This window comes from Ipomoea nil, unplaced genomic scaffold, assembly GCF_001879475.1.
Source record: "Ipomoea nil cultivar Tokyo-kokei standard unplaced genomic scaffold, Asagao_1.1 scaffold0114, whole genome shotgun sequence".
NCBI classification, from domain to species: Eukaryota; Viridiplantae; Streptophyta; class Magnoliopsida; order Solanales; family Convolvulaceae; genus Ipomoea; species Ipomoea nil.
In genome coordinates, this window is record NW_017616542.1 from 879786 (window position 1) to 951874 (window position 72089).

A 72089-nucleotide genomic window follows, 5' to 3' on the forward strand; every position below is an offset into this window, starting at 1 on the left:
TCTTAGCTTCTACTTGTGATTCTTAAGTTGAAATGTGAGATTTGATGCATTGTCGTGTGGTAATGCATGTTTAGAGCTTGTTCTTAGGGTTCTTGTATGCCATTGCTTGGCTATTTCTTGGGTTCAAGTCATATTGTTGTAATGTGTGAGATTTTGGGTGTTTTGGACTTGAATTTGGACTTGTTGTTGAAAATCTCCGAAGGGATTATTTTGGGTTCAGGAGTGTACCCGTGGGCGGAACGGCGGGCAGAGCTCCACCCGCCGCCCCACCCGGGGGGTACGTATGTTGTGGGTCTTGGTACCCGTGGGCGGAACCACGGGTGGTTGTCCACCCGTAGCCCCACCCGCGGGGAACGTTGTGAGATGTTGGCGGGGATTTGTTCCCCGTGATTCTTTTGACTCGGTATTGATGTTTTGACCTCCCGATGTTGTTTTATTGGGCGATTTTAGTGTCTTCTTGATGTTTTGTATGTTTAGAACGGTATGTTAGGAATCCATGTAGGATTTGGTGTCTTGAATCGTGCTTGTGGTCCAACTTTGTGATTCGTTGGATTGATGTGAGTCTTGAATGTTCTAAGGAACTACTTTTGGTTTACCCGTTTGATAAGCATTCTAGTTTGATGTTGAAATGCTAGTGTGTACGGTTTGTTCTTTCCTATTGAGATTGGCAACTAGTGTTGACCATCGTTTGGTGTTAGATTGTGATCCTTTGTTGTTGAGTATGGTTTAATATCTTTGTTGTGATCCACTGATTGATTCCTATGATGTGAACGTATGTAATTGTTGTACCTTGATGCATGATTAAGGTTATGGGGCCTTAATCTTCAAGGTATTGATGCGGTCCTCGTGTGGCCATGATTGAGATTGGTGGTTTGTTATTTGAGTTTTGCTCATGAGATTGGTGGTTTTGTGATATGATATTGAATGGTACCCTCGTGTACTGAGAGATCGGTGGAAATGTTGGCGGTGTCGGCGGGGAAGCGGCGGCCCTCGGATGCAAAAGGTTGGACTCAGAAGTACAAGGGTTACTCGGAGGTAATGGTTGGAACTGTAATAAGGCCGGAGGTAGCCATAAGGTTGGAACATGGCATAAGGTTGAAACTATGATATTTGTGACATGTAGTTGTCACTATGGCATGTAGTTGCCAATGTGTGAATGTGTCTCTTTGCTATTGAGCATGTCTTGATGTATTCCACTTTGTGATCAGTAGAATACATCTCGAGTTGTATTGCTTACAGTTGGTATTCCTATCTTGTTGTTGTCGTAGGGATGTTGATTTCCCTTTTTCTTTTGAGAGTGTGAATTAGTCTTTGAAGTTGACTTCTCTCTATGGCTTTTGAAATGATATATACTGTATTCCGTTTCGAAAATGGTTTTGACTTATACTATTTATATATGCTATTGAACGCGTATTGATGGGTTACCAGCAATGTTCGCTGACCGGGTGTCATCCCCTATCTTTATGTTGCTTTACAGGTTTTGAGTAGCACGTTGGAGAGCGCGCTAGCAGTTCGTTGGTTAGTGTAGCTCCCTATGACTGTTTTGTTAGAATTTTGGCCTGTGAGCCACGGATTTTGTACGAGTATGACTTATGCGTTTGTTTAGATTTAGCCTGTGTACCTATAGATGTATAGCTGTGGCATAACATCTCCCGTACTTGTCTTTTAGCTTCTGCTTTCCTTTAATCTTGATGAGTAGACTTTATATCTTTATTAAGCTTTAATTGGTTTTTAAAAGTTGTGAAAATCGGGGGTGTTACAGTTGGTATCAGAGCCTAGGTTTGAGCCTAGGATGTTAGAGTCTGGACTTTTAAGAAGTTAAGTATGGTTTGAGACCATAAGTGGACCTTTAAGTATCTACGAGTTTAAGACTTAAGACTTCTAGGATGCGTGGTGAGCTGTGTGTTGTTTACCGTTTGTTCTGTTTGCCTTGTTGTTTCTGCTTAGCTTAGCGTTCTTTTAGTTAGCGCCAGGTAAGGGTGCATTGTTTGTTGTGCCTACCGTAACCCTGTTATTTCTGTTGAAGCTTCGTCATGGCTCCGCCTTGTCAACGCGCTTACACGCCCGAGACACCAACCAACGAGCAGCTGGCTCAGAACTTGCAACATCTCACGCAGACCATGCAGACCTTGAGTGAAGCCCTTCTGCACAACAACCATCATGCTCCGCCGCCGCAGCCTGCCGGACATCGGGATGTTGGACGTCTAGTCTCGGGACATAGGCCACCGGTGTTCGCCGGTGAGGAGGATCCAGTGATACGCGAGGAGTGGATCCGAACCCTCGACAAGATCTTCTCCGTTATAGGGTGCCCTGAGGAGCGTAGAGTGGAGTTGGCCTCTTTCTACTTCAGTCACGAGGCTGATCTCTGATGGGTACATGAGGGCCCCGCATGTCAAGAAGATCCCGACTTCGACTGGACAGCCTTGAAGGACCAGATGAGAGAGCGGTTTTATCCATCGCATGTCCGAGGAGTTTCTATATCTCCAGCAGGGCTCATCTTCTATGGTGGAGTACCACAAGCGCTTCTTGGAGCTTGCCCGCTTCGCAAGGATGCTAGTCCCCACCGAGCTCGCGAAGGTTGAGAAGTTTGTGGCCGGGCTTAACTATGAGGCACGGAAGGCGTTGACCGTGAGCAAGCCGAGGACCTTGAAGGAGGCTTATCTGAGCGCTGCCGATCTTTACCGGGTACAACAGTTGCAGCGCGGGTCGTTTGAGCTCGCTAAGAAGAGGAATGAAGGCGGTGGATCCCACAGTTTCAAGAAACCGAGACAAGACTTCCGAGCCAGGAACGCACCTTCCCCACCTCAAGGATCAACCCGAGTAGAGTCTGGAGATCAAGCTAAGACCTTTGCATGCAGGAAATGTGGAAAGGAGCATGTGGGAAAGGATTGCCAGGGGAATGCTTTGTGGTGTTACAAGTGTGGGGAAAGAGGACACAAAGCCTTCGAGTGTCGGCCCCAATCTAATCAGAGAGCTTTGCCACCTAGCTCGGGATCCGGTGGAACTTCGGGAGGGAGTTCGAGTCGAGGAGCTGTTGGAGCGAGGACTTCGTGTCGAGTGTTTGTGATGGGCCGGTCCCAAGCTGAGTCGGAGGGTTTGGTCGAAGAAGAAACGGCAGGTACCCTTTCCTTAAGCCTATCTTTACCTTGAGAGTGTGCCTTTCCTTTGTTGCCTTATTTCTTTGCTATGTGATCCTCTTATACCTTTCAAGTGAGTTACCTTTGTGATTTGATTGTTAACTCTGAGCGGTTTATGCTAGTTTTAATTTCGAAGCCTTACAAGCATATTTTGATCCAAACCCTTTTCCTTTGGGTCACCCAAACCTCATTTGTTACCCATAAATTTAGAATAATCAATTTTAGCATATTCCTTGCAAGTGAAGTCCAAAAAAGACCAAGAAGGATTTAATTCATAGCCACCTAGTTTCAAACCTGGGTGTATAAGTTACACAACCCAACCTTTGAACCACTTGAACCAATTACATTTCTTAAAATTTACCACATTTAAATTCCATTTAATCCATAATTTTCATTTTTTTTCCCAAAATCCCCAAATTAAAACCTTCTTTCTCCCAATTTTTTCCAAAATTTCCCCAAACCCTTCACCCCTTTTTCCTTCCACCCGTAAACACCTGAAGCCCCAACCCTTGCCCGTCGTCTCCTTTCCCCGTCGCAGCTGGAACCCCGTCGACGACCCACCCTCCTGCCGTCGCCGTCCAGCCACCATGCGAAGCCCTCGTCGCCGCTGCCGTGAAGCCGCGAGAGACAGAGAAAGAGTGAGAGAGAGGAAGGAAGGAAGAAAGGAGTTTGGGTCTACTTTGAGTCTTTGGGTCATCTCAGAATCATGCCCAGGAGGTCTAATTTGATGAGGAGAGTGGAATGGGTGGATGCCCAATGGCTAGTGTTGGAAGGTAAAGCCTTTGATCCTGATTCTTTTTCAAGTTCTTTGTTGGAGATGTCGAATTATTAAGGACTGTTGGATGGGTTTCTCGCCATCAGGGCCGGGACTTACCCAAGTTTGGTGAAAGAGTTCTACCGTCAAATGACTGTGACTAAGGATAGTGGGAAGTTGTAGGTTACCTCTAAAGTGAGAGGTGTGAAGGTTGTGTTGATTGAGAAAAGGTTGGCTCAGCTTTTGAGTCTGACCACTACGGGAGTCTCGCAGTATAGTGGTGACTCTTGGATTGGGACACACAACATGGGTTATCGAGACTACTTGAGTTATCTTTTGGGACGGGCTAGTGGTTTTACCCAGGTCACAAGGCCAGAGAGAAAATTGTTGTCTGCTGAACAGAGGATCCTAGTTATGCTTGTTTCTGACTGTTTACTGCCCAACAACAACAAGAGCCGTCTGTTGGGAAAGTTGGAGTGCACGTTTGCTTTTTGCTTGAAGAATTTGGTGAAGTTCAACTTGCCGGCATTAATGTTGTAACACATGGTCTTTTGCCGAGATCACAACCGTTGAGCTGGATCTTCGCCAAGAAAGGAGTAAGTGTTAACGGATGCGTGCCCAAGCCAGTGGGTAAGATGGTGTTAGATGCCACAAACCTCCGAAGTTGCAACCTGTTTCAGCTTGATGATGGGGAGTACATCACTCTTGAAGAGGTCGCCAGAAAAGCCCCCGCCGAGAGGAGTGTGTTAGTTGCAGAGCTAGAGATCCCTGTTAGGAAGCTGAACCTCGCAGTCCAGAGCTTGGGAGGGGATGCCGGGAATTATGGTGATGAGGACCAAGAAGAGGAAGAAGGTGGAGAATAAGCCGAAGAAGTCGAAGAGAGCAACTCTGAGAGTGAAGAAAACCTAAGGAGGAAGGAGGCTAGAACCAAGAGGGAGCACGACGCCATGACACACGAGGAGCGTGTGGTCACCCTCCTCCGTTAGCAGAATCGGATGTTAGAGGAAGGCTTTGCTTTCATGAAGACGCAGTTTGTCGCTGTCAACCAGAGGTTGGATCAGTTAGAGGCCGGTTCTAGCCGAGGTAGGGCCGAGGAAGACTCAGACGAAGAGGCCGAGGAGTCTGAAAGTGAGTCCTTTTAGGTTGGAGTTGGGGTAAGCTCATTACCTTTTTCCTCGTTTGTTGTTGTCGCTTGTTGGTTGTCTTTTGTTGTTTAATTTGTTCTTGTTTCTTTGCTTGTTAGTTGTTGTTGAGGTAGTCGGGTTGCTTTGCTAGAATTTAGATGTTTTGAACTTAAGTATAATCTAGGAAGTTTTTAGCTGTTGTGTTTTGACCTTAGCGTTGTGTTGCTCAAGGAATTTCTCTTGTGATCTTTTAAAATCTTGCAATGTCTTAACTTCTTGACAATTTTACACCTTTTGAACTCTTGAAGTTTTGGTCAAAAGATGTTCTTGCTTTCCTTTGTCACATTGTTGATTCGTGTTGCCGATTTGTTTGAACTCGTCGTACCCAAGCTTCGGGGACGAAGCTTGGTGTTAGGGGGAGAGGATGTGACACCCCGTAAATCCAAACTCTAGTTAAGGATTAATTAGAGAATTAATCCTAGTCTTATTGTTCATTTATTCCTAAAATCCTGAAAATTCAATAGTCGGAGGACTAGAATTTGACTAGTCAACCAAGGTCAAAGGGTTGTACCTTATGCTTGTTGGGTTGTTCCCTTGTCTCCTTATTCTTCCAACTTTAGTAAGGGCAAAGGTATCTTTCTACCTAAAGTTTGTGCTCCAAGCTAATCTAGCATCATTTCTTCATTCCATCCACCAACACTCTAAACACAAAACCTCTACCTTCTCTATAAGAAATTGATAGCTTCTTCTCCAAGCCAAAATTTGGGCATCCTAAATCCTTCAAGTTGTCTTCCAAGATTCATACTTTCCTAACCTTGAGCATAGGGGAGGGTAAGATCCTTGAGCTCTTGGTGTTTTTAGCATCCTTTTAGTTGTCTTTTTCTAAAAATAGAATCTTTGTTGTCTTTTGGGATGTTTGTGAAGTTGGTGTTGAAGAAGAGCTTTAGGAGAAACTTTCTAAGGTTGGAAAACGGGAATTTCTAGGATACAAAGGTAACCCATGCTTTACAAAACCTATTTTCTTACTTATATGATGATTTCTTAGCTTCTACTTGTGATTCTTGTGTTGAAATGTGAGATTTGATGCATTGTCTTGTGGTAATGCATGTTTAGAGCTTGTTCTTAGGGTTCTTGTATGCCATTGCTTGGCTATTTCTTGGGTTCAAGTCATATTGTTGTATTGTGTGAGATTTTGGGTGTTTTGGACTTGAATTTGGACTTGCTGTTGAAAATCCCGAAGGGATTATTTTGGGTTCAGGAGTGTACCCGCGGGCAGAGCTCCACCCGCAGGGTACGTATGTTGTGGGCCTTGGTACCCACGGGCGGAACCACGGGTGGTTGTCCACCCGTGGCCCCACCCGCGGGGAACGTTATGAGATATTGGCGGGGATTTGTTCCCCGTGATTCTTTTGACTCGGTATTGATGTTTTGACCTCCCGATGTTGTTTTATTTGGCGATTTGAGTGTCTTCTTGATGTTTTGTATGTCTAGAACGGTATGTTAGGAATCCATGTAGGATTTGGTGTCTTGAATCGTGCTTGTGGTCCAACTTTGTGATTTGTTGGATTGATGTGAGTCTTGAATGTTCTAAGGAACTACTATTGGTTTACCCATTTGATAAACATACTAGTTTGATGTTGAAATGCTAGTGTGTGCGGTTTGTTCTTTCCTATTGAGATTGGCAACTTGTGTTGACCATCGTTTGGTGTCGGATTGTGATCCTTTGTTGTTGAGTATGGTTTCATATCTTTGTTGTGATCCATTGATTGATTCCTATGATGTGAACGTATGTAATTGTTGTACCTTGATGCATGATTAAGGTTATGGGGCCATAATCTTCAAGGTACTGATGCGGTCCTCGTGTGGCCATGATTGAGATTGGTGGTTTGTTATTTGAGCTTTGCTCATGAGATTGGCAGTTTTGTGATATGATATTGAATGGTACCCTCGTGTACTGAGAGATCGGTGGAAATGTTGGCGGTGTCGGCGGGGAAGCGACGGCCCTCGGATGCAAAAGGTTGGACTCAGAAGTACAAGGGTTACTCGGAGGTAATGGTTGGAACTGTAATAAGGCCGGAGGTAGCCATAAGGTTGGAACATGGCATAAGGTTGAAACTATGATATTTGTGACATGTAGTTGTCACTATGGCATGTAGTTGCCAATGTGTGAATGTGTTTCTTTGCTATTGAGCATGTCTTGATGTATTCCACTTTGTGATCAGTAGAATACATCTCGAGTTGTATTGCTTACAGTTGGTATTCCTATCTTGTTGTTGTCGTAGGGATGTTGATTTCCCTTTTTCTTTTGAGAGTGTGAATGAGTCTTTGAAGTTGACTTCTCTCTATGGCTTTTGAAATGATATATACTGTATTCCGTTTCGAAAATGGTTTTGACTTATACTATTTATATATGCTATTTAACGCGTATTGATGGGTTACCAACAATGTTCGCTGACCGGGTGTCATCCCCTATCTTTATGTTGCTTTACAGGTTTTGAGTAGCACGTTGGAGAGCGCGCTAGCAGTTCGTTAGTTAGTGTAGCTCCCTATGACTGTTTTGTTAGACTTTTGGCCTGTGAGCCACGGATTTTGTACGAGTATGACTTCTGCGTTTGTTTAGATTTAGCCTGTGCACCTATAGATGTATATGTGTGGCATAACATCTCCCGTACTTGTCTTTTAGCTTTCGCTTTCCTTTAATCTTGATGAGTAGACTTTATCTCTTTATTCAGATTTAATTGGTTTTTAAAAGTTGTGAAAATCGGGGGTGTTACAACTCAACCAGAGGATATAGCTAGTGTAACACCCCACTTTTCTTAACCTAAAACCTAATTACTTAACTTAACAAGATAAGCAAGAAATTTAAAAGTTAGATTAATAACTTAAACCAACGAAAACCAATAACGGGTGTTACCGCCACAGTCACCACTCACGGTAACTGCACAGGCTAAAAAGGGAGAATACTAAATCAAGATAAACTTTAATAAAATGACCTTAAATCTTGGAGAACAACCCCGATGTCCAGCACCAAAAAAGATCAATCTAAGTCATAATCCAATAAACAACAGCAATTGTATCTAAAAATCAAGTTTAAGATAGAAACTAAACTAGAAACTAATCTAGAATCTACCATAACACATCTGCGCACTACAACTAAACACGTGCGCTCTCAGTTACTAGGCCTACCTGAAAGGGGCAATAAAAACAGTAGAAAATAAACCCGTTAGCACGAATGCTAAGTATAAAACCACTCAACCCTGTAAAGTACTATAGATATGAATTTTGAAAATCATTTAGCAAGTACACATAATCTCAACACTCTCAACACTTAAACAACAAACTCAATATAGTCATAATTAATTCTAAATGCTTGCAACCTATACATCAAATAATCAATACATAGTCATGATTTCTCAAGTACTCAACTTAACACAACTCACATGTTTCAACAATTACAACTAAACATAGCTCAATATACAATCTCATGGTATCACGCCAAACAATAAGCAATCTCAAAGCTATCATCTCAAGATACTCTAAATGCAACATATGCAATTCAAGTGAAAGGAAAAGCCATGATGCTATAAGTATAAATATATACTCTCACTCTAAAAAATGTATACTTTTTCTTTGGAGGTTTCTGTTGTGTTATAATGACTCGCTTTTCTCTTCTTTCTCTTTGAGTCACACAGACTCACTTTCTCTTCTTTTTCTTTGAGTCACACATACTCACTTTCTCTTCTTTAACTCGCGGGCGAGATAGGAACTTCACCACGTGTGAACGGACCTGTCCGGGCTCGGCATCTAGCCGACCTAACCTCAATCTCGCCCACAGAACCACTCTTTGGGTTCTTTACTCAATCTATGTGGAATCATGTATCGTACTTGTTAGTGTTCACACCCCTTAACCAGGATTCCAAGCCCGGCGGGTAGTATCCAACCTAGTAACCCAGGAATATCGACCAAGTTACTTCATTTCGGTTCACAATGTTCGATTCTTTCTCAAACTTTCTTTCTTTCTCTTTTCTTCCGAAAGGACATAGTTCTAACGAGCCTCCAAAAATCCTATTTCCTCACAATAAATAGTATATAGATATGTCTCATGCAAATTCTTTCTCATGCCTCAAACTCTTCTTATGCAAGCTCATGCACAAATATTCTCAATCAACTTCTCTTTCTCCCAACTTTGGAAATCAAATATCATGCAACTTCTCAATGCAAATAGATAATGATTTTTCAAAATAGATATAGGTTTTTGAAATAGATCTTAGGCTTACTTAGAGCCAAATGATGCACTTTAAACAATGAAAACTACTATCATGCTCATTACTGGAAAATTATGCTCAAAATCTCATTCTCTGAAAACCATGCAAATATGCACTGCTCAAGTCAAAATTTCTCTAAAACTTATCAAAACTTCTCATTAAATATAACAAGTATTTAGGCATGCTTCTCAATAATTTCTAACAAGTATGGATCATGCTTCTCAACTCAAAAACATACTCAGATGCTTTATTTACACTCACTGGAATGGTCCACAGGCAACAACATCATTAACAGAGAACTCAATTCTCACATTTTCAACTATAAATCATGCTTTCTAACTCCAAATTCACCGAAACAAACTTCTACTAGTGCGTTGTAATGAGCCCACGAGTCCCGATCCGAAAAACGCGTAGTTGAGTCACAAAGGGCCTGTCCAGAAAGGTCTGTTGGCCTAGCGGAGCTTGGTGGCGGGGCTTCATTGGGCTCCGCCAAACCACAGATCATGGCAACGGTTTTTGCCTAGAACCGTGGCCATGGTCCGCCCCTCAACGGAGCTTGCCAACAGACCATGCCAAGGTCTGTTGGTTGGCTCCGTTGGGTGATCTGGTGCACCATCTGTGTGCACCAGACACCTCCTTCAACACCTGAAACACAAAACCAGTGCAATACAACACTTCTAAATCACAATAAATCAATTATAGATCATCATCAACACACAAATAGCTCAACCACAATATTTATCTAGCATTTTTACACATCTAACCACATTTCTAACAGTTAACAAAGATCAAAAAATAGTTTGGGAGTCCATGGTTTATACCTTAGCTTGCTCTTCCTCTTTGTGTGGATCTCTTCCTCCTCTATACTCAAACACTACCTCCTTCACCACCTAAGCACCCCAAACAAACAATACAACAAAGCTTAAGGGAGATTATCAGAGATTTGAAAGCAATGATGAAACCAGAAGGAAGAAAAATGGAATGAGTGGATGAAAATGAGCTTGGAAACTTACTGTTATTTGCTTCTTCTTCTAGCAAAGACTCAAGGGAGGAGAGGCAAGGAAAGAGATCAAGAAACAACAAATGAATAGTGTTGAATTTATAGGGTGCAAAACCCTAGGTAAGAAGGCAATGATTGGTGGAGGTTAAAAGGGTAAATTGGCTTGATTTCTAAAATATCAGAAAAGGTGTAGAATGCTCATGGTCCACCTTGCATCATGGACCATAGTCTAAAAAGATGATTTTTAAATATCTTGGGGTCAAAATAGATTTTCTAAAAATGGTTTCTAGTTAAAACACTTGATTCAGGTTTCACAGGTTCCTTTCTGGTTTCACTCAGATTGACTTTTTGGGTCAAAACTTGGTACATAAATATATCCAAAACTTAGGAATTTCGAAATAGAATATTCTCGGTGTTGAATTTATTTAAAACTCAATTTAAAAATATTTAATTCAAACACCATTTTCGAAATAAAATTTTTGAAAGAGTGAAAATTGGTATTTTGGAATTTTTATAAAATAGAATTTAGAAAAAATATTTTTGGGTTGTCACAGCAAGAGATAGAAGTAACCTGACAGTTGTGGGTTTGACTACTGGGCTGAATGTGTCAAAAAAATCTCGTCGAGGTACTTGATTAAATCCTTTGGCTAATAACCTTGCTTTGTATCGTTCAATTGATCCATTTTCCTTTTGGTGCGAAAAACCAATTTGCATCCAATAACATTCATATCTGACTATGATGGAACTTTTGAAGAACTGCATTAAACTCTTTATCCATTGCGTTGCGCCACTCACCATGTTTTACTGCCTGTGTATAACAAGTAGGTTCAGTATGGCAAACCTGAGCAGAGAGAGCCAAAAGGGGAGCCTCAGAACGACTTCGAGTAGCCATGGTGTGCGTCTGGACCGTTGGTCGTGTACCCCTAGGCCGACCTCGAGGTCGGGTGGCAGCCACTGTTTCAGCGGGTTTAGTGTGCTCGGCCTGGGCTGGTTCCAGCTGGTTAGCATGAGCCGGGGCCGATTTGGGCAGTGCATGCTGAACCGTAGCAGCGGCGGGACCGGAACAAACACAGATTCTGCCCATGGTTGATTTGTTTGAACCAAAGGTGCCTGCAAAACACTTTTAGCACTGAAAGGAAAAAGTCCATCAAACCGAACATGTCTGCCTACATATATCTTGTTAGTCTGTAAGTCCATGCACCTATACCCCCTAAATGACTCCGGATAGCTAAGAAAGACACAAGGAGAAGATCTGTAAGATATTTTGTGACATTTATAGGGACGTAGGTAAGGATAACATAGACAGCCAAAGACACAAAGAAAAGAGTATGACGAAGGGGATTTATGCAACATGAGATGATGACTTGATTTATTTAACATAGTAGATAACATCCTATTAATTAAATAAACCTTAGTCTCAAATGCATAATCCCAAAACTTAGAGGGAAGAGAAGCACGACTCAAGAGAGCTAAACCTGTTTCAACAATGTGTCAATGTTTTCTTTTAACACGACCGTTTTGTTCATGAGTGTATGCACAAGATTGTCTATGAATAATACCTAGTTGAGCGAAGGTGGAATATAACTTTTTTATATTTAGCTCCTAGATCAGACTGTATGGATTTAATCTTACGATTGAATGATCGCTCAACCATAGCACGAAACTTATCAAATATGACATAAATATCAGATTTCTGCTTCACAGGAAAATACCAGGTGTAACGAGAATAATCATCAACAAAGATGACAAAATAACGATAACCATTGGAGGATAACAAAGGAGCTGGCCCCCAAATATTAGTGTATATCAAATCAAGAACATCGAAACTATTAGATTCAACACGTGCTAAAGGGAAACATGCAGATTCTCCCAATTGACACGCTGAACATAAACTAGAATTACAACGAATAGTACGACTAGAGCCACTAACCAGACAAGACTGAAGAATTTGACTAAGGACATGGTGATGAGGATGATCCAAACCATCATGCCAAACCGAAGCGGAAGCATGAGCGAAGAGAAACGCGGAAGGAGACGAACTTGGAACAGGCAAAGTGTATAGGCCATCCGAACTACTGCCCCGTAGGAGGATTTCCTTGGTGTTGATATCTTTCACAAGAAAAAAAGAAGGATGAAACTCAAAGAAAACATTGTTATTTGTAGCAAAACGTTGAACATATAATAAACAGGTAGACAGACCAAGAACATGCAATATATCAAACATCGTAAAAGACCTAGAAGGGGTATCAAAAGTAGCATGACCAACATGACTAATAGAAAGACCCATGCCATCACCGACACGTAAAGTGTCTTTACCAGTGTACTTCTCCGAGGTAAAAAGGGCAGCTATGTCTAGAGTTGCATGATTTGTGGCTCAGTGTCCAGAACCAAAGTATGAGAATTTGACGAGGTTTTAGTTCCCAAACCATCCTGAAACACCAAATTAGCCTGAGAACCCGGAGCCCTGAATAACGCTGAAAACAATTGACTCCCATGTGACTGAAACCTTTATAAATGTGACACGGATCATCATAGCGCCAAAAACAATTGGCTCCCGTGTGACCAAAACCATTACAAATTTGACACGGATCATCATAGCGCCAAAAACAATTAGCTCCCGTGTGACCAAAACCATTACAAATTTGACATTGAACATTAATGTTACGTCCGCCACACTGCGGCATTTTGCTTGATCGAGTCAGAATCAACACTGCTGAAAAAATTTGTGGCCCTTGATTTCCGTATCCGCGACGGGTGCTGCGTGTACGAAGAGGAAGTCAGCGGCGGATCTCCTCATCAGTAGCAGTGGCCCTTTTGCTTTGGACTACACAGTAGCATTAAAACAATAAAATATATTCACTAATTGAAATTTCCAAACTGAGCTTTGCTTTGGATTGAAATTGTGACGGAGAATTTGAAGGCTTGACCATCCATATCATAGCGAAAAACGAGGCATGGAAGCAGTGGTGGATTGACCGTGGGGATTAGCAAATTTAAGATAGAAACCATAGCTAACTGATACCAGATGAGAACTGAATGAATTGTATTACGTAATATCATTACAAATATATACAGATTACAGGTATATATAAAGAGAGAGACTCAGGTAGATTGGATAAGAAATCATAATCTAACTCAAATTCATAGAGTCCTAATACAAACAATAGTAAAGATAAATTGGAAAAGGAAATTAATATTATTAATTAACTGAAAATATAAAAGGATCATAATTGTGATAACCAGGGAAATTATCCTTTAAACGGAATTAATTATCCAAATAATTCTAAATTTCCTTACAATTCCTTTCCAATTTCCTTGCTAAAAATAGTTGAAGGACCTAAAATTGACTAAGTCCCTTAGTCAATTGAATTAGTCAATGAAAAAGACATTATGCTTTATGCTTTGTACCTAGCCTTTGATGTCTTCCTAACCATTTTGTAAACAAGGAGGCCATTTTAGTCTTTTCCCAACTTTTACTTGACATCCAAGATATTTCCCTAGCACCACTACTCTTGTATTTCCCACATTAAGCAAGAAATTCATTTTTCTCTATCTTCCCTCTAAACCTTAGCTTCTTCCCCAAGCTAGACTAAAATCCACCCACAATCTTGCAAGGGATCCACCAAGATTCAAACTTTCTTTCTCTACCACATTAGGAAGGGTAAGTCCTAAGCTTTGCTAGTGTTATTACTTAGTTTTTCCTTATCATTATCTAAGTTTTGTTGTATTGTTTGAGTTTTTGGTTGTGTTTGGGAAGATCTTGAAGAAGAAGACCTCTAAGAGGAAGAATAGGAGTTGGAAAGAGTGTTCTTAGGCTTAAGAGGTAACCCATGTCCTACAAAACCTTTTTTATACTTGCTATTGATGATTTCTTGATGTTCTTGAATGAAATTGTGCATAATTTTGTGTTTATGCATGTTAGAGCTTGTGATTAGGGTTCATAAATGCTATTCTTTGAGTTATTTTTGTTGTTCAAGTTCCTTTGTTGATTGATGTGAGATTTTGGGTGTTTTGGACTTGAACTTTGACATTATTGCAATTTTCCCCGAAGGGAAAAATCTCCTTTGCTCAGGTGTACCAGTGGGTACATGGGCGGGTGTGCCACCCGCTGGTACCGGGTTGTGCACGACGGGGAGGACCACGGGTGGTTGGCCACCCGTTGTTCCACCTGCTGGTATTGGTCGGGAGCGTGGCGGGTGGTTGACCCTCCATCGTTCTGCCCACTGGTACGTGATGCTTTGGCCTCCGTTTTGTTGAACCCTTTTGCAATTGTGTGTCTCTTTTTATGTTTCGTACGTCTAGAACGATGTCCTAAGTAACCATGATAGGATTTATGAGTCTTGAATCATGTTTAAGGTCCAACTTTGTGATTCGCTGGATTAATGTGAAGTCTTTGATGTTCGTTTGAACCGTTATGTTTATCCTATTGATTTGCATGCTAGTTACGATGTTGTTGGTACTAGTACGTGCTTGTTCATTCGTTCTCAATGAAGATTGGTAACTTTTATTCACTAATCATTGTAATCTTCGGATTGAAGTCTATCGTTATTGTGTCATTGTATTGAATGTTCCTTTCATGTCTCTCCTTGAAAAGTCTTTCGATTGGATATCTTGTTGAAGCTTGTACAAATGTTGTACTCTTGTGATTGTTCTTGATTGGGCTATTGTTGAGCTTCAATTATCTGTGTCGATGACTATGTGATTGTTATGAGATTGGTGGTAATGAGCTTTGCTCAATTGATTGGTGATATACTATCGCGTGATATGTATTATATTAAAACAAATCTATATAAGTATTCAGTTATTGTTTTCAAAAAAAAAAAAAAAAAGTATTCAGTAATAACTTATAATTGTATATTGTAAAATGAGAACTGAAGGAGAATTATTTGTAAATAATATAGAGTTACTATTTCATCCAAATCCTACAGTTGTATACAAATGAGAACAGTGTGAGAGATAGGTCGGGAGAAAGAAAGACAAATACATTTGACAATCAGCATATAGAAATCACCAATAACATAAACAAACAGAGACGCATGAACCTTCAATGTCTGATCATGTGATATGCTCCGAAGAAACTTTTTATCATAAGAGAAAGCTGCAATATTGAATAACAGAAGTTAAAAATACTAATTTGGCGTTTCCACAACAATAAATATAAATAAATAAATAAATAAATAAATAAATATATATATATATATATATATATATATATATATATATATATATATATATATATATTTATATATATATATATATATAGAAGAGCGCTCATATGCGGCGGGGTCTTACCGTGCGGCGGTGCGGTCAAATTTCATAATACACCAACAGTGTTAACAATATGCACCAACAGTGTAATAAAAACACACCACAATGAAATGCAATAAAACATCACAAAATACACAACAGACTCAAAAAAATACACCATATAACTCACAACCTCCAATGGTGCATTTCCGAACAGTGTATGGTGTTTGTACTCACACCTAATGGTGTGTGTTTGGTGATGCAGGGTTCTGTTTACTCTGTTTGTGTGGTGTATTTTCCTAACATTGATGGTGCATATTTGTTGAACTATTGGTGTTGTCGCACCATAAGAAATAACCGCACCGTAAGACACTGCCGTACCTAAACCCGCCTATATATATATATATATATATATATATATATATATATATATATATATATATATATATATATATACACGTACTATTTTGGCTCAAGTCCAAGTTATCAGAAAAATATTTGACCCAGGAGTACAATAACAGAATTTCACCCTGAGTCCCATATATAACTTTTCTACCATTCTGATGAGAAAGAGAGTTGTATTATTAAATATAGGCAATTATTTAAACAGTGTGCTGCTCTGAGATGATTGGAATGCTAAAGCAAAAAACAAAACATGAAATAATATAATTAGCAAAGAGATATCTACCTTCATAATCACAACAGGAAGCAACTCATCTTCAGAAAACTCTGACTGAGTTTGAACTTAAGAGGTAAGATAAAAATAAATAAATAAATAAATAAATAATAATAATAATAATAATAATAATAATAATAATAATAATAATACAATTCTCATGCAAATTCAGAACTAAAACTCCATGTACAAACTTTTTAAAGTCAGCAAAGCTAAGGATACATCATTATTCATCTTGTACACATCTTTAAATCTTCCGAAATGGATCATTACATATTTTACACATGATACTAGGTATTGTAACTGGAGGTATTGATTAAATGCATCTTCACCCAACCAAATAAAAGCATGGTTGTTTTATTTATTTATTTTTTTTAAATGCATGTGTTTGGTAAAATAAAGTTTAAGAAATAACCTAGTTAGAAATTAAGTAAGACAGCTTAAGTGGTCTAATTAGGTAAACGACTTCTGTCTTTTTTAGCTTCTCATCCACCTTTTTAGGTTCAGAAATTAACAAAAGTTGTTCTTGTAAATTTGGGTGATATATGAAAGATTTTGGGACACAAATATTGAACCAAACTAGGTTACAATGGAATCATGCTCAAGAGCATTCAGATAACAATGTTAGAAAAATTATACAATCATATAATTGTAATAATCTAACCTCATAGCGGAAGCGATAGGATCAAGCAAAACTCCAGCCATAGTTGATACTTTGTTGCATTGCATTGTTGCTTCAAGAACTCCAATGGATTAAAGTTTTGTTGTCTACCATTAATCTTCTGTATGAACTAGATGGTGTAGTTGTAAGGCTGCAATAGGAGCAATGGGAGGACCATGCTTAAATAGCCTACATGCCATCATTATAGGTTAAGTAACGGAAACCGTTACTTCCGTTTCAAACCACAACATAATGGCCATAAATGGTCTATTAAACTTGCACCACTTAATAGTGTCATTATAATGAAAATGTTACATTCTTCCACTTGTGCAAGTATTAACTCAAAGAAACAAAAAAACATGAACCATAGAGATAGTTCTTCTTAATCAAAGTAGTATCTACTTATGATTACAATGTAACTTCTTCTCTAATTACCTTATGTGGTATAAAACTTAATGAATAAACCTTATGTGCATTCTTGATTATAATTAGTTATCAAAAACTAATTATTGCGGCAATGGCTAAATTTGGCCTAATAAACTTACATCACTTGATTTGTACAACATTAATGGAAAATGTTACAATTTTTCATTTGGTGCAAGTATTGGCACAACCTTCATTGAAGATCAAAAGCATGAATCATAGTGGTATGTCCTCTAAATTAAAGTGTGAGTAATACCATCTATGCGTCACATATGCATTTTGATTTCCAACTTAGGTCCTTTATGAATAAACCCTATGTTTATTCGTGGTCCATCCTTAAGGATGTTTCTCAAATAAATATGCGCATAACCATAGGAAAAACCATCCAAATTACATAGAAGTAACAACATAAATGTATGTACAATATAGTCACATAATAAGTTCCATGTACCCCATATGATCCCAAAACTTTTTATAAGCATGCATTAAGTAGGGATCCACAACTATTAGCATAATGCTAATATATTGCATGACTAACTCATTATCTTTAATACTATCACTGAGAGCTAAGTTTTCAGAGTCGACACGTCTGTCACTCCTACTCTCATTAATCTTAGCAAACGACAGTAATTGAGTAGTCTATATTCCAACGACTTAGATAACAAATTCTTGAGTCTAAGCCCACAAACGGAACTTTAAACATACACCTTATAAATCATCTCCAAAACAAAAAGGAAGCCCAACTTTCATGCCAGAGAGCAATAACGAGGACTTATTAATGTAACTTTATGAAACAACAAAATATTGTATCAACATAATCAAAAGTCATCTAGATTCATCTATATGAACCAACATCATGAGTCTTCGCATGCTTTATGTCTCTCAACATTGAATCTTGAACCTTTTAAATCTTAATGGCCCAGGATCAATTTGATGAGACGAAAGACTCCAATAAATGCTAAAGAATCTAACTCGTGATAGTTCACCATAAACTTAATGCCATTGTTATAATAAAAACTATTAATATTGTTACAACATTTCAGAAATATGTTGCACAACTTGTAGTAGTTCAACAAATTGAACTATTGATTTTATAATAACAAGGCAATGTGTCTTATCCTTGAAGTGGGACATCTTTAATGATCTTTCCAAATGATCACTCCCACTGATCAAATGGGGCATCGTATTGATCTTTTAAATGATCACTCCCACTGATCAAACCATTACTCCCACTAATAAAGTTATTCTTGAGCATAAATGATATACACACTAATGATCCTCAAGTCCAACTAATTTTAACAAGGATTATAATTCCCCACCATAGTTGGACATGTTAAATATGTACATGTAACAGACACACTTTCCAACTACTTAAACAAATTAAATTGCTTTATTTGAAATTTGGCTAGATATGTACAATTCCAATATAAGGATCCAAAAGTATATCATGTCCAAATTCAAAGGCTCTATTGTGGTTGGGCTGAAAAACCAAGTAAGCCACATACAGTAACAATTTCAAGTTACTGAAGTTTTGGAGGTTAATAATATATATGGGTTGCCAATGCAACCCATGTGACATAGAATTACAACTGGCCTTAAAGTTATAAAATCTAAAATTGGTATGATAAAATTTTATCTTGATCATCAATTTAAACAGAAGAATTCAGTGACATAAAACTTGCATGTAGGCTAAAGATTTATTCAGTTAGACTCAACTGAGACTTTATGATAATCAAATAGAAGAATCTAGTGACACAAAACTTGCCTGTGGGCTAAAGTTTTGTTCAATTAGACTCAACTAAAACTTTACGATAAAATTATTATCAAAGTGATAGAAGAATCTAATGACATAACACTTGCATGTGGGCCTAAAGTTTTATTCAATTAGATCTATCTACAACTTTATGATAAAACTATCAAACCATGTTCCTTTTCTTAATCCCTGTGGGTAAATTAAGAAATATGATTTGATATTTTATCTTGACTATTTACATTAATATAATAAAATTCATGTGGGTAGATTTTATTATACTTTATGTAATTACTCACAAAGTGATCAAAATAACTTAATAATTTCAGTTATGAAATTGTATTGATCACTTGATATTTGTACAGAAAAGAATATTAATGTACCAAGCTATTAATCCAAAATTTTTTTCATGCATAATAAATATACATAAAAGAAATTAGACTAATACCACAAAATGTACACATAAAAATACTCTTTGAATATGTACATATATCATAACTTTATGATAGAAGACGTCAATTTATTTATATTATAACCATATGTTAAATAAATTGATTTTCCTATCTGTAATGATAAAACTCACCAAAACTATATTCCGATACATAATTGCTTGTGGGCTAAATTACGATCATAGTTTGGTGTTTTTACTCTAATTAATTATATAAACATAACAAAATTGCCTGTGGGCTAAATTTTATTATATCATATAATTAATCACAATCAATACGTCTATGACTGTATGTGATCTCACAAAATTTCAATTAATCAAAGATACCGTGGCTACTACTTAATTAATCAAAATTATAAGATCACTAGACGATTTTCTTAATATCTTAGGCATCAACTTTAAAGCCTAAAAACAATTATGCCGCAATATGATAAACAATTCCAAGTATACTCCCAGGAAAGTTGGTTGGGACAGAGTCTCATTAAAAATAACCAACTCCTTAGACAGAGTAATGTTTCAAGGAACTAGTAGCACATTGGCCCCTTCCCGAGAAACTTTTCACCGGTTCATGTTTTCCCACACTAAAAGCATAATTGACAGACAATCTTTCCAAATCTTTAATAGTTCACATATGGAAAGACTTTTAATCTCAAGTGAACATTCTAAACGGTCTAAAGGTGCTTAAACATAATGCACTACCGTTTATTATTCTACACACAAAGTTCACCTTAACAAGAAATTATTATAATTCCTATCTTATGCAATTTCAAATGCATAATTAAATTCACATAACTAAAAAATATAATGTTATGCTAGTGAACAGTTATGTATGAAATTCAATTAATAAGCTCATATCCAAATAAATCTTAACTATAATAAAACTATATGGTTTGGGAAGTAATTAATGTTACAATTAATGCCACAACATCTTTTATTATTAAAAAAAAAAACACAACATTTGAAAAATAAAATAGCTATATATTATACAATCATATAAAAAATGTACTTTTGAAAAATAAAATAGCTATATATTATATAATCATATAAAAAATGTGTTCAATTAAAGTTTAAATTTACTCATACAAAATTTGAAATTTGCTTTCCAAATGTAATTATCTTAGTTATTATTCGTATTGTGAAAATTATAATATAGATGGAATACAATTAAGAATAAATCAATGTAATTATGTAAATTCTCTCTATAAGTTTATTTGAATATGCACATAATTAGAGATTATATTAACCATACAAAATTTTAATTTTAATTTTAATTTTAATTTTGTATTCTATAAAAATAATAAATACTTGATCAATGGAAGCTCAAAAATATTATTATATTAAACAATTTAAAATATTTTAATTTTTCTATTTTTTATTTATATTTATAATAACATAATTTTTTCCCGTGCATCGCGCGGGTGAATTACTAGTTGTACATTATAATGATAATTTAAAATGAGCTATAAAATTATTATTCAAAAAACAACTTAAATCCAAAACTTAAATGATTATAAAATTTGAATAATAATTTAAAATAACTATATACTTTTCAATTATTGAAAAGTTTTAACTTGTAGGCCCAATACTAAATGATCCAATGCATATAGTAAACTTTATGAGAAGTAGCTTAAAATTGTAAATTCTAACCATATCAAAATCATATGATATGTTGACATTTACAAATTAAATTCTCACAAAACTAAATTGCACAATTTAAACCATAATATTATGCATTTAATTTAATTATATGCATAAAACAAACTCAAAAATATGAATATAAAATAAAATATTCATACTCAATCAAAGTGGGCATCACAATCCAAAATCAATAATGATAACAATGTTACGACATATTGATTCTTCAGTTCAAAACCGATAATCATTATTACTGTAATAATAATTACATGAGAGTAATAACAGAACAATCAATTTCCTCAATTGTAACCCCTGACATTTAATAGCAATAACTATAAAATGTTACAAAATATTATCACTATTAACATATATGGTTTGGATCAAGAATGAAACGGTTTGAAAATTGTTATTTCAAATCATACTATCAAAATCCAAAACAAACGATGATAGTAACGGCACAAAACACTGATCCATCAGTTCAAAAATCAATAATCGTTATTACTATAATAATTCTAATAATTATTACATAACAGTAATAACGGGATAATCAATTTTCTTAATTGTAACCGAACAACATTTAATTATAATAATGATAATCATCATTATTATTAAATGTTACATGATATCATCATTATTACCATTAAAGTTTTGGACAAGCAAATTCAAATGAATTTCAAAATATTATTCTTAACATCATAATCTAAATTATTATGGCAAGACTGGAATGGAAAATAATATCCAAATACCATAAACATATGCATTGTCCAAAATTGTGATTCAAAATCACACTCCATAATTAAGAATATTATCAAACTATATATGGCAAAATTACAAAATTCTAAAATTACAATGAATAGCCATAATAATCACCAAATGGAAAAGCAATGACCAAAAATAAGCCAATATAAATGCATAATTTACAAGTGATTTAGAAGGGAACTTCATTACCGTTATTATCAAAATTAATCAATAAAACAATGGCAATCACTTAGAAATAGCAACAATCAGTCATTATTACCATTATTACAAATAATTAAAGGGTAATCCTAAGAGTACTGTTTATCAATCATATATTGATATACTTAGATTGCCAAAATTACCAAAGCAATAATAATTACTTGCCTTAAAATAATATGAAGTTACCTATTCAAATTGAAAGACTGTCTGCTTCATCTTCTCAAAGTAACGCATCCTATTCAAATTGAAAGATTGTCTGCTTCAAATCCTTCAATGTTTCATCTTCCCAAAGTAACGCATCCTTCATTGCCACCGGTAGAACAATGTGGAGATGGCAGCATCAAGGGAAAAAAATACAACGACCACCGACATAACACAAAATGTAGCCAACAATCGGAGCCATCCATCCAGCCGTCCGTCTTCTGCCAACGTCGCCGGAAAACCAGTGCCACTGCTGACGGAGAAGCAGGCAGCCGTCGTCTTCATCGCATGAGAAGCAACAGCAGGCCACCACCGTCGTCTTCATCGTGGCGCCACCACCGCCGATAGCCAGTTCTGCCTGAATGAGGAGAGCGAGAAATCGCCTTTCACCAGAAATCCGTACCCACCTTCGCCATCTCGCCTCACTGCATCGCTGGTTCACCGATGCCGCTCACTGCCCCGGACTCTGTAAACGCGAAAAACTTGAATTGTATATATTCAAAATTCAAAGTATCGGTTACAAGTAGTATGTATCAATCAAGAAGGGGTACAATCTCTGTATATGAGAAGTCCTCTGATTCTCTACTAGAAGTATGCCTGTTAGAAGTGTGCCGAATTCGGAATATGCCGAATTGGAAGTGTGCCGAGTTCAGAGTATGCTGAACTTGAAGTAGTTCCTTGTTGGAAGTGTGCCGAGTCCAGAGTATGCTGAACTGGAAGTATGCCAGGTTCGGGAGTGTGCCGAACTGGAAGTAAGCCAAGTCCAAAGTATGTTGAACTGGAAGTATGCCGAGTTCGGAAGTATGCCGAGTTCGGGAGTATGCTGAACTAGGAGTATGCCGAGTTCGGGAGTATGCCGAGCTGGGAGTATGCCGAGTTCGGGAGTATGCCGAACTGGGAGTAGTTCCTTGCTGAAGGGCCTCCGGAGTTATGTAGCTTGTTCTTCGATGAAGGGCTAATATGCAGCTTGATCTTCAAAGAAGGGTTTCCGGTGTTCAAATGGCGTATTCCTCAGCGCAATATACTCAGTATATATAACTGCGGGCGTGTTCCAGACGATATCCTGGCGAGATTTCGGCAGAGCTTCGGTATGCAGATTTCAAGAGCCCCTTCTTTGAAAATGAAACCACTATTTATAGTGGTGAGAGTGAGGGAAAATCTCCAACCAACTCTTAATTCCTTATTTAATTTAATTATTTTAATTAAATTAAGGAATGTATCGGGACACCATTGCGTCCAGGTTCATGATTTCATTAAATTTCCAAATAATATCAAATATTCAAATTTCCCAAAATTATATAATCCACATATAATTTTAGTGGGCCAAGACCAAGTCAGGCCCGCTAATTAGGCAACCCAATTCATCCAAGCAACCTGGTCCAATTCGATTAAATATTCCATCATCTCGGGCCGAACAATCCAACATCTAATTACATTTAATTAAGTAATTAAACTAATTAATTATTCAATGGGCCATTTAATTAACCCAATTAAATAAATATTAGTCCAATTAGCCTAATTAAAGTAATTAATTTAACAATCAATTATTCACCACGGTCCAACAATATTATTTAAATTTTTCAATGCTTACAAATTGCCCCTTCGAGACTTGCTTGACGTGCCTTATATGCAACGGAAAGGTAGTCTCGAAATTAACCGTAGTAGTCCAAGAGTCCATATTTGCAAATACCCAATAAATTATATCTTGATTGTAGAATACCCAGTTTGATAATGACCCAACATGAACCGTATCCAATATGCCAATGGCGCCCACAATCAACGGCCCATTTCATTTCGACTGAAAGGACTTATAATTTAGCAACGGCCCAATGTCCAAAGTCCATAACACTCCATTATAGTATTTTATATTATACTTTTTTTATACCCCAAATAAGTTGATTAATCCAAAGACAATTGAATTCTAAGCCACGCCCAGAATTTCTAGAAATGGAGTATTCATAATTGCGTAAACTTTTTATCTCATCTTTTTCCTTTATAAATTATAATTTTGGCCAAATCCCAATTTTATTTATACTATATCCAGTACTCCAGTAGGACTTCTTTGACGGACGTACGTGGACCTCGAGTATAGTTCCACCATACAATCAGCCCTTATCTGCATTCACAATTCTATCAACGTAAGGTTCCAGCCACATAATTAACCACAAACCAGCACTTGATATGGACTAAATAACAAAATTGGAGTTAGATGCATTCAAATTCCTCATTTTGCAGCTATAAATAATAGCTCATATTCACTGCTTTGCATCCCCAACCATTCGAGAACAGACCAACTTCCTTCAGGTAATTCTCAACTTTAATTTCTGCCCCATATGTATGTGTGTGTTTTTAACTTTTGCAGCTTTCATCTACAATGGGAATTGGAGAAACCAAGCAAAGAGAATTGATAGCATTGGATGGGACTCCCTGGGAATCGATTTCCTTTCCGGCTTTCACGCCACTGCTTGGACGTACCTCTTGCCGTTTTCACGAACACTGGATCAGAAACTACTTGGAATTTTGCTATTTTCATGAACACTGGACTAGGAACTGCTTGGACTCGCCGCCACCCACTTTGATTGGGGAAGAACAAGAAGAGACACGTGAGAGACATTGGACAGGAAACACTTTGAGGATTAATTTTCTCGGCCTGTTTTTCACCATTGTCAAATTCTCACTATCGGCCACTGCTAGGATGTCGCCTCAAGACGTTGCTCCGGCACGCCTTTTTCGTTGTCACAAGGTTAAATGTCACCAAGCGCGTGCTCCGGCACGTTGCTGTCATCGACGGGGATGCTAATGGCTATCGACAATGACGCCATTTGGAGGCATGGTTGTCGACAATGACACCATTTGGAGACATGGCTGTCGACAATGACACCATTTGGAGACATGGCTATCGATAATGACACCATTTGGAGGCATGGCTTTCGACAATGACACCATTTGGAGGCATGGCTGTCGACAATGGCACCATTGGAGGCATGGCTGTCGACAATGACACCATTTGGAGAGGAAAGCTATTGGATAGTTTTCGTGCTCCGGCGAGTTGCCGTCGGTTCATCGACGGAGAAGAATTGTTCATTGAAGCTTCGCTGCGCGACCGCTATAGAGGTAGGAGCTTTCCTTTTGCTTTAATTTGTTTTCTGCTGCTTCGAATTTTTTTTTTTTTTGATGCACGAATGTTGGAGTTTTTTACTTAATATGCTGTTTCTTTTCCTTGCGTGTGTATAGTATATACACGTGACTACCACAGCTTCATCCATTATCCTTTGTTTTTCCTTCACTGTTGTATCACATATGGGTGTATTAATGTGTATATACGTATATAATACTACGTAATATATACGTACTGCACTAATTTGCTTTGTTTGTGCAAATTACATATGTGTATACATATAATATATAAACACGGCCCACTATGCATAATCCACATGTTTAACTTATATTATATATAATATACACATGCATACTTTGTGCATAATATATATAATACATGCGTGGTCCAGATGGATATATATTTGGTGCTTTTATTTTGCACCACCATTTGCATACAATGCGTAGGTATATATATAACACATAATTCATGTGATTGATTTGGTGTGTATATATATACGTATATAATATATATAATATATACACATGCACAATTGATGTTTGCTTGTGTATACATATATATAATATGCATTAAAGGAGTCTTGAAAGATATGAGGCAGTTTCGACTCGTGCCAGGGAGTATCTTGAAAAGGTATGAGGCAGTTCCGACTCGTGCCAGGGAGTATTCGGTAGCTTCTTCCCTTTAAAATTTCATGAAGGGTTTGCCCCTATGGCTGTGATTATGACACTTCTATCGCTTCTGAGGCTACTGAAAATTCAGTCTCAAATGCCAAGGTAGAAGTCTCTCCCATTCAAGGGGTTGACTCTGTTGACTCCAGAAGATGAGGAGAGCTTGAATGAGGCCAAGAGAAGCTTGGGGGCATGTAAAGATGACATGCTTAACTTTAGGTCTTTTGTGGAGTGATGCTCTTTTTCCTAAGTTTTTGTTTTTGGTATCAAGACTTTTTGTGATGATTGATGTTTTTCATTTGCGTGCTCGTCTTTTAGCAATAGCTTGTACATCCTTGCCTTGACACATTGAACGACTGTCTTGATAAACCAATTTTGCAACCTGAATTTGGATTTGTTTTGTTATGACTGAACTTAGATAATTTGATTCTAAGCTGCCTACGTACTCATATCAAGGAGATCAAGTCAAACGTAGTTCAAATGATTGTTTTTTTTTTTTTTGGTAAAGTAGAGCCATTCACAGTTTAGACTCATGCGGGCCAGGAGCGTCCATGATTTGGGCCCACCCATAGGCAAAGCGAGATGCATTAGCAGTTTAACCACGTGCTGCATTTTTGGTGGATGAGTCATTCATCAGATCTTCATGACTTGTGTTGGCACCCCAAGTTTAAGGGTGGTAAAGCTTTAGGAACCTTCCATTAATTGGACCGATCTTCAAACCATCTTCACTAATCAGCTTGTAAGCTCCACCAGTGTAAACTTCTAAAATCACATATGGACCATCCCACCTTGAAGTGAACTTGTGGCCAGTTTTTCTCGTGACAATGATGGGCCTGCGAACAGCTAGGACTTTGTCCCCAATTTGAAAGGAACGGGTCCTTACCCTTTTGTTAAAAGCTCTAGACATACGAGCTTGATAGCACTCCAAGCTTTGTTGCGCTTGCAGACGTTTTTCATCCAAGGCTTCTAACTCAGCCAAGCGTAGTTTAGTATTTTCTTCATCGGTAAGACCCTCCTGTATGGCCAACCTTAAGGAAGGTATTTGGCGCTCTAGAGGCAAGACCGCTTCTACACCATACACCAAAGAGTATGGAGTGCTTTGAGTAGGTGTGCGGTATGTGGTTTTATACGCCCACAAAGCTTCTTCCATTCTGTCATGCCAGTCTCTTTTTTATTTTGAGACCACTTTCTTCAACAAATTGCATAGGGTCTTATTAAATGCTTCGGCAAGCCCATTTGCAGCTGCATAGTAAGCTGATGAGTTTCGCTGCTTAAAGTCAAAAAGCTTGCAGATCTTGTCCATCAACTTGTTGTCAAAGGGCTTCCCGTTATCTGTTAAGATATATCGCGGGATAGCAAATCGATAGACGATGTGGACACGGAGAAAGTGTGCAACATTTTCTTTCTTCACCTCCTTCAATGCCACAGCTTCCGCCCACTTTGAAAAGTAGTCGGTGGCAGCTAGTATGTATGCGTGCCCTGCAGATGACTTAGGCGTAATTGGGCCAACCACATCAAGTCCCCAAGCATCGAATGGCCAAGATGCAACTGTTGGGTGTAGAGGTTCTGGTGGTTGATGGATAAAGTTTGCATGATATTGACAAGCTTGACATCTTCGAGCATAGTCTATGCAATCCTTTACCATTGTAGGCCAATAATAGCCCATTCACTTAATGTGGAGTGTAACTTGGGACCGGATTGATGTGCACCGCAAACCCCAGAATGAGCTTCTTGCATAGCTTGTAAAGCTTCCTCTTCCCCTAGACATCGGAGAAAGACTCCCTCGAATGAACGACGATACAACGTCTCTTTATAGTAGATGAAGCGAGGAGCTCGACGCTTTATATCCACCCTCTTACGAGGATCTTCGGGTAACTTTCCATCAGCGAGGTAGTCAATTAGCGATTGCCTCCAGTCGTCTTTGCCAATATCATACACTGAGGCAGTAGGGAGTTCAACAGTTTCATCAACTAAGCCGTCTTCACTGAAGATTGGTGGAACTACCCACTTTTGACATACCTGCACTCGGGCTGCAGGATGAGTAATAGTTGAAGCCAATGCAGCTAAGGCGTCAGCCTGTTTGTTTTCTTTCCTCGGTACATGTTCAATTATGACGTCCCCTAACCATTGCATGAGTATCTTTGCATAGTTGTTATATGGGACTAACTCCGCCTTTTTCACTTCATATAGACCCTACACTTGGTTTATGATCAACTTTGAATCTCCATAAATGTTAATCCTCAGTTGTTTCATGTCAGCCGCTATCTCAAGCCCAAGTATCAATGCTTGGTACTCAGCTACATTGTTTGAACATCTCTCGGTCAAGGTGAATGAATATGGCAACACCTCGCCTTTTGGAGTGACGAAGACAACTCCAGCACCTGCCCCTTCTCTATGCGAAGCTCCATCGAAGTACATCTTCCATGGGGTAGGACTTCAATGACAAGCACATCTTCATCAGGCAAATCGTCAAACAATTCCCATTCAACAGGTATTGGGTGGTCTGCTAGGAAATCGGCCAAGGCTTGCCCCTTGACAGATTTCTGCGGCACATAGATGATTTCAAATTGTTGAAACAATAAGTACCACCTTGCAAGGCGGTCGGAGAGCACGACCTTCGCCATAACATATTTCACCAGGTTCGCTTTGGAAACAAGCCGGATGGTATGCGCCTTAAAGTAGTGCTTAAGTTTTCTGATGGCGAACACAAGTGCCAAACATATCTTTTCAATTGGGGAGTACTTTAACTCATTTGGGGTTATCATTCTACTAAGATAGTAGAGAGCATTCTCCTTCCCCTTGTCGTTTTCCTGAGCAAGCAAGGTGCCCACAGAACAATCCTGGGCGGAGATATAAAGGATCAGCGGGCGACCGTGAACAGGAGCAGTTAACACGGGCGGCTTCATCAAGTATGACTTGATACTCTCAAATGCGTTCTTGCATGCCTCAGCCCATATGAATGGGATGCCCTTTATCATCAATCGACTAAAAGGTTGACATCTTCCCACTAGGTTTGATATGAACCTTCGGATGTAAGCCAACTTCCCTTGTAAGCTTTTAAGCTCATGAAGGTTTCTCGGCTCAGGCATCTTCATTATGGCGTCAATTTTGGCTTGCTCTATCTCAATGCCCCTGTGTCGAACAGTAAACCCGAGGAACTTTCCAGTAGCAACCCCGAAAGCACATTTCAAGGGGTTCATTTTGAGTTGAAACTTCCGTAGGCGGTCGAAGACTTGCCTTAAATGCACCAAGTGATTTGTGCGTAATTTCGACTTCACAACCAGGTCGTCTACATAGCATTCAACCATTTTGTGCAGCATATCATCAAATATTGTCTGCATAGCCCGTTGGTATGTAGCACCTGGATTTTTCAAACCAAAGGGCATTACTTTATAACAGTAGATGCCTTTCGGCGTTCGGAATGCAGTTAAGTCTTCATCTTCCGGCGCCATGCGGATTTGATTGTAACCGGAGGAGCCATCCATGAATGACAGGATCTCATGCCCAGTCACGGCATATATCATTAACTCCGTGATAGGAAGCGGGAAGTCATCTTTCGGGCATGCCACATTGAGGTCCCGAAAATCTACGCAGACGCGGATCTGGCCGTTCTTCTTGCGCACAGGCACAATACTGGATATCCAGGTTGGATATTTAACTTCACGAATGAAGCCAGCTTCAATAAGCTTATTAACTTCTGTTTCAATCGAGGGAATGAGCTCGGGGCGGAAGCGTCGTTGAGCTTGCTTAACCGGGCGACACCCCTTCTTCACTGCTAAGCGGTGCACAGCTACCTTTGGGTCTAACCCTGGCATCTCCTTGTATGTCCATGCAAAGACATCAATATATTCTTTCAGCAATGTGACATAGATTTCTTCATCTTCATCGGATAGGAGTGCGCTAATGAAGATAGGACGAGGATTTTCAGGCGTTCCCAGATCAACCTCTTTTAATTCTTCCACCACGGCTCGTACCCCTTCTTCTAACTCATGGGGTGCATCTTCTGCATCTTCCCCCTCAATCGGGGTTTCATCACACAAAGTGATATGGAACGACGATGCCACCTCTCCCTGAGTGGTTGGTGGTACGTCATCACTTGAGCCTACGCTTTCCTCATTCTCTTCTTTATGTACACGAGTGTGTACAATGGTCTTCGGTTATACTTTCAACACTTCACCACATGAAACGTGAATATATGTTTCTCGTCTCATACGAGAAGGAATCATGCTTCTGAGCCTTTTGAGAGGTTCCACTTCAGCAGGAACATTAGCACTGTCTCTAATAACTTGGACAGCTCCAAGTCGATCATGCATCGACTTTCTCTTTAGGGCTTTAAGACTAGACCCCAGTCTATCAAAGACTGAGCGTCGAGAGTCCGCCTTACCGATTCGGTCGAAGATTGACTTCTTTTTGTCTTGCCCATTATCATTGGTAGGAGTGAGTTTTGGGTCATACTCGCTTCCCTCCGCGGAGATACAATTACTTGCAGCCCTGTTTATAAGAATTCACACTGGTTTAGGGGGGGACATAGCCCAACCCTTTGCGCGTTTGAGATTCTTGGTGATTTGCCTTGCCTTTACCACCAGCTTCTGGGATAAGCTTTCCCAACTTCTGTGGCTCGTTGGGGTTATAGCCAGCTTTGGCTAGAAGCTTATAAGCGTTAGGGTCGAAACCCTCAGTACGTTTGGCGGGGAATATTTGGCCCACTTTACCACCACCTTTCTCTTCAGATGATTTTGTTGCATGTGCTTTTAGTGTATCAATCCTTGCAAGCGGGAAGGTGAGTTTCGTGTTGTGTTGATCTCCCTCTACAACTTGTTTTCCCTTTGACTTTGATTGGGAAGGTGGATCGTCATTGCTTTCCTCAATATCTTCAACAATAACTTGCCTTTTAATGTAGAACTTTGCGTCTGCAAAGTAAGACTCGGCTTCTGTGAAAGGGCTTTCATCGGCGACAACTTTTTCAACTACGCCGTTCCTTTCAAACATGAGGCATTGATGCCAAGACGAGGGTACCACCCCATTTTCATGTATCCATGGCCTTCCAAGTAACAAGTTATAAGATGTCCTTGCATCTATGACATGGCAGAGGACACCTGAACTCAGACTTCCAATTCTTAAGTCAAGTTTGATGATGCTGATTGCTCTTTGCCCTCCCTGGTTGAAGCCTTGTATCATTAGACGACTTTGGGCAAGCTCATCTGTAGATATACCAAGGTCCTTCACAGCTCGGAGGGATAGGATGTTGACAGCTGAGCCTTGATCAACCATAATTCTTTTGAGCTTTTGCCCATGGGTGTAGCCTTCAACAAATAATGGGCGACTGTGTGGCGTGCCTCCAAGTAACAAGTCTTCATCCTTGAAGGTAATTTCCATGGAGTAGGAAGTAGCCTTATGCATTAACACTTCCTCATCCTCGGTGTGTTTAGGAGATGAACATTCACCTCCATCTTCTGGCTTGCCATTTGTATTTAGACAGGAGCTAGAAGTGTCTACCCCTTGAAGATTAAATCCCTTTGGCATATATTGAGCCAAAGGAACTGGTGCACGTGGCTGTTTGACATGGCCCTTCGTCTTTGATTTGCGGCCATGAGTAATTTTTGAGGTTTTCTCAAGCCAACTTTTCACTATGTGCTTTTGATGCTTCACAGGCTCAACTTTCTTCTTTCTATGAGTGACAATCACCCATTTTCCTTCGGATGTGTTATCGTTCCGCCGTGGTTCTGAACTTTGACCGACAACGTGCTTAACAATGAAGGGGAGTGGACGCTTCCATTGTTTCCCATCTTCCTTTTCAGTGCACAGCGGAGCGAACCGTCAGGGTGTGATCGAGATTTGATTCGAGCTCGCGTTAGCATCAGCGAACTCAATTTTTCCATCCCTGGCCAGTGCCATAACTTTGTCTTTGAAGATAAAGCATTTCTCAATTGGGTGACCGAGAAGACGATGGTACTTGCAGTAATATGGGTCATCCACCCTTGTAGCTTCATCAGGACGTTTCATTTCCGGCAACTCAATGAGTCTGAGTTTGAGTAGCTCATCAAACATAGGAGATACATCGGAATCCATGAAAGGATAAGTCTTCTCCTGCCTTTCTTCAATTGTCGGCCTTCTACTACCCCTTGACGGGCCAGAAAATGATCTTGACCTAGGCTTTTCAGTTGCCTTAGTGAAGACTGTCATAGGAGCAGCCTTCACATTCATCACTTCTTTCTTTTCCTGCTTTGAAAAAGGTTTGTTCCACTTTTTAACTTCTTGTTTTCCAGGTGCATTGGAGGAGCTAGGCAAGTTCAATATATTGAGCCCTCCGCTGGCTTCGATGCTCAACTCCATGTCGTAAGCACGACTGGATAACTCTTCGAAGGACTTTGGCTTAATCCCTTGTAGGATATAGGAGAGTTCAAAGTGCATGCCTTGGATGCACATCTCAATTGCGGAACTCTGGGATATTCTTTCTTTGCAATTCAAGCATAGTTCCCTCCATCTTTTGATGTAGGCACCGGCGCGTTCACCCTTCCATTGGTGAGTAGTGGTAAGTTCCAAGAAGCTGACTGTTCTCCTCGTGCTATAGAAACGGGTTAAGAACTCACGTTCCCTATCATGCCAGCTATCAATGCAGCCGGGCGCGAGGTCAGTGTACCAATCAAATGCAGTTTCCTTTAATGAACGGACAAACTGCTTTACCAACAGATCGCCATAAGTCCTGGCATCATTGCATGTCTCCACGAAGTGGGCAATGTGCTGTCGGGGATTTCCCTTGCCATCGAATTGCTGGAACTTAGGAAGTTGATAGCCGTAGGGCATTTTCAAATCCTCAATTTTTTGTGTGTAGGGCTTAGCATAGGAATATGAAGGTTGGCCTTCATCCAACTTGCCTTTGATGGCCCCCATTATGTAGTCCTTCAACTGATCCACCGGTATCATGCCTTCGGTAACTGGAATAGTTTTCTCAGTTGCAGGTAAGTGGGAAGCAGCTCCTCCTACCACATTGCTAACATGAGGTGGTGGTGATTGCTGACCAACCTCTTCTTGCCCTTCAGGTTGCTTTCCTGGACCACGGCTTCCTTGCTCCTCCATGATGCTTCCTACCCTATTATCGAGGGTGTTAAGCCGTTTCTCTTGATTTTGGAGAGTGACAGCCATTCCTTCCAGAGACTTAGCAATTCTAGCTAATTGCTACTCCACAGACTCTGTGTTTGTCGCCATGGCCGGCATGACGTTGTAGACATGCGACCACTCAGGTGCAGCCTTCCATAATGGATGTGGCGGAGTTACGGGGGAAGTGCTCCCGCTACTAGCGTTCCCTTGCATAGAAGTTGGACTACCACCATAGGTAGCTCCCTTGGGCGAGGGTGGACTTCCAGCAAAAGTAATTGCCTTTGAGGCGGCAGGGGCTTTGTCGAGCCTTCGAACGACCCGTCGTGCCATGGACTGAGGTTCAGGCACTTGGACCCCCAAATCCTTTGCGCGGTTCCTTGTCAACGGACCATGCATTTTTGGGGTAGTGCCAGAGCTAGCTACAGGCGTAGACTTGGACTTGGCAGCTTGGGCATAGGTCCTCCTGAACATGGGATTGTTCGATGCCATTTGATGCGCAGGTAGAGGTATAGTAGTAGTAGAGAGATGAGAGGCAGAGCTGTCCCACTGGGCGTGCCAAAATATGTAAACGCGAAAAACTTGAATTGTATATATTCAAAATTCAAAGTATCGGTTACAAGTAGTATGTATCAATCAAGAAGGGGTACAATCTCTGTATATGAGAAGTCCTCTGATTCTCTACTAGAAGTATGCCTGTTAGAAGTGTGCCGAATTCGAAATATGCCGAATTGAAAGTGTGCCGAGTTTAGAGTATGCTGAACTTGAAGTAGTTCCTTGTTGGAAGTGTGCCGAGTCCAGAGTATGTTGAACTGGAAGTATGCCAGGTTCGGGAGTGTGCCGAACTGGAAGTAAGCCAAGTCCAAAGTATGTTGAAATGGAAGTATGCCGAGTTCGGAAGTATGCCAAGTTCGGGAGTATGCCGAACTGGGAGTATGCCGAGTTCGGGAGTATGCCGAGCTGAGAGTATGCCGAGTTCGGGAGTATGCCGAACTGGGAGTAGTTCCTTGCTGAAGGGCCTCCGGAGTTATGTAGCTTGTTCTTCGATGAAGGACTAATATGCAACTTGATCTTTAAAAAGGAGCTTCCGGTGTTCAAATGGCGTATTCCTCAGCGCAATATACGCAGTATATATAACTGCGGGCGTGTTCCAGACGATATCCTGGCGAGATTTCGGCAGAGCTTCGATATGCAGATTTCCATAGCCCCTTCTTTGAAAATGAAACCACTATTTATAGTGGTGAGAGTGAGGGAAAATCTCCAACCAACTCTTAATTCCTTATTTAATTTAATTATTTTAATTAAATTAAGGAATGTATCGGGACACCATTGCGTCCAGGTTTATGATTTCATTAAATTTCCAAATAATATCAAATATTCAAATTTCCCAAACTGCACGGCGGTTTCACTGTCTCTCCGCCGCCCACGGCGGTTGCCGGCTAGTCGCTGTAACGGAAAAACTCACGAACCCAGCACTTTTTTTAAAAAAATATTTGTTTATTTCGAAAACAAATGTACTTTGATACACATTCTGGTTAATATGTATATAATCATCGCATATCACCAAATGTTTCATACACATATCCATACATACACGCACAATATATATTTAGGATTGATATATATAACACAAAATATGGATATGCAAATAATATATAAATCATCATTCAAATTGCATATGAACATGATATTTACTCTATTTTTCAGAATAGATTATTGCAAAGCATAAGCAATTTGAACAACTACGCAGAGATAAACAGGCTCTGATACAAAATGTTAGAAAAATTATACAATCATATAATTGTAATAATCTAACCTCATAGAGGAAGCGATAGGATCAAGCAAAACTCCAGCCATAGTTGATACTTTGTTGCATTTCATTGTTGCTTCAAGAACTCTAATGGATTAAAGTTTTGTTGTCTGCCATTAATCTCCTGTATGAACTAGATGGTGTAGTTGTAAGGCTGCAACAGGAGCAATGGGAGGACCATGCCTAAATAGCCTACATGCCATCATTATAGGCTAAGTAATGGAAACCGTTACTTCCGTTTCAAACCACAACATAATGGCCATAAATGGCCTATTAAACTTGCACCACTTAATAGTGTCATTATAATGAAAATGTTACAAACAACAGAACAAAGAAGCAATAAAATTTAAAGATACCATGCAACTGGTGAGTGGTGTAGTTATAGAGAAACAAAGGTAATCGTGGAGTAATTGCCCTCACAGAGTCTCTGTATCTGGGTGGTAGACTGGTAGTCCTGAAAAAAGACAACAAATTAGAGTTAATGCCACATATGGTCCTCCGAGTATAGTGGTTTTGCCACGTTTAGTCCTAAACTTTCAAATTGACCATATGTGGTCCTTTAACTTTCAAATTTAACCATTTGTGGTCCAAGTTAACCACCCATGGTCCTTCAACTACTAAATTTTAACCAACCATGGTCCTTTCAAGAAGACCACGGTTGGTTAAATTTCTAAAATTGAAGGACCATGGGTGGCTAACTTGGGCCACGAATGGTAAAATTTGAAAGTCGAATGACAGATGGTCAATTTAAAAGTTTAGGACTAAACGTGGCAAAACCATTATACTCGGAGGAATCTATGTGGCATTAAGCTAGTATTGTTAACAATTCATAGATAAATAACTTGAAATCGCAATAATCTTATATCAATTGTGGATTTGTAGTTCATCACATATGTGCAGATGCAGCTCCTATAAAAATGCATTGCAAATTTCAAATAAAATACAAAGCACCACTTCTAGTCTCAATTAGTTTTCCATCTTGACGGCAATAATGCAATTTTTAGCTACTGTTTTTCCATCGCTAGTAGTCGGTAGAGACGGTTTGGTAGTTTCGCTGCCCTAATTTCTTTGAAAAAGAGCAAGAGTTACAAACTGCGATCTACCATGATTATGGCAAATGGAATTGGAGGAGGAACAAGCTTGAAGCATGAAACAATCGCAGGGCAGAATTTAAACAAATAATTAAGAGGCTCAGCAGTAGAAGGCATCAAAACGACAACGTTTGACAAATGGAAGTTACCAGCAGTTGTCACTGATCCAAACGTCGTCGTTTGAAGGCAAATGGTTAGGGGCAGTTGACAAAGAGTTCCGACGACGTCATTTCGCGTTGGAGAGATGAGTTGTGCACCAAGAGATTCCAGAAGCTTGAGGCAACATTCTTTGCAAGAAAATAACAAACCTAGTCCTTATATACTTGTATTTTTTTCATTTTTTATTATGCTCAAACTATGGAATGAATACCTTTTTCTCCCTTCTGAATTTCTCTCTCATCTCTCTCTCTATTCTTCTATGATTTCCTCCCTCATTTCTCCAAAACCCTAACGGGTTGTTTGGTTCACGAAATAAATTTGGAGAGAATATGAATGTTATTCCACAAGGAATGGAATAGGTAAGGAATTGTATTCTATTGTTTGGTTCGCTAAAGGAATAGACTTTAGGAATTGTATTCCAACATTTGGTCGGTTAAAGAATAGAAATAAATAAAATATATGTTTAAAAGACATAAATGCCCTTGTACAAAATATATTATTATTATTATTATTATTATTATTATTATTATTATTATTATTATTATTATTATTATTATTATTATTATATCATATTATATTATATAGAAATTACTGTACAAAATACTAAAAACAATCTAGCCGACGACCGCTTCTCGCAATTCATCGGCGATCGTCCTCAGATCAATCAGAAAATCAAAAATTGAGAGCTTTTGAAGATTCACGAAAATTCCCAGAATTTTGGGCAGATGGCCAAACCTACTGCAACAAGCACATCACATCGGCACCTTCTCTCTAACAATCGGCTGCAAAAATCCTCTCAAAACGCCTTCATCATCCTCAAATTCGATCCAAATCCTCTCAATTTCAGGTTTTAAACAAATGGATTGGCAAATTTGGTAATTGGAACCATACTAGCGTCTGGTGCATCTTTGCCCGATCTCCAATCCGGAGTCCATCGCGAGAACCAGAGTCGACGGCCTTCGATCAACGTTTGTCCTCTTAGCCAAATCCTCTTGCAATCGTCTTCTAGATCAAATCGCAAGAGAATACTCCTGCAATCTAGAGATCCTATTTGAACCTTCCCTTCCAAACGCAGCGTCGATCGCATTTTTGCCCTAATAATGTCCAGAAATGGCCTCTGTCTCGCAAATCATCCAATCATAAGGAATTTCTCCTCCGATTTCACAAGCCTTCCCCATTCTGACATTGAGAACCTCGCAATCGGTCACTCATTCTTCCCAATTTCATTCAATTCAGTTGACCGATCTGCTCTGTTGCGATTCTCCTCGAATTTGGAATTTCTAAGCAATTGCGGCTCTATTTCTGGAAACAAAACACATTCTGGCAGCAAATCGAAGATTAGATCAACAATCGGCACACTCGAAGTCATCCTGGACGAGACCGCCGTCTCCATCGACATAACTGCTGGAATCTGCTCCATGGTGGCCTGGGAGTGATCAAGGGTAAAAAAAGAAAATACAAGGGTAAAAAAAAAATATATATATATATATATATATATATATATATATATATATATATATATATATATATATATATATATATAATAATAATAATAATAAATCTATTCCTGAGAACTCAGGAATAGATTAGTACCAGGGGGTGCCAATAATAGCTATTCCCCCTGTAAAGAAAATGAGTCATTCCCAGGAACAATGTTCTTGGGAATACAAGTAGTTACCAAACAGAGGAATAGGCCCATTACTAGGAGTGCTATGACATTCCAAGTCTATTCCATGAACCAAACAGCCCATAAGTGTGTGACAAGTGGCATCAGAGCTCTCTTTCTTGGGAACTCCCCATGGAAGATCGGATGAGCAGATTGGAGGCTCAAGTAATGGAGCAAGGAAGTAGGCAAGCTACAAGTTTGCAAACTATGGAGGATTCCATTTAGGAACTTAAAGGGAAAATGGTGATTTGGAAAGCTGAGATCATTGAGTTGCTAAGGTCAAATAGACCACCTCCACTTGTTTGAGACCCCTCATCAGTTCAAGGCCAAGCCCACACACAATAGCCCAGCGCTGGTGAAGGAGTCTCTGAGCCTAGAAGGAGACCAGGGAAAGAGCCAATTGAAAACAACAATGCTGAAATTTTGGAAGTGTTTGATGAAGATGAAGGCCAAGGAGAACACTTACGTGCACTCCAAGGGGATCCCAGAGCTGCAGATGGGCCTTGGGCCCCTATGAGAGCTAACTTGGATGCTAGGCACTTACACCACAACCAAGGGGGAGAACACTTCATGAGATATAAGCAAGAATTTCCCCCTTTTTGATTATGAGCACCCCAGATTATGGGTAGTAAGATTTGAAAGGTATTTTATGCTTGCTAGAATACCTAGGGATGAAATAATGAATGTGTTGTGTGTGAATCTGACTGGAAAGGTGGGTGTATGGTTTGAAGGGTACCTTAATGGCTTAAGAGTGGGATTCCAGTGGGCTGTGTTTGCAAGGGCTGTATGTAAGAGATTCTGTGAAAACAATGTTGATGTAACGGAGGAGTTCTCTAACATTAAACAATGGGGAAGTGTGGTAGATTTTGTTGATAAGCATGAGGAATATAGAGTGCTATTATTGCAGATCTATCCCTACTTAAGTGAGCAGTATTTTTTTGGATAGTTTTGTGGTGAGATTGAAACAACAACTAAGGTTCTTTGTGAGAACATCTAGACATGACAGTTTGGAAGATGCAATATGGCTAGCCAAGCAGTTTGAGAAAGGCTTGAAGGGGAGTGAACCACAGAAAACAACCTCTTACCACTAGGGATTGCAACGAGGCGGGGTAGGGCTGGGGCAGGGACTAGGGTCCCTGTCCCCGCCCCGTTCCCTGGCGGGAATGGGGAATTATTCCCCATCCCCGTCCCCGCGGGGATTTTTCGAGGACGGGAAATCCCCGCTGGGGTTTATGCCTATTAAAAAAAATTAATATTATCAAAAATTCATATTGTGAAGTCTTGAATCCTTAAAAGAAGTATAGATTAATAAAATTAAAATACTCAAACTCTAAAATTCCTAGGAAATTTTAGTATAATTTTGTTAAAATAAAACATATATTAAATAAACAGTGGGAAAACAACGATGGGCAGTAGTGCAGTTTTAACAGTAGTGTTGTAGTGTAGTTTAAATAAACAACCATATTAAGTAATAGTAAAAGTTGGATAGTTTTAAGATTTAACAGTGGAAGAAAATGGGAAAAAATAGGACAATAAACAACCATATTAAGTGATAGTAAAATTTTATTATTAATATTATACATATACATATTATATATTATTATATAATTAACGGGGATTCGGGGACAGGGCGGGAAATGCCTTCCCTGTCCCCGTCCTCGTCCCCGACAGGGATTGGAAAATTCCCCCATCCCCGCCCCCGTTCCCCGAAATAAATTCCCGAGCCCTCCCCCGTCAGGGCGGCGATCGGTTTTCCCCGTCGGAGGCGGGTTGAATTGTCATCTCTACTTACCACACTCTAAGACCAACCCTCATTGGCCAAAGAACCCTACAACCTTCTAAACCCTAAAATCCCAGAAATACTGAGCCATATAATCCCCAAACCAGCCAATAAATATAAGTATAGGAAATCATTTTGAAACTGGAATACATATATAGCCTTAAGCAATACTAGCTTTCAAATCAGGATCAGGACTCATAATATAACAACGGATCGACACCACAAATACCACTAACATGCGTCCTATGTTTGCAAGGTATAATAAACAGGCAAGCACATAATTAACAATTAAAGGCAAACAATGGGGTTCAATAATCATCAACTAACAAATAATCATCAAAACACACAAACCATCTTCCAACCTTTACTCATCTCCATCCTTATATCAGTTCCAACCTGTACCTCCAGGCCACCCTTATATCGCCTCCCTTATTCCTCCGGAGCAACTACATGCCCCACTCTGTAACCACCAACAAGTCCACCAACATGGTAGCACCGAAGTGTCATTCGCATGGCCCGTGCCTCTAGCACCACTACCAAGGGGTCAATGCATATAGCTCTAACATGACATCGCGGCGCTTATACCCTGACTCAAGACTTTAGCCAGCAAGTCTAAGGGGTGGTCCGTGCCTTTAGCACGATTAGCAAGCAAGCAACCAGTCACCATTCTAGTGGATAGTGGGAGCACACATAGCTTCATAGACCCTAAGCTACTCATTCAAGTGAGAATTATACCTGAAAAGGCCAAAACTGTCATGGTGACAGTGGCCAATGGAGATAGAATGGCTTGTGATCCATCTGCTGTGGGCTGAGATGCCAGGTACAAGGTGAGACTTTTGAGAGGGATTTCAGAGTACTCAAGTTGGGAGGGTATGACATGGTCTTAGTAATGGATTGGATTGATTCTTATGCACCAACCCAACTGCATACTAGGCTACCTGGAATATCATTTCCTAAAGATGGTAAGAAGGTGTTATTAAAGGGATTGACTAAGGGTGCTGCTTTGCAACAAACCTCCAAGAAAGAGGTCAGAAGGTGGAAGAAAGAAGGGGTACAAGGCTACTTGGTGCAGGATATGATCCACAATACTCAAACAAAAAAGTTAGATACTGCTCCTAACTGCAATTCAGAAACAGATACTCATGAGCTATCTGCAATCTTAAGAGAACTTCAGGAGTTGTTTGAGGAGCCTACAACACTGCCACCTAACCCCAGGAGCCAAGTGTAACACCCCGTGTTACGATCCCTAAAATCAATTAAACCATTTAGCCAATTACCCAAAAGAAAGAATTAAATCACAATAATTAATTAAGGAAAGGCCCACCATAGTCCACGGGCCCTTATCCCTAAACACAATCCTTAGTCCCAAAAGGAATAGAATTAGCAAGCCTATAATATTAGTTCCTAATTATGACTCCTAAATATATAAATAGGGGACTTAAGAGGCACCTAGAAACCCCCCACCACAATAACGCCCCACCACCCCAAAGAGCTCCAAGAATCCCCTTAGAAGAAATCAAGAAAGCAAGAAAGCTTAAAGTAAGACCCTTCATAGCCAAGGAATTAATTAAGGCTAAGAGGTAACCCATGTCTCAACAAAACCTATTTTCATAGCTATGATCCCCCCATAGGATCCCCCATATTATTGTGTGTTAATGATTCGTTATATTAATAATTGGTGTTATGATTCCATTGATGGTCTTGATGATCTTGACAATGATGGGTTCTTGATAATTATGATGTTCTTGATTTATATGTGGCGTTCTTGATGATTACATGATATTCTTGTTAATGTCATGATATTCCTGATGTTTATGAGATATTCCTACCGAATCATGATTTGTGTTCTTGTCGATTTAAAAGCAATTAGAACCCTAGGTTGTATCGTGAAACTCGTATGGTGATATTCTTGATATATTGGGCGGGAATTCACATGATCGGGTGTTAATTGCATTAGAAAAGCATGATAGGATATGTGCCGTATGTTTCTTGATTTCGGTCCGTTAATTGTCTACGTGTTGTTGTCAATTGTGTTTGGAAGTGTCTAAGCATGGTTCCGGGTTCCACGAAGGTTCCCGAGGCGTTTTGTGATGAAAAGAGACAGTGGGGGGTAGGTGGGGGTAGGGGACCCGCCACCTACCCGCGGCCTATTTGGGCATCGCCGGCGGGCGGGCAGCTGCCCGCCGGGCACCCGCTGCCCGGAACAGTTGCCGCCGGCGGGTGAACCCTCACCCACCGGCTACCCGCTGGTTTACACCCTACCTCGGGATTCCGGCTTCCCCGTTTGATGTTCCCCCGACCCCCGTGGTGTCCCAACGGACTCCATCCATCGTGCCTATGTCTAGTTTGATATTTCCGGTACCGTTCGTAGGTTGTATGAGTCTTATATATTGCATGCTAGTTGAATTGGTATCCCGTTGACCTACGTATAAGAAGTATGAACCCCTTAGGAGTATTCTTAGTTGTTGATGACCACGCATAGGTTTCGTTATACGTTTCCCCCCCCCCCCCCCCCCTTCCCAATGTGCTAATATGGGTTGCATGTGCTTGCTACGTGTTATGTGTGCATGTCACCCCGATTTGGTTGAGATCAATCGGGCTATACGGGCAGTCGGATGGGCTGAGAACCATACCGGCTGTTAACCAGGCTGGTAAAGACCGGTCAGGTATATAAATATTATATAGGACTAAGGTCCACTATACGGGCAGTCGGATGGGCTAAGAACCATACCGGCTGTTAACCAGGCTGGTAAAGACCGGTCAGGTATACAAATATTATATACGACAAAGGTCCACTATACGGGCAGTTGAATGGGTTGAGAACCATCCCAACTGTTAACCAGGCTGGTAAAGACCGGTCAGGTATATAAATATTATATAGAACTGCGGTTCATCGGTCGGTTGCGATCGACCCCTCCGTATTGTGAGACGAGGCAGGGTGCTGCGGGGCCGTGTCAGAGCTATATGCGCTGACCCTCATGTATGGGCATGCGATTGGTCCTGTGGCACCAACAAAGTGTGCTATGTGATGAGATGAGAAGAATTGATGATATGACGGTTATGGAAACGTGACCATAGGGCTCTTACTAGTAATGCTTAATTGTGATTATTGGTTGTGCTTATCTGTAATTGTTCCCTACGTGAGAATTGTATATGCTTGACTATGACTGTTGATTGTGTGAACCCCTATTTGTCGAGTCGGTTCCCCGATTTGAAAGCTAGAGTCTCTTAGGATATATCTTCATGCTTCGAAATGACTTTTTGTATACCTATGTATATATATATATATATATATATATATATATATATATATATATATATATATATATATATATATATATATATATATATATATATATATATATATATGTATGTATTGTATTTCAACGCGTTGGAGTGGGTTACCAGCATCTCTCGCTGAACAGATATATTTGGCTTTCAGGCACAGAAGAATAAGTCACTGGAGCGCGCTAGAACTTGGAACGTAGAAGTAGATAGTTTCCCTTTCAGCCTGCGTGCCATGTTTATGCATTTACATTGTTGAGGATATTAGTTAGTTAGCATGTGCACCTGAGTTCTCTAGCTCAGGTGTAGCATAGCACCCTGTACTTTTGTATTATGTTTTGGGATTTAATGAGATTTCACCTTTATTTTATAAGTTTTAAATATCTTGAAAATCTGGGGTGTTACAGTTGGTATCAGAGCCTAAGTTTGACCCTAGGATAAGACTCTTAAGACCGGACTTTAGGACAATAGACTCGAACTCTAAGTATTTAGGAACATAGGATTCAGGAATCTTAGGACACGCGGTGAGATTGTGAAACCTACACATAACCTCCCTTACCTGGAGAAAACTTTCCCCCGTTATCACAAAGAAAGACACCAAGCCCCAATTTAACGTTCTTATAAACATTGACCCAGGAAGACGACAACATGTCACCCAACAGAAGACAATCAAGGACTCTAGAACCCGCCGCGCACGAACCCCTAACCCAAACACTACAACAACTAACACAAGTCACCCAAGCACTAAAGCGACGTGGCTCTCTGCAACGACAGGCCCCCACCACCTCCGTCGAACGCAAACACAGACTTCGCCCGACAAGTCTCTAACCATCGACCACCCACCTTCTCAGGAGAAGAGAATCCCGTAATCCTAGAGGAATGGATCCGAACCCTTGAAAAAATTCTCGGGTTAGTGGAATGCCCAGAAGAACGCCGCGTGGAGATAGCCTCGTTCTACTTCGGACACGAGGCCGATCTCTGGTGGATCCACGAGGGTCCCACTTACCAACAAGAACCGGGGTTCAACTGGGAACAACTCAAAACGCGACTACGAGAGCGATTCTATCCAACACACGTGAGAGCATCCATGTACGAAGAGTTTCTCCATCTGAAACAAGGGGCAGCTACCGTTATGGAATACCACAAACGATTCCTTGAACTAGCACGCTTCGCACCAGAACTAGTCCCCACCGAGGTAACCAAAATAGAGAGATTCGTATCGGGCCTCAACTTTGAAGCCCGAAAGGCACTAGTGGTAAGGAGACCTCGGACTCTCAACGAGGCTTACTCCAGTGCCGCTAATCTCTACCGAATCCAACTACTCCAACGCGGGGTCCAAGAGCAAATACGAAAGAGGAACCCCGGAGGAGGGGCACCACCAGTAAAGAGAGCAAGAAACGACACCAATACAAGACCGAGTAACCTGACCAACCAAAGGTCACCCCTGGGGAACAACGACGCTAGCACCAGGAGCTTTCCTTGTCCAAAATGCAACAAGAACCATAGAGGCAAAGATTGCATGGGCAATCCCTTGCGATGCTTCAACTGCGGAGAAGAAGGACACAAGGCCTTCCATTGCGCCCAACCCCAGAAACCACGCACTACCACCATGGGACAACATGGGGGCACCACTTATCAAGGAAACTACGACGCTCCTGGAAAAATATTCGTCATGAGCCGCACTCAAGCCGACCTCGGGAACGAGAACAATCTCGAGGAAGGAAACCCAACCCCAGAAGACGAGGACCACGCAGACCCCGTGGGAGAAAGCCAAGAAGACGAATTCTGTCTAGGATAAGTCAGCGATTTCTTTGTAATCACCTTCGTAGTAGAACTACTTACTTAGCTTAATTACTTGGAAATATTATAAATAAAAGATTAGTTCGAAATTCGGTTCTATTTGCGGGGGGTAGAACTAAAACTATACAAATTAGCCAAACCTCACCACTAGAAGCCAAAATAAGGAAAAAGACAAGGGCCCCATCATCAAAGAACCTAGTGTTACTAATGAGAATTGAACTCTTAACCTCCCACTTACAAGACCAAGGTCTTAACCACTAAGCTAAAGGTGTTTCTTGAAACCTCAAGGGAACACTCCCTTGTTAAAACCCCACAAATCCCTAAAACCCACAAAATCCCCAAATCAAAAACCATTCTTCTCCTTCCCTTTCTTCTTCTTCTTCCCCACTTCCTTCCCCTCCATCCCTCACGCACCTCACCATCCCCACCATAGAAACACCGGCAGCCACCCGAGGCCGCTGCCAGCCGAAAGCCGCCGCCGTCCGACCACCTTCCGCCAGCACCGCGCCGCCAACGCCCAGCCACTTCGCCCGGAGGACACCCAGCCGCCACCCAGCTACCACCCGCTGCCCCCGCTGCCCAACACCACCACGACGCCGCCCCAACACCAAAACCGCCTCACCGCCACCTCCCTCGCAAACGGAGACCACACCACCAAGGAGCTCGCCGGAAAAGCCACTGGAGAAATCTTGCCGGAAAACCTCGCCACCAAGAAAAGCTTCGCAATGCCAAAAAAGCCCCTTGGAACCCGCACACCGGAATGGAACAACGCCGATTACACCGTAATCGGAGGTAAAGCCCTTGAACCCGATCAATTTTCCCCGGAATTGGTTGACATGCTTAAACACCAAGGGCTCTTGGATACGTACCTCACCATCAAGGGGGATACGTGCCCTGAATTGGTGAAAGAATTCTATCAACACCTCGTAGCCACCAAACGGGGTGATAAGATGGAAATCACCACCAAGGTCCGCGGCAAGGAAATTATACTTTCCGAAGGCCGTTTGGCCAAACTCCTAAAATTGACCACCACGGGAGTGTCAAACTACGACCAAAAGGGGTGGATTGATACCCAAAGTACAGGGTACAAGGACTACCTCGGGTACCTCCTCGGGAAGGAGGAAGGATTCACCTCGGCCACGCGGCCAAACAGGAAGTGGCTATCGGCGGAGCAAAAGATATTGGTTATGATTGTGACCGATAGCCTCTTGCCCACCAATAACAAGAGCAAGGACGTAGGGAGCTTAGAGTGCACCTTTGCCTATCTACTGAAACATAAAATCAAGTTCAACCTGCCGGCACTCATGCTAAAACACATGGAGTTTTGCAAGACAAACAACTAGCTTAGCCTACCCTACGGGATGATCCTAAGTTGGATCATGGAGAAAAAGGGGGTGGACCTAAGCCACACCGAGGTCAAAACCGCAAATGGCATGGTCTTTAACGCCCAAAACCTACGCCGTAATGACATCTACTACACCGGGGGAGGACATTACCTCACCCTCGAAGAAATTTGCCAAAAACTCGAGGATGAGCGAAGAGAATTGGTGGACCAATTAGACATCTCCAACAAGAAGCTCAAACGGGCAATGCAAGATTGCGGTATTCTGGAGGGAAATGAGGACCAGGAGGAGGATGACGAGCCCAACCCGTCGGTGCAACCACGATCAGGAGGGAATCCAAGGGAACAAAACGAGGGCTCAATCAATGAACGCATACTCGCACAGCTCAACCGGCAAAACCAAATCATGGAGGAAGGATTCTCATCCTTGATCCGTACGACACGCGCACTAGATCAGAGGGTGGCAGCAATCGAGGCCACCTTGGGCACTCGCGGGGCATCCAGCTCAGGAGCAGGAGACCGAGGTAGACCTAAAACCCTTCTATCACAACACCACCAGAATTCCAGTCTACCCCAGCTAAGGCAAAACGTGGGGCCACATTCCTAACCGGGAGGCCAAGATGCGGGATGCCTAGGGGTGAAAGAATGGATTAATACACCGGGCTTCGGGGACGAAGCCCCTCGTAAGGGGGGGGAGAGTGTAACACCCCGTGTTACGATCCCTAAAATCAATTAAACCATTTAGCCAATTACCCAAAAGAAAGAATTAAATCACAATAATTAATTAAGGAAAGGCCCACCATAGTCCACGGGCCCTTATCCCTAAACCCAATCCTTAGTCCCAAAAGGAATAGAATTAGCAAGCCTATAATATTAGTTCCTAATTAGGACTCCTAAATATATAAATAGGGGACTTAAGAGACACCTAGAAACCCCCCACCACAATAACGCCCCACCACCCCAAAGAGCTCCAAGAATCCCCTTAGAAGAAATCAAGAAAGCAGGAAAGCTTAAAGAAAGACCCTTCATAGCCAAGGAATTAATTAAGGCTAAGAGGTAACCCATGTCTCAACAAAACCTATTTTCATAGCTATGATCCCCCCTTAGGATCCCCCATATTATTGTGTGTTAATGATTCGTTATATTGATAATTGGTGTTATGATTCCATTGATGGTCTTGATGATCTTGACAATGATGGGTTCTTGATAATTATGATGTTCTTGATGTATATGTGGCGTTCTTGATGATTACATGATATTCTTGTTAATGGAATGATATTCCTGATGTTTATGAGATATTCCTACCGAATCATGATTTGTGTTCTTGTCGATTTAAAAGCAATTAGAACCCTAGGTTGTATCGTGAAACTCGTATGGTGATATTCTTCATATATTTGGCGGGAATTCACATGATCGGGTGTTAATTGTATTAGAAAAGCATGATAGGATATGTGCCGTATGTTTCTTGATTTCGGTCCGTTAATTGTCTACGTGTTGTTGTCAATTGCGTTTGAAAGTGTCTAAGCATGGATCCGTGTTCCACGAAGGTTCCCGGGGCGTTTTGTGATGAAAAGAGTCAGTGGGGGGTAGGTGGGGGTAGGGGACCCGCCACCTACCCGCGGCCTATTTGGGCATCGCCGGCAGCGGGCGGGCAACTGCCCGCCGGGCACCCGCTGCCCGGAATAGTTGCCGCCGGCGGGTGAACCCTCACCCACCGGCTACCCGCTGGTTTACACCCTACCTCGGGATTCCAGCGTCCCCGTTTGATGTTCCCCCGACCCCCGTGGTGTCCCAACGGACTCCGTCCATCGTGCCTATGTCTAGTTTGATATTTCGGGTACCGTTCGTAGGTTGTATGAGTCTCATATATTGCATGCTAGTTGAATTGGTATCCCGTTGACCTACGTATAAGAAGTATGAACCCCTAAAGAGTATTCTTAGTTGTGGATGACCACGCATAGGTTTCGTTATACGTTTCCCCCCCCCCCCCCCCTCCCAATGTGCTAATATGGGTTGCATGTGCTTGCTACGTGTTATGTGTGCATGTCACCCCGATTTGGTTGAGATCAATCGGGCTATACGGGCAGTCGGATGGGCTGAGAACCATACCGGCTGTTAACCAGGCTGGTAAAGACCGGTCAGGTATATAAATATTATATAGGACTAAGGTCCACTATACGGGCAGTCGGATCGGCTAAGAACCATACCGGCTGTTAACCAGGCTGGTAAAGACCCGTCAGGTATACAAATATTATATACGACAAAGGTCCACTATACGGGCAGTTGAATGGGTTGAGAACCATCCCAACTGTTAACCGGGCTGGTAAAGACCGGTCAGGTATATAAATATTATATAGAACTGCGGTTCATCGGTCGGTTGCGATCGACCCCTCCGTATTGTGAGACGAGGCAGGGTGCTGCGGGGCCGTGTCAGAGCTATATGCGCTGACCCTCATGTATGGGCATGCGATTGGTCCTGTGGCACCAACAAAGTGTGCTATGTGATGAGATGAGAAGAATTGATGATATGACGGTTATGGAAACGTGACCATAGGGCTCTTACTAGTAATGCTTAATTGTGATTATTGGTTGTGCTTATCTGTAATTGTTCCCTACGTGAGAATTGTATATGCTTGACTATGACTGTTGATTGTGTGAACCCCTATTTGTCGAGTCGGTTCCCCGATTTGAAAGCTAGAGTCTCTTAGGATATATCTTCATGCTTCGAAATGACTTTTTGTATACCTATGTATATATATATATATATATATATATATATATATATATATATATATATATATATATATATATATATATATATATATATATATATGTATTGTATTTCAACGCGTTGGAGTGGGTTACCAGCATCTCTCGCTGAACAGATATATTTGGCTTTCAGGCACAATAATAAGTCACTGGAGCGCGCTAGAACTTGGAACGTAGAAGTAGATAGTTTCCCTTTCGGCCTGCGTGCCATGTTTATGCATTTACATTGTTGAGGATATTAGTTAGTTAGCCTGTGCACCTGAGTTCTCTAGCTCAGGTGTGGCATAGCACCCCGTACTCTTGTATTATGTTTTGGGATTTAATGAGATTTCACCTTTATTTTATAAGTTTTAAATATCTTGAAAATCTGGGGTGTTACACCAAGCCTATGAATTTCAAGCCTTACATATACTCTTTTTGTGCAGAAAGATATAATAGAAAAGATGGTGGAAGAGATGTTGACAGCAAGTATATTTCCCACAACACTTCCCCCTTTGCCTCCCCCGTATTGTTGGTGCCTAAGAAGGACAATACTTGGAGGTTTGGTTTAGACTATAGAGCTTTGAATGGAATAACTATCAAAAACAAGTTTCATATCCCCTTAGTTGAAGACTTATTTTCAGAACTGGCCAATGGATCTTTACCAAGTTGGATCTGAGAGCTGGGTATCATCAAGTTAAAATGAAGGAGGGGGATGAATACAAAATAGCCTTCAGAACACACTAGGGGATGTATGAGTTCAAGGTGATGCCTTTTGGGTTGACAAATGCCCCAGCTACATTCCAAGCCCTGATGAACTATGTATTCAAGCCCCTAATCAGAAAAACAATATTACTTTTCTTTGATGACATCCTGATATACAGTTCTACCTTGGAGAGCCATTGGGATCATCTAAGGGAAGTTTTAAGATTAATGAAGGGTAACTAGCTGTTTGCCAATCTTAGCAAGTGTTCTTTTGCCAAGACAAAAGTAGAGTACCTTGGGCATATTATTTCTGAGGAGGGTTTGCAAACTGATCCAGCCAAGCTGACCGTTGTGGCCTCTTTTCCTAAACTAGCCAATATTAAAGAACTAAGGGGATTCCTTGGACTTATAGGGTACTACAGAAAATTTATCAAATCCTATGGTACTATCAGCAGGCCTCTCACCAACATGTTAAAGAAAGATGCCTTCCAGTGGAGTGAGGAATCAAAATCTGCCATTGAGAAATTGAAACAGGCCTTGTGTTCAGCTTAATCCTTACACTGCCTGATTTCAGCAAAGAATTTATAGTGGAAGATTATGCTTGTTACAAGGGAATGGGGGCAGTGTTGATGCAAGAAGGTAAACCAGTGGCCTATTTCAGCAAGGGCTTTGGAAACAAGAAACTGGGGTTGTCCATATATGAGAAGAAATATTTGTCCATAATCAATGCAGTAGACAAGTAGAGGTCTTATTTGTTGGGTAGACATTTTACCGTTAGGACTAATCACCAAAGTTTTAAGTTTTTGCTAGAACAGAAGATCACAACAGCTATGTAGCAGAAGGTCCTAACCAAGCTTTTGGGGTTAAACTATACCATTCAGTACAAAAAGGGGGTGGAAAATTGTGTGGCTAATGCATTGTCTAGGAAGGGGAACTTGGATCAAGCTGAGCTACTGGTTGTTTCAACAGCCAGACCCCATTGGATAGAGGAGGTCATAGCAAGCTATGAAGGTGATGAGTTGGCCTCCAAAATCCTTACTGAGAATCTATTGCACTTGAAGAAGGGTCCCTACTGACTGTAACAGAAGGGCTGATTAAGTATAAAGGGAGGCTTTACATTGGGAACAAAGGGGATCTAAGAAGCAGGTTGTTGGACCAGATGCACAATTCCCTCATAGGAGGTCATTCTAGGCAGCAAGTAACATACCATAGGCTTAAGCAGCTTTTCTATTGGAAGGGAATGAAGAAGGAAGTAATTCATGCAGTTAAGACTTGTGATACTTGTCAGAGGTGTAAGAAGGAAAATGTAGCTTACTCTGGGCTGTTGCAACCTCTGAAAATCCCTGATCAAGCTTGGTAAAACATCTTAATGGACTTCATTGAAGGCCTACCTAGGTCCCAAGGGAAGGAGGTCATCAGGGTAGTGGTGGACAGATTCACCAAGTACAACCACTTCTTAGCTCCATCTCACCCCTACACAGCTGAAAAAGTGGTTGATTTGTTCATGGAACATATCTACAAGCTCTATGGTATCCCTCAGGACATTGTGAATGACAGGGATAAAGTCTTTGTAAGTAAATTTTGGAAATCTGTATTCAAACAGCTACAAGTGAGCTTGAATATGTCTTCTGCCTATCATCCTAGACTAATGGGAAAATAGAGAGAGTGAATAGGTGTGTGGAAACCTACGTAAGATGCATGGTCTTCCATAAACCCAAGACTTGGATCAAGTGGCTGCATTTAGTTGAGCACTGGTATAACACTAATTTTCACACCTCCTTGTAGTGCTCACCCTTCCAGGCACTTTATGGGTACTTGCCTCCTACTTTAACCTAGGGCTGCTAACGAGCCGAGACGAGCTCGAGCTTTGGGTAGCTCGAGCTCGAGCTCGATTTGTTAGAGGGGAGCTCGAGCTCGAGCTCAAGCTCGTTCGAGCTCGGAAATGGGGCTCGAGCTCGAGCTCTTCACTTTGTTGAGCAGCTCGAGCTCGGCTCGAGTTGCTCGTTTGTTCGAGCTCGAGCTCGAGCTGCTCGACTTGGACTCGAGTTCGCGAATTTGTGCTTGAATTCGAGCACAATTTGACCTATTTAATACATGCTGAATCAGAACTCAAAAAAAAAAAAAAAAAATCAAAGTCCAAAACAAAGCTCTCCACACAAGTTTACAGCTTCAAATCTAAAGTAGAAGTCTACAACAACATTACAAAATACAAATAGATTAAACAAATTCACATCAATTCAATACAAGTTAAGAACTTAACATCAACTTCACACTCGCCATGCTTTTCAATCTTCACTCTTTCCAGCAACAACGCCCTGTCAAAAAAGATTAGGAACAATCATTCTAACATAACCTGCAAATATTTAGATCTTAAACATACTAACTAAATATATAAAAGCTGGAAATGATCAATATATAGATTTTAATTTAGATGTTACTCATGAGTTGGATACTGGAAGATATAGTGTGTAACTTACTTTCATGGGTTGGATACAGGAAGATAAATTTCATGATATGATTTCTCTTTCTGAAAAAAAAAATATAAATTAACATGTAATTAAACAAATATTTTTAAAAGACAATGCATCATTTAACATAAAAGTTATAAATTAAAAATTAACTTACTTTGTTTTTGGTAACTCCGTGTATATGTCGAAGCCAATCACCCCCACAAAGTAAAGCTTGTACTGTTTCCGGCAGCAATGATGCACGATAAGAATCAATTACTCGTGTCCCCGCACTAAACGTTGCTTCTGAAGCCACCGTGCTAACAGGTATAGCTAAGATATCCGCTGCCATTCTTGACAATATTGGATAGTGCATTCTATTCATCTTCCACCAATCCAAACAAGAAAAGTCTGCAGCAATCTCACTTTTCTTAAGACGGCCTTTTTCAAGATAGTCTGCTAACTCCAATTTCTTAGGCTCTGAAGTTTCAACTTGAGCACAATAATCATCAAAATCATCCCAATCATATGTAGAACTTTGACGGCGTACTTGGCTCCCAAAAGTTGAAGAAGAACCTAAATTTTCAGAAATGTCTTTGTTCATTGCTTTAGCAACATACTCTTCATAAAGAGTATTGATGATCTCTTTCACTTTTGAAATGTTTTCCTTAGCTTCGTTATCAGAATATAGTCTAGGAAAACAAAACTCAACAGCAAGCATCTTCTTTGTTGGATCAAAAACAGCACCTATAGTCATCAACAAATTACACTCACCCCAATATTTATCAAACTTCATTTTCATTTTCCCAACCAAATCCTTAATAAAGGAATCCTCATCATTTGCACGACTATCCAAGGCTGCTTTGATTTTTTGAACTTCTTGAAGAAATAAATTTGAAGTAGGGTAGTCACAACCTGAAACAAATTTGAATTCAGATACTCACAACTTGAACAATCTAAAACAAATGCCTACTTACTATCCTTTGTTTGCATTATGTTCCTTCTTTGAGTTTAGTCCCATTGAAGAGAATAATTTGTCAAAAATGGTGAGAGATCCTCAACTTACTACTCTACTATTTTTCTTTACCATTATCAACAATCAATTTTACCTAATTAATGAATAATTGAGAGAGAAAGGAGTTAACATAAGCAAATTTCATGCAAGTAGCAGTTAAAAAAGATTAAGTAACAAAATTTACAGTTTTTTGCAAAACATAGGACCACATTGATCATTCTGTCAACTTCATATCATATTATTAGCTTGCTTCATTTTGCAAATTTCATGAATTTAATTAACATTACAAAATACAAGCAGAAGGTTAAATAGGATATTCACAAGTCACAATCTGAATACAATATGAAGAAACAAGTTAAAAGAACAAACCTGAAATAATGTGAGTAGCTGTCCAGAAAGCCTCTAAAATAGAGCAAACCTTGGTAACTTTATCCCAATCATCTTCTAACGGACAACTGTCAAAGAATGGATCACGATCATTTAACATCTTAAAGGCTTCTTTAAACTTGAGTGCACAACTTAGCATCTCAAAAGTCGAGTTCTATCTTGTTTTACAATCACGGATCAATTTTCTATCTTTCAACTGTAATTGCTGCACACAATCTGCAAACTGTATACGTCTTGCCTCCGATCGGTTCACATATTCGACACTATCTCTAACATCCCTAATGACATGTCGAATCTCTTCTAATCCATCTTGAACACACAAGTTTAAAATGTGTGCACAACATCGAACATGAAATAAACGACCTCCACATACCAAACTTCTTGATCTTTGAAGTGTATCCTTCATGTACCGAATTGCAGCATCATTACTAGTAGCATTATCAACCGTAATTGTAAAAACCTTCTTTTCAATACCCCAATCTTTCATGCACCTAAATATAGCATCACATATCTGAAGACCTCCCCTCGATGGTGGAATATTGATGAAGCTTAAAACTCTCTTATGCAATTTCCAACTAGAATAAATCCAGTGGCCAGTCACAACCATGTACTCAATCTTCTGGTTTTTTTATTTCCAACAATCCATTGTCAAACTTACTTTGCTAACGGATTCAAGATTGTACTTCAACTTTTTCTTTTCAAGCTCATAAACTTTCAAACAATCTGATTTGTTTGTGCTTCTACTAATCTTTCTCCACTCTGGCATTCCTCGTTTCATCATGATGTTAAATCCGACTTCCTCCAAAATGTTAAATGGATGTTCATGCATCATGATCCAATGAGCCGCAGACTCTCTCATTACTTCCATGTCAAACTTCCCATGATGTAATGGCGGAAGGGAAGATGAAACTCCATCACTAGGCAAAAAATTCAACTTAGTTTGTTGATCAACCACCTACAAAACCTATACAATTAGTCAATTACTATAAATTTATTTCCATCTAGCTAACATTTAAGCTAAGGAAAATTAAATAGTTACCCGTAAGTTTGCCTTTCTCTTAACACATTTCTCTTGATGCCTCTTGTAGCTAGTTGTCGTTCCAGTTTTAGTCAATGCAAAGTGATGATGACAATGATTGCACTTTACCTTCTTTATTCTATTTACATTGATCACCTTCAAAATCAACCCACACACTTGAGGTTTTTTTCCTCTTGTTTGTTTGAAAATCTTATTGTTGTTCTACATCTTCATTTTGGAGTGTATCATGATCACCTAAATCTAATTCTATTCCTTCAGTTTGTCGCACTTCATTACTTTCACCAACCATACTGCTTGAAGTAGGTAGATTTTGCGGGATGGATGTATTCTCGGTAGACTTAATGGAAAATAATAATAATAAAATCAATATGATTTTGAAGAGAAGTTCTTCATTACATTTTCGTAGTTCTGTCCAACTGTTTAGCTTTAAAATTTTTATATAGATAAAAGAGGTCCAAAAAGGCAAAAACAGTAAAAACAGTACAAATAAGCAGTAGAAATCTGAATAAGCAAAAAGGCAAAAACAGTAAAAAAAATTTATATAGATAAAATTTTTATATAGCTTCATTACATTCTAACTTCTAAGGCATACCACATTGAGGAAATAACAATAACTAACTTTAGAAATAAAATAAGCAGTAGAAATTTGAATAAGCAAAAAAAAATAAGCAGTAGAAATCTGGAGCATTTTGATTTGATGAAGGGGGTCTGGGTTTCATAATATCAAGCAATACAAAATTAAGTTACAACTAGCTTTCAAAGAAGATATAGTGTAGAATCTGAATCTGCTTGTCAGAAAACAAAATAATCCACATTGACAACAACTGATCCTCTAACAAGCAAAACCAAACATGTTTTGTAATAAAATTTGGGAAACTCTTAAAAGAATAAAAACCACTGCTAAAACTGAGGAAATGAAAATAGCAAAAAAAAATTATAGAACCATAGCAAAAAATCAGTAATTTTCTACTTTCTAAGCTAAAAATAGAAAAGAAAAATTCTAATCCCTAATTAAGAGTGTCTAAGCAGAAAGTAACAACAAAATTATAGAAACATACTAAGCTTAAAACACATAGATATCATATTTAAAAATAAAAATAAAAAATTAATTACCTTGGCAGAGTGCCGGACCGTTAGCGGCGGCGGACTGGCGCTTGGCTGCTGCGTCGCCGGCGGTGGCTGCGAGAGGGACCGGAGGCAGCGAGTCCAGAGAGGCAGCAGTGGACTTGGGTCTGGCTGCAACTTCGCCGGCGGTGGCTGCGGGAGGGAGCCGGCGAGTAGAGAAGCGAGAGAGTCTCAGATAATAGAGGGTGCCTGCGAGTAGAGGGAGTCTCAGATAGTAAATTAGGCTTTAGGGTTTGGCCATTTGAAAAGAATAAGAGTTTAAGACTTTAAGTGTATATATATATATATATATATATATATATATATATATATATATTATATATATAATATTATTTATTTAATTATGGCTCGCGAGCCAGCTCGACGAGCCGCGAGCGTATAATATATGAGCTCGAGCTCGGCTCGTTTCCCTAACGAGCCGGCTCGTGCTCGAATTGACCGGGCGCGAACCGAGCTTTGACCGAGCGGCTCGCGAGCCGCTCGGCTCATTTGCAGCCCTACTTTAACCTTTAATGTGGTCTCAGAAGGGGAGGGCAGTGATTCGTTTAAGGAAAGGGCTACAATGGTGGCTATACTCAGAGAAAATCTCCAAAAGTCCCAAGCTAGAATGAAACAGCAAGCTGATAAACATAGAAGTGAAAGAAGTTTTGAACTGGGGGATTGGGTCTAGGGGTGACCACGGTTCGGTTCGAACTACTATGCTAACCGGAACCGTCCGTACAGTTCCGGTTCCGAACCTGTACCTATAAGGTTCAGGTTCAGGTTCGAGGTGAAAAGGAACCGGAACTGTAGGTTCTGGTTCCAAACCGGAAAAAATTAAAAATTATAACTTTTTTTTAATAAATCCGGTTAGAACCGGCGGTTCCAACCGGAACCGTCGGTTCTGAATCGGAACCGGAACCGGAACCTTACTATAAGGTTTCGGTTCCGGTTTGTCCATTTGTGGAACCGAAACCGGCGATTCCGAACTGGAACCGAACCGGAACCGGAATCGCGGTCACCCCTAATTGGGTCTATCTTAAGATACGGCCTTACAAGCAAATCTCTGTGGCTATTAGATCCAATATCAAGCTCACCTCCAGGTTTTATGGCCCCTTTAAGGTCATTGGAAAGGTTGGAAAGGCAACCTATAGACTGGAACTTCCTGTAGAGACTGTTATTCACCCAGTCTTCCATGTCTCACAGTTAAAGAAAAGGATTGGTGAAGGGGTTAGTCCACAAGCTGAATTGCCTACAACTGATCCAGAGGGAATGGTTCTTACCCATCCTGTAGCAGCCTTGGGCAAGAGATTAGTCAAAAGAAACAATGTAGCTGTAGTCCACATCCTAGTCCAGCGGGCAAACTTGCCTAGTGAAGCAGCCACTTGGGAGGACTACCACCACATAACAAGTAAATTCCCTAATTTTTATAATTGGGGACAAGGATCCAGTTGATGAGAAGGCAATGTCATGATTATGGCAAATGGAATTGGAGGAGGAACAAGCTTGAAGCATGAACAATCGCATGGCATAATTTTAACAAATAACTAAGAGGCTTGGCAGTAGAAGGCATCAAAACGACAGCGTTTGACAAGTGGAAGTTACCAACAGTTGTCACTAATCCAAACGTCGTCGTTTGAAGGCAAATGGTTAGGGGCAGTTGACGAAGAGTTTCGACGATGTCGTTTCGCGTTGGAGAGCTAAGCTGTGCACCAGGAGATTCCAGAAGCTTGAGACAACATTCTCTTGCAAGAAAATAACAAACCTTGTCCTTATATACTTGTATTTTTGTCATTTTTATTATGCTCAGACTATGGAATGAATACCATTTTCTCTCTTCTGAATTTCTCTCTCATCTCTCTCTATTCTTCTCTGATTTCCTCCCTCATTTCTGCAAAACCCTAAGTGTGTGATACCATCCAATTTTAACTAAACTACAAAATTACCATCGCTACTTTCAACTTAACAGCTCTGTTTAATTTGACTGTAATAATGTGGTAAAATTAAAAAGAATGAGGATAGATTAGGAATTTAATTGGATGTTGTATAATAATTAAAAAAAAAAACACAAATTACAATATTTTATAACAGACTATTACACTAACATTTTTTTTAGTTCCCGTTAGGGGTCTAACATTATTGGCTCTTATTAAGATTGTATTGTAGATAGATTGTAGATATATAGTAGATAGTAGATAGATTACAATTAAATTATTCTCTTTTTTCCCATATTTATTTTAGTAATAGTATAATTACATAAATCATAGGGAAAATAACATTTTTCCCCCTGAATTGTTTACTTATAGCACATTTTCCCCCTGTGTTGTTTAGGTAACCACTTTATCTCCCTCAATTGTTTTTAAAGTGGCTATTCCCTCTGTGTTAAATAAGTGTTTGGGCTGTTAAAAATGAAGGTAAAAATGACATTTCACTTCTTCTTCTTCTTCTTCTTCTTCTTCTTCTTCTTCCTATTCCTACTACTACTACTACTACTACTACTACTACTAAATGAAGGTAAAAATGACTCCTTCTTCTTCTTCTTCTTCTTCTTCTTCTTCTTCTTCTTCTTCTTCTTCTTCCTACTACTACTACTAAATGAAGGTAAAAATGACTTCTTCTTCTTCTTCTTCTTCTTCTTCTTCTTCTTCTTCTTCTTCTTCTTCTTCTTCTTCTTCTTCTTCTTCTTCCTACTACTACTACTACTCTTATTAATGTTGCAGGAAGTACATGAATGACTAAGAACAGACTTAGTGTAACACCCCGTGTTACGGCCTTTAATCTCGAATTAATTATTTAATTAATTTCATTAATAATAATTAAAAAGGATTTAATTTGATTAGAAATCCCTTTAATTAATTAATGTGGTCCACCACGGATCGTGGACCCTTGCCTAAACTAGAGTCATAAGAATAAAGAAAGTATACCTTTACTATTCAGATTATGGTTAGGATTCTCTTTAATTAATTAATATGATCCACCATGGACCATGGACCCTTATCCCTAAAACAAGTCCTTAGTCCTATAAGGAATAGAATTAGTAAACCCATACCATTCAGACCCTAATTAGGACTCCTAAATATATATATATATATATATATATATATATATATATATATATATATATATAAGGACATAGGAGGCACCTAGAAGTCACACCACAATAGATATCACCACACAAGAATTCCCAAGGGACTCCCCACCACCAAGCCTATGGAGATCAAAACGGATGGAAATCTTAGGGAAGAACCTTAATAGCCAAGGCATGATTAATTAAGGCTAAGAGGTAACCCATGTCTCAACAAAACCTATTTTCTTCGCTATAATCTCCTTCCTTGACCTCCCTCTATATTCTTGTGTCTTGATAAATTCTTCTATGTTAATTGTGATATGCTCTTGATGATTGATAAGATGATTTATGTGCTTTCTTGATAATCTTGATGATCTTGATGTTGAAAAGAAGTTCTTGATTTGATATAATGATTCTTGACGAATCTTGATATTTCTTGATGTTAGAGATAAATTATGATCTGGATGATTTGGGTGGGATTAGAGCCCTAGGTGGGATTGGGAATTTGTGTTGGGATGTTCTTGTTATATATTTGGATGGGAATTCGCATGTTCGGGTGTTGTTTACGTTTGGAAGTCATAATATGATAAGTTCTACGTAATTCTTGCTTTTGATCCGTTAATTGTCTACGTGGTGTCGTTAATTGCGTCTAAAAGTGTCTAAGCATGGTTTCGGGTTCCACAAAGGATCCCGGGACAAATTTGTGATGAATGAGCCAGTGGGGGGTAGGGATACCCGCCACCTACCCGCGGCCCGAAGATCACCGCCGGGCAGCGGGTAGGCGTCCGCCCGCCGGCAACCCGCTGCCGGGCAGTGATCTCCAGCGGGCAGCCGGCGGGTGATCCCTCACCCACCGGCTACCCGCTGGTCCATGACCCATCCCGGGTCCTCAGCTTCCCCGTTTGATGTCCCCCATTCCCCGTGGTGTCCCAACGGACCCCGTTTGTCGTGCTTGAGTCTAGTTTAATGTTTCGGGTACCGTTCGTAGGATAAAAGAGTCTTAGGAATTGCATGCTAGTTAAATCGGTAATCCGTCGACCTAGGTGAAAGTCATATGAACCCCTTAGGATAATTCTTAGTATGTGAATGATCACACGTAAGCTTAATTATATGTCTCGCCCTTCCCAATGTGCTATTACGTGTTATTATGTGCTATTGTGTGTTATGTGATGCATGATCCCCCAACTTAGTTAAGATCAAGTGGGCTATACGGGCAGTTGAATGGGCTGAGAACCATCCCAACTGTTAACTAGGCCGGTTAAGATCGGTCAGGTATATAAATATTATATAGGACTGAGGTCCACTATACGGGCAGTTGAATGGGTTGAGAACCATCCCAACTGTTAACCAGGATGGTAGAGACCGGTCAGGTATATAAAGATTATATAGGACTGAAGGTCCACATGGGCCTCGGTGATATGACCCACCGACCTGGACGCGCCAGGCGGTGTGTAGGGCCAACAAGTCGAGGAAGGCTGTAGTCCACCGACCTGAGTAATCAGGCGGTGTGTAGGGTTACGGCTGACTGCGATCCACCGAGTGATGGGACCTCGGTATGTAGGGCCGTAGTCTCCGAGGATCTTCGCCCACCGACTGAGTTTAGCTCAGCGGTGTGTCGGGCTTGATCCGCTATGGTCCACCGATTGTGCGCATCGACGGTGTGTAGGGTCATAAGTCCCCCCTTGTAAAGGGGATCGCGGTCCACCGACTGGGCGCGTCAGCGGTGTGTCGGATCGTGGTCCGACGTTGAGTTCGTCAGCGGTTCTCAAAGGGTTGGTTGCGATCAACTCCCCTCTTACCACGGTACTGAGGTAGGGTGCTGCGGGGCCATGTTAATGCTATAAGCATTAACCCTCATGTTCGGGGCATGCGATTGGTCCCGTGGCGCCATCAATGATAATGTGATATGATTGATGATTGAATGATGATATGTTTGAATTGAAAAGTGGACTGTGACCTTAGATGCGTATTTCTTATGATGCTATCTCTACTTAACTATTTATTACTGTTTGATGTGCTGGTCCCTACTTGCTGAATCTATTCCCAATTTTAAAACTAGAGTCTCCTAAGTATATATCTCCCTGCTTCAAAATGATTTTTCTATATCTGTATCTATATATATACCCTATATTGTATTTCAACGCGTTGGAATTGGTTACCAGCATCTCTCGCTGAACAGATATATTTGGCTTTCAGGCACAGATGAGTAAACACCGGAGCGCGCTAGAGATCTGGAGCGTAGAGTAGCTAGTTTCCCTTTCGGTCTGCGTGTCATGCTTATGTATTAACATCATTGAGGATTTTAGTTAGTTAGCCTGTGCACCTGAGTTCTCTAGCTCCGGTGTGGCATAGCACCCCATACTTTTATGCTGGATTTCGGGATTTAATAAGGAATTACCTTTATCATATAAGTTTTAAAAGTTTCAAAATTTCGGGGTGTTACACTTAGAATCATAGGCAATTTTATTACAATGGAGAATGGAGGCTAGTATTTTATTAGATGGATCATCCAGTTTATGGTGCCATTCCGACACAGAAATCTTGTTCGTGACATGAACTTGAGGGAGAGAAAATCTTGGAAAATAATATATATCATGCATTGTCTCCCCTCACATTAGTTTCGCCCTCGTGTACAGATCCTTCACAAGAAAATAGGAACCAAAGAATTCAACTGAAACCTTGTTAGACTTACACAGTTTAGAAACCGAAATCAAGTTTTTATTAAGGTTGGGAACACAAAGAACATTTGACAAGGAAAGCTTGTAAGATGGAGTAGAAAGAAAAGTATGACCAGTATGAGTGATCTGAAGCGACTTACCATTCCCTAGCATAATTTCATCAGGACCAGAGTAATCAGCAACAGATTGTAGGGAATTCAGATTAGAAACGGTGTGATGAGAAGCCCCAGTATCCATAACCCAAGGTGGTTGCATCATAGTAGACGCCATGGTGGTGTTTACAACCGGTCGTTGATTAAAGGTGGACACCTGAGATTCAACAACATGAATATTGTTCTCTTTTAAGAACTTAGCAAGCTTACGGCAGAAGTGAGTATCATGACCAGGAAAATCACAAAACCGGCAATAACGCTGCGAATGAGCATTGTTGCCATTAAAACCTCCCTGATTGTTTGTTCGGTCATTCTGTCCATTAAAACCACCTCGAGGTCTTCGGGAATTTAACGAACCATTTTGATCACGAGAAGCATTATGTGAACCATATGACATATGTGAGGTTCGTTTTGTTGTTACATTGGCAGTAACCATACCAACTTGCTGGGTGGCATCTCCCTCTTTCAAAACACGTTCAAAATCAGTGAGCACATCAAACAGTTCACCTAGAGATATAGGTGTTTCTCTCACACGAATGGCAGCAACAATGGCGTTGTATTCATCCCCAAGTTGCGTAATGATATGAACAATGAGATCTTCATCAAAGACAGGGCTTTGGACAAGGGCCAAGTCATCTGCAATGGCACGCATATCGCGTAGATATTCAATAATGGTTCTTAAACCTTTCGGATTCTTTGCAAGCTTCGCTTTGAGCGAAACTACTCGTCCACGAGATGTGGCAGCACAGCTTGATGCTAACCTTTTCCATGCATCATGAGCTGTAGGTGCAGAGGAGATCAGTGGTTGAAGAGTATCTGAACAACTACCCAAAATGGCGCTAACTAGTATTTGATCTTGCCTGAACCAGAGTGTGTAAGCTGGATTAATATCGGTCTGGGTATCACCAAGATATTGAGCCGGAGCTTTTACCGTACCGGTAATATATCCATCTAGATTAAGTCCAATTAGTGTAGACTCAATCTGTCGTCTCCAAATTGGAAAATTGGAGGTAGTCAATTTTATGGGAAAGTGAGTTGGAGCATTAAGATGAACAATGGTGGAGGTGGAGGTATCAGTAGTAACAGTCATGTCAAAGACTGTGGAAAAAAGAAAAAGGGAAAAAATATTTCTCGTTTGAGTTTTTAAGCTCTTGATACCATGAAGGAAACAATAGGATGAGACATGAGCATAAAGAGGAGGTAGCTACAACAACTGAATGACCTATTCTACACGACTAAAGACAACTAATACAACAGAAGATATAGTCAGTCCACAAGCTTTCAATTATCCTTAATATTGGATTCAATCCATAAAACCAACAGCTACATACTAAGAATTTAATGAATGAAACACATTATTATTAGAGAACACTATAAAACCATATGTTTTACATAAAAGAAAAGCATGTTATTACATATAAGATAAGAAATTTAAAACGTAGCACATATGATGTAATAGTGTTATTATTTCTTCGAGGCAGAGGAGGCCAGGGGATTAGTTTGGTTCCGACGGTGCAGATATGAACGGCAGAGGATCAACTGGATTCTGTGGAATATCGGTAACCAACGGAGGTGGCAGAGTAATTTCCGGCGGCTGTTCTGGATTCTGGGGGGCGGAGTGAATGTGAAGGGCAGTTGAGGTGGGAAATTTGGGAGGAGTGGCGGGAAGTTTAGTAGTGTTAGCCATGGGAATGTTGGTTGGGGGAGGCGGAGCAGGTGGTGGAAGTGGCGGAGGGCGGCGGCGAGGAGGTGGAGACATACAAATTAAAAGGTAGAAATAGAAGAAGAACGCCCACCTCGACCACATCAACAACACTACTACTATAAAACAAACTCCATTCACCTCACCTCTCTTTTTTCTCTCATCTTCATCTTCTTCATATTGAGTATAAATACGTATAACAAGCACAAATTCCATCTATATATGCTCGCTGCAGTCAGTAATGGCGTCTCGAATATCGAGATCTGATTTTGAGGAGATGGGAACACAGAAAAAACAGTTCGCAGTTGAAGAAGACCTGTCCACAATTCAATGTAAGACGATAGATAGAGTTAATTTCCATATTTATCACTCATTTTTTATTCTTCTGTGAATCATTAACAAATATTTACAAAGTTTCTCACAACCCCTAATTTTCTTATTCTAACTAACAATAATCCTAGAAATAAATATGGAATTCTTTTGTCTTAAATTCAAAATATCGTCTTGTATGTGATGCAATGTTCACTTTCCTTTCTAAACAGCCAAACATACATGCTTCTTTTTGGCTTACTTGTCTATACTCTCTATGCAAATATGTTGTAATCTTATAACTGCTACTATGAAATCTAATTATCCTTTTGTTATTTTATTTATGTTCTTGTGCTATATATTTGTCATCCGGTTTCTGCAATTCACATCAAGTGTTTTGACAAATCATCATCTCTCTTTTGGACTTTTCCTACCCTAAAAGACACGCTGATTGATTGCTCATTGCTAATGCATGTTTAGTCATACCTCTGAGAAATGGGAACAATTATAATTACAATTTGGATACTGCTATTCTCTGCATCTTTAGGCTCTATGGTAATATATATCCCTTTTGTTTAATGAGACAAATGAAAAACTACAACCAAAAAGTCAAGAAAGAAAAAGGTGAATCCTTTTTTTTTTTTTTTAATTTCTTTTAATAGACAAGAGTTTTCAAAGCTGTGGGCTCTATTTCTCTTATGGGAAATCATCTATTTCAGATATTGTTTTCTTAAATTATTTATATTTGACATTTTCTCCAATCTAGTATCTACTTTACTTGAAGCTCTTATTATTTCACTATCATAATATCATTTATTCTAATGTTCTCTTATCTTTTCCCTAATTATTAGACATTGGCCGAGCTCAAACAGAAGGAGGTCATGCTACTAAAGGAAAGAGGTAATCTTAAGTTTTTATTTAATGGTCGGTCTTATTATAACAAGCGATGCAAAATTATGAAGCCTCAATTCACCATGCACTTCATCCATCTTCTGTGCAGGAATTAGCAAAGATACGTGTGAATTTGGAGACACAAATGAAAATCTGAAGAGAGTGAAGGTATATATAAGAAGTTGTAGTCCTCCCCTCCTCATGGTGTTAACACCACCGTACCACTGATTGTGCATAATTTGGTTGTAATTCTGCAATTACTGAATCTCAAGATTTAGCTTCATATCACAATCACCTCCATTCTTTCTACTAATGTGGTATTTGCTGATGATATATCCTTGTCTTTTAATTCTAAGATGATGTTCATCTTTCCAGCACAACTCATCAACTGTTACTATAAAAACAAACTCCATTCACCTTCTTCCTCACTTTTTTCTCTCAAACCCGAATTTGTACTTATGTTAGTTATAGTAGAAGATGAAGAAGAAGGGAAGATGATTCTTCTGTGATTCTTATTCTAACTAACAATAATCCTAATTTCACACAGACAAAAATTGATAATAAATCCCTGGACCCTTCTTCCCGCGATTCCGCGATGCAAGAATGCAATATAAGGAAAAAATTAAAGGAAAGAAAAAGGAGATAAAACTGCAAAAGACTCATCATCACGTTACATACTGCAAATATTGCAGTGAGCAAGAATTACATGAGAAAGAAACAAGAGCGCATATCCAGCAACATATATGCTGTAAAGCAGAACCATCTACAACACTAAAATGGGAATGGGGGGGGGGGAGAAGCTTTTCTTCTTCTTCTTCTTTCTTCCCCTTTCTTATTATATATATTCTTCTCTCCTCTAAACTCATTTTTTTTTCTACTAACTTGCTAAATTCGCAGCCTGACTCACACTTTCGTCATCTCAGACTGTGTAGTGTTGCTGAATCGTGTCAATGTCCAGACCCTTCAGCTTCACCACCGATTCCACGTGCCCCTTTAGAGTGTGCAGCTCTCTCAACCTGTTCAAGACTAACAGATTTAAGTATGTATTACAAACCTGCTGGTTGGGTGGCAGGACGAGGATGATGGATTAATTAGAGAATTGCAAAATGTATTGTACCTTGAAATTTCTGCACGTCGCCTGGCCTGATCTGCGATTTCAGACAGCTCCTTGAAGCTCCCGTTCTCGGGGAAGCCAGTGGTGGCGGTTGGAGGCTGCAGGCCGTGCAATGTGCGCTGAGCTGAAGCCCACTGTGCCTCTCTTTCTTCCTTTCCATAATCCTTCTTTGATGTGAAAGCAGTCTGAAACAAACAAACATTCTGTTGAAGAAATCTGATTATTGAAGTATACTCAGTATTATTATTTACTTTACCTACCTTGTTATCGATCATATTATTCCAGGCTCTGTTACTCAATGCATATTTGATGCCAAACTTCAATATGTCCAGTGGAATGTAGAAAATGACGCTGTATAGCCAGATTACGCCTGCCCAACCCCAGCCGATGCCTTTGATTCTAGCGAATTCCCAGTTTGCATACACAGCAATCACGGTGGCAATCAACTGGGCAATTAAAAAGGCAAATAGCAGCAACAAACCAGGTCGTTCCACGAAGGACCATCCCCTGGACCTTGTGACAAAGATCAGCGCCTGACTCACAATACTCACTTGAAGGTAGAGTGCTGAGTTGAGTTCCTCGTAGCTGTGCCTAATTGATCTTACCCCGAAGTGTTCAGTGAAGAAATCTGACTGATAAGCAGCCCAGAAGAAAATGACAGTCATGACTGCTAGGTAAGTGCCAAGAACAACGCCAGTGGCAAAGATTTCTTTGAGTTTCCAGGAGTCAGGCATTGGGGAAGGCTTTACTTTGTCCTTGGAAATGGTCATGATGGTCCCGTCGTTAAGAATGGCAATGATGAGAACCATGAAGGGTGAGAAATCAAACTTCCAGATAAGAGCAATGAGCATGAAACCAAGCACGATACGAATGGTGATGGAGACTGCATAAATGGTGTAATTCTTCATCCTCTGGAAAATTGCTCTACTTGTCAACACAGCACTCACGATCACGCTCAGCCCAGGCTCGGTGAGGACTATGTCAGATGCACTTCGGGCAGCGTCTGTTGCATCGTCCACGGCAATTCCTATGTCAGCCTTCTTCAGTGCAGGAGCATCGTTCACACCATCTCCAGTCATGCCACAGATGTGCTTCATTTCCTGGAGCTTCTTCACAATCTCATACTTGTGCTCTGGGAACACTCCAGCAAACCCATCAGCCTTCTCGATTAGCTCCTCAACAGGAATGTTGGCAACATTTGCATCCTTGTCTTCCCCGAGCAGGGAGGTGGAAGGATACATGTTGGTTCCCATCCCCAATCGTCGCCCTGTCTCCTTGGCAATCGCGAGCTGATCGCCAGTAATCATCTTAACATTGACACCAAGGTTAAGGGCACGCTTGATGGTCTCACCACTGTCATGTCTTGGTGGATCAAAGAGAGGCAAGAGGCCTACAAACACCCAAGGACCTCCCTTGGCATCCTTGTTCTTCTCAGGTACTGTCTGTTGAGCAACACCAAGAGAGCGAAGCCCGCGGTCGGCAAACTTTTCAATGATGCCATTAACCTTCTTCTTCACATCCGGTTTTAGGTCACAGAGCTCAATAATCTGATCGAAAGATATTAGATAATGTCATCCATCAATTGACACCCACCATAAAATTTAAAAAAAAAAAAAAAGTATAAAACCTACCTGCTCGGGTGCACCTTTGCTGACTCTGTGCCAGTTCCCATTGGAGTCAATATAAGTGATAGCTGTACGCTTATCCGTCGGGTTAAAGGGTAGGAAATGCACCTCTTTGATTCCTGCCCTTGCCTGTAAAACAAGCAAGCCGGGGAAGAGCGTAAGGATATGTTTTGTTTCTGTTTCAACTAAACTAAACAAATAGTATTACTTACCTCCTTAGGATCTGCTAACATTCCGACCATACAAGTGTCAATTGCATCCTGATTCTCTACCCTGGAAGACCTGGCTGCAAGAAGCATAACAGTGTCCTTGTCCATGTCCTTGGTGAACACCTCAATCAAAGATTTGTCTACTGTGAGTTTGTTTAGGGTAAGAGTCCCAGTTTTGTCACTGCAGAGAACATCCATTCCAGCCATCTCTTCAATGGCAGTCATCCTCTTGGTGATGGCACCTTGGTGCGAGAGGCGGTGGGAGCCAATCGCCATCGTAACAGACAGCACAGTAGGCATGGCAATTGGGATTCCTCCAATGAGAAGAACCAGCAGGTTATCAATCCCGTCTCTATACCTCCTATGCTGAATTGGATACATTACTACTATCTCTATCACGATCCCCACAGCAATTGAGCATATGCAGAAGTTCCCAATTGCTGTCAACACCTGAAACATACATAAATATATCAAGAAACTATTATATTATATTGTGGCCCGAGGTGAGGTTGGAGAAAAGATTATTACCGTTTGGAAGTGTCCAACATTGTTGGTGCTGTCAACAAGATGAGCAGCCTTGCCAAAGAAGGTATGCAGCCCAGTCGCAATGACAACTACTTCTATTTCACCCTGCTTACAGGTGGAACCAGAATAGACTTCTTCCCCAGGTTGCTTTGTCACCGGAAGCGACTCACCGGTAAGTGCAGACTGATCAATCTTCAAAGGATCGCCGTCCAGAAGGCGGCCATCAGCCGGGATAATATCTCCTAGTTTGATGCTTATAATGTCTCCCGGCACCAGAATCGAAGCGTCCTTCTCGCTCCATTTCCCATCCCTCAACACCTTCGCCTTGGGCGCCAGTCCTGCCATTAGCGCCGCAGCTGCATTGCCAGCATTGTTCTCTTCAATAAAGCTGACAGTGGAATTGATGATGAGTAACGCCGTAATGCCTATGAAATCTTGCCAGTCCGGCGGCTTTCCCTGCCCGTTTGCTAAGGCAATGGCGATTATAGCCGCACTTTCCATCACCCACGATAGTGGATTCCACATGAACCCCAAGAACTTCAGTAATTTGTTTTCCTGTCCCATATCATATAACTCTTCATTAGTCATTACCATACCAAAACACAAACATGCATTATTAAACTTTTACTCCAAGTCCCTTACCTTCTTCTCCTCCAGCTTGTTCGGCCCGAAAATGGTGAGCCTCTGTTGTGCTTCTTCATTTGTCAGCCCCTCCCTAGTACAATGCAATTGTTGAAACACCTCCTCCAGCGGAACTTTTTCCTATACATTTACACAAACATTAATAAAAAATAAAAAGAAGAAAGATGTGAAGAAAGAGATATATCAGCTAACTCATACAAGATCAACATTCTCCTTCTTGATAGCCTCCAAGCTAATGCGCCCTTGAGCCATTTTTGCCTGAATTATACTTTATTGTTTTGCTCTATGCAATCTGTATTTTTTGTGTATATAATAGATATGTTCCTAGTTTTTATTCAAAATTTTTATGATTTTTTTAAATTTTTTGGGAATTTTTCATTTTTTAATTGTTTTTGTTTTGGGATAGAACTGGTGTTTTTGTATCAAAATGAAGTTGGAGTTTTATAGGGAAGAGGCAGAAGAGTAATGATTGAAGGAGCTGAAAGATAGTTGTTTCTCAGTCACACTCTCACTACAACAAAGCTCCATCACACGTTGGGTAATGGCCATGCAAAGACTACGTTGTTTACTCCCTAAATTATCACAAGGAATTTGAACTTGATTTAGTCTAACTAATTAATCGCCACACTCCCAACTGCTTCTTTATTTGTATTGTCTATTTATTTATAATAAAGTAATTCAGCTTAACCAGAAGTCTACAACTCATGAAGAAGTGTTTTGTGACTATTTGCACCGTGTGATAATAATAATAATAATAATAATAATAATAATAATAATAATAATAATAATAATAATAATAATAATAATAATAACAACAACAACAATAATAACAATAATAACAATAATAATAATAATAATAATAATTATTATTATTATTATTATTATTATTATTATTATTATTATAAGTAGTAGAGTATTTAACTTATAAGTAACCCCATCACATTTAGGTGTAGAAAAACATTTTAGTTATTTTTCTAAGTAAATACCAGGGGAAGTCCTCTGACTTTGGTGGCACTGTCACTTTTAGTCCTCACCTTTTAAATCAACCACTTTTAGTCCTCTTACTTTTTGTTTCAACCATCTATGGTCCTTCCGTTACATTTGGCTGTTTACTACCGTTTTTGTATGTTTCCTTTAAATGACTGAATTGCCCCTGAGAAAACGGTAGTAAACAGCCAAATGTAACGGAAAGACCATAGATGGTTGAAACAAAAAGTAAGAGGACTAAAAGTGGTTGATTTAAAAGGTGAGGACTAAAAGTGGCAATGCCACCAAAGTCAGAGGACTTCCCCTAGTATTTACTCTTATTTTTCTTTATTGATTATGTCAACCTAGATATGTCTATCAATTATTAATAAATTTATTATTTTTAAAAAAGACTGTTGTTATTGTTCGATTTAAATAGTACAAGATTACATTGAAAATAATTGATGAATGAACTTGATTAAAACAAATAAATAATATGTAATATATATATATATGAATTACCAGTGTTGTTCTGTCCTTGATTTTATTCTAAAAAAATGTAAGAATATACTAAAATGTTCCATTTTTAATAGATATTTTATTACATATTTTCAAAATATAAAAATAATTAAATAAAGCTATAATAGAATGTTTCTTTAATGACATAACTTCACTTTTAATCCCACGAATATTGTGTCAATGTCACATTTAATAATCGGCTTTTAATTTGGCCACATTTGGTCATCTATTACAATTTCATTAAATTAACGTTCATTTTTAAAATAATTTGGTATTTTACAATCTTGATTTTCTCGCTCATAAATGATATATTAAATAAAAATTTGATATATTTTTTTAAAATTAAAATATTTTTTCCTATATTATATTCTTTAATATGTCATTTATTTATGAGCATTTTTGGATAGAGGAATTTAAAAAAAAAAATTAAAAAAAAAAAAAAAAAAAAAAACTAAAAAAAAAACTAAAATTGTTGCTTCGGAAAAAAAACACTAAAATTTTCAAACTATTAAATTATTTCAGAAATTAAAGCCAAAACTATAACAAATTACCAAATATGGCAATGTAAAAAAAAAAAAGGTCTTACAAAATATAGTGAGATCAAAAGTTGGGAACTGAATATGACAGAGCCACAATAGTCATGAGAGTCTGTTTAAAAATCTGAAAAATGTTTTCTGAAAAATATTTTAATTTTATAGTGTTTACATGAATGTCAGAAAACTATCTTTCTTTTTCTGTATAAATGAAATTTAGAAAACTTACAGTTTTTCTATTTAGTTCATTTTCTTAAAAACGAACATATTACGGAGTATTTGTTATAACAACAACAACAATAATAATGATAATAAGAGTTAAATCTATTTTTTTTATAATAAGAGTTAATCTCCTCCCAAATGCTCTGTCGGGCCAGAGGTGTGGGGGGGCCTTTAGGGTTGGGGTTCAGCCTTTTGGAAGAATAATAAGAGTTAAATCTATTTTTTTATAATAAATTTATAGGTAACAATCCACTTCAAATCATTTTTTATTAGAGGATTCACTTTTGGTCCTAGTATTATTGTAGCATGACCATTTTTGGTCTTTTATCAACAAAACATTTTAAATATCGATAAATACATGGCATTTCGGTCTTCAATTATAGATTTTTTCAAAAAAAAAATAAACATAAAAAATATAGTGAACTAACCTACTTTGTATATATATATATATATATATATATATATATATATATATATATATATATATATATATATATATATATATATATATATATATATATATATATATATATAAAAGATCGAAATGTTTTTATTTTTAACGATATTTCAATAATTTTGTTAACAGATGATTAAAAATGGTCATGCCACAATAATAATAGGACCAAATGAGTATGTTCTAATTAAAAAAAATAAAAAATAAATAAAAAAAAAAAAAAGACTAAAAGTGGACTGACACCTATAAAAATTTGATATACTTTTTTTAAATGAAAATATTTTTTCCTATATTATATTCTTTAATATGTCATTTATTTATGAGCATTTTTGGATTGAGGAATATATAAAAAAAATAATAATAATAATAAAATTAAAAAAAAAAAAAAAACTAAAATTGTTGCTTCGGAAAAAAAAAACACTAAAATTTTGAAACTATTAAATTATTTCAGAAATTAAAGCCAAAACTATAACCAATTACCAAATGTGGCAATGTAAAAAAAAAAAGTCATAAAAAATATTGCGAGATTAAAAGTTGGGAACTGAATATGACAGTGCCACAATAGTCATGAGAGTCGGTTTAAAAATTTGAAAAATGTTTTCTAAAAAATATATGCTCGGTTTGCAACATAGCAAATTCTATACATTCTAGCAACAACATATGCTTCACTTCTCATGGATCAAATATCTCAAACTAGTCATGCTTTCATAATCAATCATATTCTCAAATTGATAGGTTATAGACCTCGGATCCGTGTTTCCGTCTGTAGTCAGGTCGGGGTCAAGCGGTTCGGGTCTCGGTATGGGATCGGGGTCAAAGGTGACGGGTCAAACTCGGGATGGGTCAAACCCGCCACCTCCTGGACCCTATAAAAGGGCCTTTAGCCCTCCTAGTTGGGGATCCCTCTTTAGACTCTCTCTCTCTCTTTCTCTCTCTCTCTCTAT

At 39.7% G+C, this 72089-nt stretch overlaps 2 protein-coding genes and 1 long non-coding RNA gene across 4 annotated transcripts; 1 reads left to right on the forward strand and 2 right to left on the reverse strand.

Moving 5' to 3' along the window:
• The first annotated feature begins 24452 nt into the window (after positions 1–24452).
• On the forward strand, positions 24453–49325 carry LOC109190807. Its single transcript, XR_002055801.1, has 3 exons — positions 24453–24582; positions 48324–48327; positions 49315–49325. It is a non-coding gene; the product is annotated as an uncharacterized LOC109190807 (long non-coding RNA).
• A 3126-nt stretch (positions 49326–52451) lies between these two features.
• Positions 52452–53591, reverse strand: LOC109193939 (zinc finger BED domain-containing protein RICESLEEPER 2-like). Its single transcript, XM_019344805.1, has 3 exons — positions 53377–53591; positions 52543–52907; positions 52452–52472 (listed from the first exon to the last, which is right to left on the reverse strand). The coding sequence occupies exons 1-3, from the start codon at positions 53531–53533 to the stop codon at positions 52452–52454; spliced, it is 543 nt and encodes a 180-aa protein (XP_019200350.1). The 5' UTR covers positions 53534–53591.
• Positions 53592–64972: 11381 nt separating this feature from the next.
• On the reverse strand, positions 64973–68872 carry LOC109190520 (plasma membrane ATPase 4-like). Of its 2 annotated transcripts, none has more exons than XM_019341125.1 (8): positions 68650–68872; positions 68452–68571; positions 67813–68364; positions 67288–67734; positions 67082–67204; positions 65711–66997; positions 65454–65635; positions 64973–65362 (listed from the first exon to the last, which is right to left on the reverse strand). In XM_019341125.1, the coding sequence occupies exons 1-8, from the start codon at positions 68701–68703 to the stop codon at positions 65284–65286; spliced, it is 2844 nt and encodes a 947-aa protein (XP_019196670.1). In that variant the 5' UTR covers positions 68704–68872; the 3' UTR covers positions 64973–65283. The 2 variants fall into 2 exon arrangements, with proteins under 2 accessions (XP_019196670.1, XP_019196596.1); XM_019341051.1 differs by having other exon boundaries at positions 64973–65352; positions 68650–68871.
• Positions 68873–72089: the final 3217 nt, after the last annotated feature.

Bases quoted from the DNA above. Each gene is read 5' to 3' on its own strand.
- LOC109193939 (XM_019344805.1), bottom strand. From the start codon at position 53,533: ATGCTAAGTTGTGCACTCAAGTTTAAAGAAGCCTTTAAGATGTTAAAT. The intron at 52,908-53,376 runs GTTTGTTCTTTT...AATTTGTTTCAG, and splicing joins AGCTACTCACATTATTTCAG to GTTGTGACTACCCTACTTCA. The intron at 52,473-52,542 runs GTACGCCGTCAA...TTGAAACTTCAG, and splicing joins CTTCAACTTTTGGGAGCCAA to AGCCTAAGAAATTGGAGTTA.
- LOC109190520 (XM_019341051.1), bottom strand. From the start codon at position 68,703: ATGGCTCAAGGGCGCATTAGCTTGGAGGCTATCAAGAAGGAGAATGTT. The intron at 67,205-67,287 runs GTAAGTAATACT...CTTGTTTTACAG, and splicing joins TGTTAGCAGATCCTAAGGAG to GCAAGGGCAGGAATCAAAGA. The intron at 66,998-67,081 runs GTAGGTTTTATA...TCTTTCGATCAG, and splicing joins GCAAAGGTGCACCCGAGCAG to ATTATTGAGCTCTGTGACCT.